General features: G+C 41.7%; 4 protein-coding genes across 5 annotated transcripts; all 4 read left to right on the top strand.

The window, feature by feature from the left end:
* Window positions 1-1,855: 1,855 nt before the first annotated feature.
* pi4k2b (phosphatidylinositol 4-kinase type 2 beta) lies at window positions 1,856-13,972 on the top strand. The gene is made up of 11 exons (XM_086142727.1): window positions 1,856-2,346; window positions 6,897-7,048; window positions 7,721-7,801; window positions 7,888-8,007; window positions 8,220-8,351; window positions 9,817-9,970; window positions 10,250-10,311; window positions 10,696-10,798; window positions 11,654-11,787; window positions 11,873-11,932; window positions 12,637-13,972. The coding sequence occupies exons 1-11, from the start codon at window positions 1,998-2,000 to the stop codon at window positions 12,808-12,810; spliced, it is 1,521 nt and encodes a 506-aa protein (XP_085998853.1). The 5' UTR covers window positions 1,856-1,997; the 3' UTR covers window positions 12,811-13,972.
* A 4,165-nt stretch (window positions 13,973-18,137) lies between these two features.
* Window positions 18,138-24,201, top strand: htra3a (HtrA serine peptidase 3a). Its single transcript, XM_086142205.1, has 11 exons — window positions 18,138-18,157; window positions 18,692-19,053; window positions 19,425-19,530; window positions 20,382-20,604; window positions 21,187-21,381; window positions 22,687-22,719; window positions 23,067-23,211; window positions 23,292-23,342; window positions 23,426-23,483; window positions 23,630-23,725; window positions 23,998-24,201. Exons 1-11 carry the CDS (start codon window positions 18,138-18,140, stop codon window positions 24,164-24,166), a joined length of 1,458 nt encoding a protein of 485 aa, XP_085998331.1. The 3' UTR covers window positions 24,167-24,201.
* Window positions 24,202-38,847: 14,646 nt separating this feature from the next.
* On the top strand, window positions 38,848-41,654 carry gpr78a (G protein-coupled receptor 78a). Its single transcript, XM_086142317.1, has 3 exons — window positions 38,848-39,848; window positions 39,995-40,108; window positions 40,801-41,654. Exons 1-3 carry the CDS (start codon window positions 39,175-39,177, stop codon window positions 41,042-41,044), a joined length of 1,032 nt encoding a protein of 343 aa, XP_085998443.1. The 5' UTR covers window positions 38,848-39,174; the 3' UTR covers window positions 41,045-41,654.
* Window positions 41,655-43,234: 1,580 nt separating this feature from the next.
* cpz (carboxypeptidase Z) lies at window positions 43,235-52,929 on the top strand. Of its 2 annotated transcripts, none has more exons than XM_086142761.1 (13): window positions 43,235-43,490; window positions 43,923-43,955; window positions 45,704-45,755; window positions 45,846-46,168; window positions 47,281-47,496; window positions 48,150-48,385; window positions 49,716-49,877; window positions 50,120-50,278; window positions 50,389-50,524; window positions 51,316-51,455; window positions 51,573-51,672; window positions 51,887-52,032; window positions 52,125-52,929. In XM_086142761.1, exons 1-13 carry the CDS (start codon window positions 43,397-43,399, stop codon window positions 52,326-52,328), a joined length of 2,001 nt encoding a protein of 666 aa, XP_085998887.1. In that variant the 5' UTR covers window positions 43,235-43,396; the 3' UTR covers window positions 52,329-52,929. The 2 variants fall into 2 exon arrangements, with proteins under 2 accessions (XP_085998887.1, XP_085998886.1); XM_086142760.1 differs by having other exon boundaries at window positions 43,274-43,490; window positions 48,150-48,346.
* Window positions 52,930-71,308: the final 18,379 nt, after the last annotated feature.

Genomic DNA, 71,308 nt, shown 5'->3' with positions numbered 1-71,308 from the left:
GTGTCCACAGGAATACAGTGTTTTTGTGTATCCTACAGAGCACCAGCTGAGCTATAGGGTTACTGGATAACCTTTCGTCATCAGACAGGCAGCGGTACCCAAGCACCTTAGAGGAAAGGATGGACGACTGTTGGCAGGAAAGACCAGATCTGACATACCTCAAGCAGAATCTGCAGGAACAGGTGCTACAGTATCTCTTTCCCTCTCTCTCTCTCTCTTTCTTCCTCTTCCTCTTTCTCAATTCAAGCAGTGTATCTCAACCACTGCAGGGGTGTGTCACCCAGTAGTGGGTGAAGTACATGAGTTTGACATGCACATACACATGCACGCACACACACACACACACACACACATATACAGACTCAGGGTCCATAAAAGAGAGACGGACATAGACTTACACTTTAATAGAGAGAGATATATGCTCATGTGCATTCCTGTTAAGTTTGTATGCACAGTTGGCTCTCAGCCATTTCTCCTTGAGGGAGAGAGGATACATAAATAATAGGGAGAAAAGAAATATGAAGAAAGCCGCAAAGCTGATGGACAAAGTGAGAGAGGACCGCTAGGTCAATTCAAACATCTTGCTCAACGCTTACAGAGGGATATACCTCTGTCTTCACAGAATGCCTTTGAACCTCATGGTTTCCCTCTCATCGCACCCCAGACCCGTCACTCATCCTCCCTCATACTCAATCCCAAGAACCCCCCACTCCTACCCCCCGACCTTCCTCTCACCACTCTCTTTCACCCACTAACCCCCTACCTTGATAGATCACATGGCTGCTGTGATACCAGCTGGCTGACTGCTCATTTGCATGTGTTTCAGTTACACTGCCTTATTAGAGAGACAGGCGGTGATGGAGGGGCCGAGGTAGGTGAAGAGGGGTTGAGGGTTATAGAGGCTCTGTGGAGTGTTGGCTGATTGAGGGGCACTTTGAGAATTCAAAGAGGTGGAGACTGCATAAATTCATAGTGGAGATCGGAAAAGTGAGGAGAAAGTAAAAGCGAGGAATGGAAAGTGGAAAGTTTAGTCAAGTAAAGTAGTCCATTTATCCTGCCCTATTCATTATGGGTTGAGCCTGGAGAAAGGATCCTGTTGAAGTGGGTTCTTTTTTTGACACAGTAGGGCTAATAGAGCCTGGCCTTAATTAATTTCAGTCGCAGTTATTTCAATCCTGACCAAACTGTACTAATCCATTTTTTCCATCAACGCATTGCACGTCATCATTTGCGTGTCACTGTTGACATCTAGTGGTCATAAATAAATGCAGAATTCTCACTCACAAAGTGACACAAGGCATCATCACACTTGGACTCGATGACATTTTGAGATGGAGTGACCAATTAACATTTTTTACCAAGACATCCGAATGTTGACTATTAGATTAGATATTTGAAGAACATGTATGGTTCAAAGACCCTGTTTTTTCGCTTTGTGGTTTTGGGCTATTCGCTCTATTGAGCCGAAACACGGCATAGCAATAGCTTAAAATCCAACTATGGCAAAGACAAATGATTGATAGTAATCACAAAAAAGAAATTGGAACCGGTTAAATACCTTTATCCGTAGATTTTCTAAAAGCATAAACGCGCATGATCAATGAGGATTTCCAGTGGGCTTCAGCTGTGAGTTGACTTATGAATTTACGAGGTTTGTGGATCTGATTTGTATGTCAAAATAAAACGTAACAAGGCTGTTTTTAACGGCCACATTGAATAGAAGTGTTCTAAAAGCACCCGCGCAATACATATTATCGCGATATTTCAGAATTTACAGGGCGCGCATGAATGCAACACTAGGGCGCATGCGCAATGGACTACATAGGAAGCAGCAGACCGATTATGTGGACGTATCCGTGAGTGAAAGCCGCTGGTTTCGAATGATTACATTTGTGTTTATGTTCTCTTTCAAGGCACGGGGTGCGTTTTGATACATCGAAAAGAATTATATTTAGTCATATGTATATTTAATTTCTTGGGGAAAGAACTGAGCGACAATGATGTCAGAATGCGACCCAACAGAAACCTGCGAGCCTGTTCTGGACAGCGCAGCGACAGAGGTGCCTGCGCCGGAATCTCACTTTCAAACAAAAGACCCTCCTGATATATTATCGGACAGGGGTGTAAATGGGTTTAAATTCCCCTCGAACCCCGGAGTGGCCGTTCGTATCCCGGACTCTTGTGAAAGCGTCCTGACCGAGCTGGAGACGGACGGCTCCGGCGAAGAGGCGCTGTTGTTGCCGTGCTTATCAGGAAGCGCGTCGCCGACGCGGGGCGTTCGAGAGAAGCGGAGCAGGCGGAACAGACACAGCTCTTCGTCCGATAAAGACACCTTGGCCTCCCCTGGTAAGATACCTGCTCCAGATCGGGGGCTTAGAGGCGCATTTAGAGCAAGCGCTTACGAGTTAGTATGCAGATATGAAAGGGTTGCTCAATGAAAATCCACTTAAGAAGCTGACTGCATTGGGGGGAAATTACAACTCCCTGGGTTCAGCGTTAGATCACAATGCAGAGCAACGTGTTGAGTTCGTTTCTTTCTCGTTATACCGTCACAAATGAACCGTGTGCTCCCCCGGGGGTGTCTGAAGGTTCCAGGGGCACATTCTGTTCCAGGCACGTAACTTATTGCAGTTAGAATTCTCACTCGCGTTACTGTGTAACGCGTTACTCGCATGTTTCCACCGTCTGTTCACGGTGAGCCACCCTGTCAGAAAAGGTCTTATGCAATCTGTCCACGTTATCAGGAGGTGAGCTGGAACATTCACCTGTTTACCTGACACACTGTGTGGCCCTTCAACCGAGGAGGCAAATCATAGGGGACAAATGTATCAGCTGCCAAGAGTATCAGACTGGAAACCTTTTAAATGACATACCATTATAATACATTGTCCCTGGTTTCATTTGTATACTCTCAAGCAAATGGTTTGAGGAACTTTATTGAACTTGTCAAAGTAACCCCCCCCCCCAACCACACACACACCCCTCTCAGACAAACTTTCCCAAAAGAAAAAAAGAAAGGGGAAGCAACTTATCAGACTTACTTTTATCGAAGGTTAGAAGTCTGTGCAGGTTCTGAGTTCTATTCAAGGTGGAAGTCGTGCATTAGCTCCAGTCACTCATGTTGAGCCGCTGGTTTGTTAATGGCCTTAGTCCTAACCACTAACTTTAGAGTAGGTTTTGACAGAAAGACTTAAATGAGAGGGCTTTCTGCCACGATGTGTGTGCTCTTTTTTTGCACCTGTCCAAGACCCTCATTAAACAGACCAACTCATGCACTTTTGTAGATTAATTAAGAATTATTTTAATGCATCCATTTTTGACTTGGCAGTTGCTGAGGGAGATCTTATCTTTAGTTAGATGTTATACCATTAAATAAAATTATGCCCCCCCTCCTCCCACACATACAAAAAAATCTATTTTTTCACGTTTGATTAGTGGTTTCTGCATTCATTGGCAGGATTCTGTGAGGGGAAAAGGTTATCTAGTTGCCTTGGAAGCAGCCACATTCAGACTTTTCCTGCTAATTGGATTAAAAACATTACTCCTCCTCACACCACCCACCTCATTCTCTTCAGCCTCTTTCTCCAGCAGTTGTTACCCTCTTATTCACTCCTCCTAATTTGTCTCTCTTGGCTTGGAAGTGACAACATCCCACCTCTTCAGGCCTTTATGAACCACGCTGTTCAGGTGTAGAATTACATGTTCACCGTCCAACTAGTCTCACACTCAGTCACATTATCTCGGAACTATCTAACCATATTTCTCTGCAAATCATAGCACTCTCTGCTGGAAGCTGGCAGTTATATTCTGGTCTTTCATGTCTCACAGAACGTGGATGAAACCTATGTGGGTCTTTGTAGGTGAGACACAACTTTCACAAATTATTTCTGTTATTCAATTTCTGACTGTAGGGCGGTATGGTGGCACAGTGGTTAGTCCTTTGGCCTTATAGCACGAAGAACAAGGGACCTTTCTGTGTGGAGTTTGCATTTTCTCCCTGTGTTTGTGTGGGTTTCCTCCAAAACAGTTCAAAACCATGCAGATCAATTTGAAAAATTGCCCCGAATGAGAGAATGAAGGGTTGTCTGTCTGTATGTGGCCCTATGATTGACTGGCGACTAGTCCAGGGTGTACTCCGTCTCCTGCCCGATGGCAGCTGGAATAGGCTCCAGCATCCTCCGCGACCCTGAGTGGGATAAGCGGCAGATGATGGATGGATGAATTTCTAACTGTAGCTGACAGCAGTGTCTGTCACAAAAAAATATCAATAACACTGAATGTTATGTAATGTGTGTTTGTAAAAGCAACACAGGCTTATAGATTGTTTTTAGGCAATTAAGAGAGTATGTTATACCCGGTAAGCAGGGCCAAGAAAATATGTAAATCAGACCATCGCAGCTGCATTACATTACAGTGCAGTGCAGTCAGTAAGATCATAGAGCAGGCTGGCTGAACTGACACTCTAAGTGGGGTGGAATGGTCTTGTGAAATCAAAATTGACAACCTTCTGTTATTCTGTCAACATCACCATTCACCAAATGCTGATGTGTCTACCTGGTTCCATTTTATTCTTCGTGTTGATGTGGATCTTTATGAGGTGTTGAGGCCCGAGCTGGTCAGACAGCGCACCTATCTTGCTCCGCATCCAATATCTGATGTGATGTTGATTGTTGAAACCAGAATATGGATTAAGCCTTTTAATGCTTCGGCGACATCAGACACATTGTAGCTGTCTAATTAAAATTCATCTTGTATGAACACTTCAGTGGGTGCTTTTAAAATGATTTTTTCTCAAAGTAGACTGTGGAGAGTGCGCCACGCTCCTGCTAAGAAGGATTTCTGCAGAAAGACAGACATTAAAAATGCAGGAGGTCCACGTGAGAAGCTAAAACACACATGTCGGGTAGCGCACGAATGCTCAGTAGCCCAGTGTCGTGCATGCTGATGATGGAGAGGCAATTCCGCAGAGAGAAAGAAATCGCTTGTATTCCTTAACCTGCCTCTTCTGAGGCTGCGGTGAGAATAATGAAGTGAATGAGACACTGCTGCACTCTGCGGTCACAATGCACAGCAGCATTATCAGACTCCTTCCGATGATAGGACAATTGAATGTAGACACACATACTTCATCATACAAGACAGCTGAATAAACAAATTGAATTATATACAGGCTTTTTGTTGAGCCGATGAAAACCTTTTCTGCTTTGAGGCGAGAAACAGGACATCGTCTCAATCTATCTCCAGAATTGATAACAGTCCTAATTACATGATAACGCCACAGTGACAGTCATGACCATTTTGTTTCAGCTGCAGAGTGGTGTTAAAGCAGTTCGTTAGCAATCTGTCAGATAACCCTAGGTTGTCCCAACTACAGTGGGGAATAATAGCTTTTCTTGTTTTTGTTTCTAGATTCAGCACGGTTAGTGTGCCCCTGTTGCAGACAATGTGCTTGAGCTATTAATTTATTCATGTAACTCCTGTAAATTGGCACCACTATCGCACCCATCAGCAGAGGAATCCAATTTAGTCCACTTTTCCATTGATGACTTTTTTTACTCTTACGTGACACTCAACAGTTCAGACAATATCAATTAGAAATTGAAAATTAACAGAACATTCTTAGGCTACGTTTAGTTTCTATCGTTAGAGCTTTAAAAAGTTAATTTAAACTCATCAGATGCAAAATAACAATGCAGTTGTTATCAAAAATAGCTATCAAAAATAGCAGCATTTATTCTTTCCACTCAATAACGCCATATCGGTCATCTGCTGATGCAAACCATGTCATCATGTAATAGCTTGTGTGTAAAGTAAACACATTTCACATGCTCCACGTTGAGGAGGGGCAGGAGCAGGAACTGCCAAGCCCTGTGTGGTTCTTAACTCAGGTAAATAAAGTTGGATCCTTGTGGAAGGTGGCTGTCAGGTCCGGCGGTACACTGTCACTGCCGCCGCATCGAATCTGCTGGTGGGTGTTTTTGCTTGAGGAGAGCTCTATTTTTGGCTCCTTGTAAAGAGTTGGTAAAAAAATGTTTTTTGATGACCTGGGCTTAGTGAGTAATAAATGGAGCACGAAATAGAAGGCCAGCCTAGCATGAAAGCACCTCATGTGCTCACTGTGAGGCTTTTAGAGAAAGACATCAGAGCAAACATTGAGGTTAGTGGATTTTGGGTGACGGGCGTTATCCTGTTTTTTTATGTCAGCTCATGTTGTGTTATGCAGGTGAAGGCTGAAGGATGCCAAATAGTGCTGACTTGAATAATAAAATAAATATCTGGTGATATTGTATCCCATCAAAGAATATGATCTCTGTTAGATTTACTGATTGGTTGGGGGAAGTAATGGGAAAATGCCATGAGTAAATTGGCAGTGAGTGAACTATAAAACCATAGCAACATCACCAATATCCGCCATCAATTAACTTGCATATCAGTTAGTAATAATTTCCATTTTTCTAACAATGCAGCAATTAATCGCCCAAAAAGCTTGAAATTTTTTAAACAAGCAAGCAATGACCAAATTCCCAAGATATATATCTATTTTTTTTTTTTTAATCAGCAGATGCACAAAGGGACTCTTGAACATCCTGATCTTCATTTCTCTCCGTATTGCCCTTCACTGGTGTCTACAGTGAAACAACCCAGATCCCAGTTGTTATTTCCTTGTTATCATTTTTATGTCTCTGTCATTTGCTCCCGTCTCCTCCCTCTGCATTCAGGGGGTGGCCTCATAAAAATCGATCTTTGTCTCTCCCCACCACTCTAACAAATGGCTTTAACTGCCCTCCAACCTCCCCTTTCTTTTGTCCACTCCTCTCCTTCTACGGTCCAACTGTCAATACACTGATTGATGCACAGATGTGCAGCATGAGTGAAATTAACCTTTATCTTCTTAGGCACCAACAGCGGGGACTTCAATCATTTTCCTGATGATCCCGAGTTTGCAGATATCATTCAAAGGGCGGAACAGGCGATCGAAAACGGTGCCTTTCCAGAGAGGATTTCTCAGGGTTCGAGTGGGAGTTACTTTGTCAAAGACCCAAAAGGGGTGAGTGGAGGGTCAATTTAATGACTAAGGATGAATTCTAAAATAAACTTAAATATAATTTTGTGTGGAAATGCAATATGAGTAGAAAAAATTACCGCATCACACAGTCAGTTCTGACATTTTCATTTCAACCCCCAGTGCATTTGTAACAGTCAATGTGCAGAATAATAAAAATAGACTTTGACTTACAATGGGTAGCATCACAGTAACAAATATCAAGTACAATAGAAATAATATTCCTCTTGCACTTGTTAAATAATTCTCATTAATTGTCAATATCGATTGGCAATACAGAATTGATATTTGTACAATAAATATCTTGTCGATGTAAATATATGTATGTGTGTATGTATATGAATTGGTAGTCCTAAACAGACCTGTATAAGAAAACAGGGGGCTGCTAAAATACACTCCCCTCTGCTAGTCAGAAGCAAAATTTATGGTCTGTTTTTATGACATTGTTGGTCAGTGTGACTGCTTCACCAGCACATTTAGGAGCAGTAAACATGAGTAATTTAGAGCTGAACGAGGTAATACATTACAGTATATATGAAGTTATGTTGACAGATTTGCTGTGGTGGGGCATCTTGCAGTTACCTGCTGCCATTTCTCAAGTCAATGGTTATCAGGAGGGATTTTTGGCAACACATCATTGTCTTCTTTTTTCCCCAGAAAATCATAGGTGTTTTCAAACCAAAGTCAGAGGAACCGTACGGTCATCTGAACCCCAAATGGACCAAATACTTTCATAAGGTACTCTTTTTGCGTTAAATCTGCCCTGACTACATGCGTCTCAGCTGTCCTCTGCCTAAACCCATGGCTTTTCTCTCTCCTGCCAGCTGTGCTGTCCATGTTGCTTCGGGCGCGGATGCTTGTTGCCCAACCAGGGTTACCTCTCAGAGGCAGCCGCTTCACTGGTCGACACAAAACTTGGCCTGGGAGTAGTGCCAAAAACCAAGGTTGGTCTCGAGATCCAACGATTGTGCGATTTACAGTGTGATGCATCTCGCTGTTCCTGAAGCTGATGTTTGTGGTCTTGTGAGTGTAGAAGAGGTGAACACACATTGAATTCCAAAGTCTGCATGAAGATGTGATTGTTTTAATACAGTAGCCTTATTATTATTATTTTTTTTTTTTACCAGAATGTTGAGATTTTTCACTTCTCTATCAGGTGGTGTATTTGGCCAGTGAGACATTCCACTACAATGCCATAGATAGAGCCAAATCCAGGGGCAAGAAGTACGCTTTAGAAAAGGTTCCCAAAGTTGGACGACGTTTTCACCGAGTGGGACTTCCTCCTAAGGTAACTGGTTATTTGTTGACCCCCAGCCCCCTCCATCCCAGTCGGAGGTCTTTCATTATTGATAAAGCTACAATCTGGATTTTTCTTTTTGCAATATCTGGCTATCAGTGACCTGCAAAAATGTAAAGCAACTGATTTTAAAAACACTAAAGTTGAACTCTCAGAATTTAGCAGACCGCCCAACAGTATATGTTCATTTTTGGTGGAGTGCCTTTCGGTGTCAACTTGTGTACTTCAATAAATGAAGTAGCTGCTTGTGACAGCAGAGAACTCACCATACATGCTTCAGTCCATTCATAAGTCCCATGTCTGTGTCAGTCATTTCAGCCCCCCTTGGTTTTCTTTACAGTCACAGTAACAAGTTAATGCAGCCACACAGACGCGAGTCTCCTATGGACTGTGTTAATTAAACGGGAGAGTTGGGAGTTTCCCCCTAATATCGTTGCACGCTAATGTTTGTATAAGTCGACAGTAAACCGTTGTCCTGCTAGTTGTGATGACATCAGATATGCTCATCTCACTGTAATTTCATTGCGGACTTATTTGTCCGACAATATCAATGCTCTGTCATCCCTTTAAAAGTGAAATGCTTAAGCATGTCTGTGCTTACTGTGAAATATATTCGAATCAGCCCTTTTTCCCCCTAGCATTAGCAGAACCGTGAGAATTAATCAGCTCTGTACATTTTCAGATGAGTGGAGTTTCTATTTTGCAAATCTGCCTGCTAAAGTGTAAAAACTCTGAGGCAAACTTGCTAGAAATGGAGGGCTTTGAGTAGCAGCAGAGCAGTAAGGACACTGACACAGTGTCTGTGTGATGACCACGAGTGTGTGAGCCATAGCATTCCCACGAGACAACGCAGATGTTCTCTTCATGCAGGACGTGTGAACCAGACATTTGTCTTGCCTGAAAAGTCAGATTTATTGAAATAAGGTCAGTGGAAGTATAAATTCAATTTTCTTTAAAGTTATTTCAGGATCTTTCAAACAGTTGTGTGTGTGTGTATGCGCACGTGTGCGTGCACGTGCTTGCTCTTGCTTCCATTGTAATCAGGAATAGCACGATGCACACGATGTGTTCTAGATGCCACAGAGCTCGATGTGGAAGCTGGATGTGAAAAATTTACTTGAAGTGGAATGAGGAAGTTGGGTGTAAGCTGATGGTTCAATCTTTTGACATCGCTATTTTGGCAGATAAGGATTACATATGAGGCTCATGTGAAAACACTCAGTGACTAAAGTTTTGCATGTTTAAACAACAGAAATGTATAGGAGGAAGAGGACACTGGGAAGCCTCCGTCATCAAGGGACGTTAAAGGAGAAGGAGCGCAATTAAAGCTTTATAAAAACAAAGAGTAAACCCTTTAATTCAGATGAAAGTATTTATGATATGAAGCTGCTTATTCCTTTGCAGAACATCAAATGCCAAAATGGCGCCATTGACACGGCAGCATTTTGTCCTCCAGGTCGGCTCGTTCCAGCTGTTTGTGGAGGGTTATCGTGAAGCAGACTACTGGCTGCGGCGCTTCGAAGCAGAGCCTTTGCCGGAGAATGTCAGGAAGCAGCTGCAGTCACAGTTCGAGCGACTGGTAGTGCTGGACTACGTCATCCGAAACACAGGTGAGGTTGTGTCCTTGTTGACATCTTAGCAGGGTGTTCATTACACCAAGACTCAAAGTTGTTTCACAGTCCAGTCATCCGACTATTTCCCTGTTTCTAAACTGAACAAACGCTGCAGTAATTTCAGTGATTTTCTTTTCTTTTTTTCCATTATAAACCATTCTACTTCAGAACATTTGCATTTATCTGTACTTCATATTTCATGTTTCTAAGTCACCATTGGAAAAAACTTCATTTAATCACTGCAACTAATGTACCACTCCTTTCGTTCCTCCTTAGATCGAGGAAATGACAACTGGTTGATCAAGTATGAGAAGCCCGGAGAAGCAGAGGGACAAAAGGCAAGGCAAATTCAACAAATTCTTAAAACGTGTTTGTCGTGGCGTGGTTCACTCAATGATATTTGTTGATAAGTTTTTCAGTTTTGTTTTTTTTTTTCCATTTCAAACAGGCCATACCCAATAGCCAACTGGGAATAGCTTGAGCTTTAATTCAGAAACACACGCTTATGCCCTTGTGACCTTGCTGGTTAAGACAGCCTGATTACTATCTCTCTCATCAATCATTCTGTGGCACCTATTGATAAATGAGCAAAAGGTTGTGCTCCTTCTGTCCAACTCATCAGACCTTTGACAGTGATCAGTAACCTCCCGTGTCATTAGTCATTCATCACTCCGTCATCTTTGCAATGTTCTCTACGATCCTCCTCCCCATCCCCACTGTAGGATGCGGAGTGGCCAGAGAACAGTCCAGACCCCTGCATCAAGATCGCAGCCATCGACAACGGCCTGGCTTTCCCCTTTAAACATCCCGATGAATGGAGAGCCTGTATGTTTCTTTCCTCTCATTGTTCTTTTTTTTTTTTTTGGTTTGTTTCCATTCTCGTGTTCTGCTCCTGCCCGTCATAGCTCGCACCCTGTGTGCACAAGCTGACGTTTAATGACCGCTCCTGAAAGTCCGTTTTCTTAAGTTTGGCAACTGGGTGAAGTTATTAAAATTGAATAAATGGTAATCTAATTTTGTGAAAGAGGAGCATAGACATTTTAAAAGAAATTACATTACATTGCATTTGGCAGACGCTTTTATCCAAAGCGACTTACAATAGAGGACATAGGGACTGCTAATACACTTGCAAATACACGATGCACAGGAAATATACAGAACAGTAAGCTTGGGTTAGTGAGGGTTTTTTTTTTTTTTTAATGGACAGAGACACACAAACGTACACACACACACACACACTGCATAGCCTAACTTGCTGCCAACCTGATCTGGGGCATCAGAGCAATAAAAAGTCCTGATAGAGAAACGTTTTTACCTGTTTTTACCTGAAATGATCCAGCTTGAATCTAGTTGAGCGGTTTGAAGTAAATTAGGCCCATTGGGGTTGCCAGCCTAGCCATCAACACCAGTGTTGTTGATACTGAAGTGACGGAACCTCGTAAAGCGATTACCATGTTGTGTTTACTGACTTTCGTCCAGAATTTTTGAGTCAAACACCTGCTGTCAGTTTTTTGTCAAATCCAGCTGGCATGGCTATTTTCCTAGTATTTTCTCCTTATTTCCTTTGTTTTTATGCTGTAAGGGAATTTAGAATTCACACTAGCTGAATTGACAGACATTTGCCTGCAGACCACTTTATTTTCCCATTTGTGAGCTCATAACTAACTGTCCTTCTGTCAGACCCCTTCCACTGGGCTTGGCTCCCCCAGGCCAAGGTGGCCTTCTCACAGGAGACCAGAGACCTGGTGCTGTCTCGTCTCTCCGACATGAACTTTGTCCAGGACCTCTGTGAAGACCTCCATGAGATGTTCAAGGTACAGGACGACCCTCTCAACATTCATTTAGTTTCCCTTTTTCTGATTCGGTAACACTTGCTAACGTGAATACTTTCTTCATCAGACAGATAAAGGTTTTGACAAAACCATGTTTGAACGTCAGATGTCTGTCATGAGAGGGCAGGTACGTTTACAGGACTTCAGTTTTTTCTTCTAAACTGTTGCTCCTATGCCTCTGTTGGGTCCTGTCATTTCAAATTTCTGGCTGTTTCCTTCCTTAGTAACATTCTCAAATATAGTTTCTTGTGTGCGCCTTTCTTTTGCATCCTGTTTTGATTCTCTCTCCCTCCCTCTATTTGTGTGTGTGCCCCACTTTGTTTGCCTTCCACTTTTCCCTTTTTAATCTCTCCATCATCCATTTGAATCTCATAAAGCAGATTCCTGTCTTAAGCGTTTCTGTTTTCATATTCTTATACTTTGCATCCATGGACAATCATTGTGCACCTCGACTGAATAATAACACTGAAGGACCTAAAGTGTTGCTCATGTTCAAATGAAGCCAGATGAAGATTCATGACACTTTCATGCTCTCATTTCTGGCATGTTGGCTACCCAGTGTACTATTAAACTGTAAAACTCAAGGAAAAATATTAGGAACCCAATTAGTGCTTGAGTGTTTCTGCTAAGAAGATAAAGTGAACAATAAGGACCATAAACTTAAAAGTTTCCTTAAACAAATAATGGCTCAGGCATGTTGAAGAAACATCCTGCTGTGACATGCAATCGCTTACTGGATTAAAACTATCAATTTGTGTTTCTCTCTCACTAGATCCGCAACATTTTTTCAAAAGTGTGATTATACATGACTTGTGTTTTCACCCCCTCAAGGTTTTGAACCTGACACAGGCTCTCAAGGATGGGAAGAGCCCCATCCAGCTGGTACAGATGCCCCGCGTAGTTGTGGAACGCAGCCGCTCTGGTGGGCAGGGACGCGTGGTCACCCTGGGCAACGCCTTCACGCAAACCTTCCACTGCAAGCGGCCTTTTTTCTCCTCGTGGTAGACAGCGGGATTACTTGCGACACCAGGAAAGACTCGAGCAACAGCTCGTTTTTGTCTTAGAAGTGACAAAAAAGGAAAAAGATAAAACGTCACAGTGGGAGCATGTCATATTTTTGAAGAAAGACATGAAGGAGAAGACATGGGTGACTTACAGGAAAAACGTATTCACTTTTTGTTAGATTTTCACAGAGACACAGGGAGAGCTGGAAGAATTGGCACATCGTCATCTCCCCTAGAGGTTGAGTCTACACGTGTTTGCTGTGGTGACTGGATTGGATAATCACCATTTCCTCATAGGATTTTTTTTTTTTTTCAGCTTTATTTTTTTTTGTTTCTTTGTTTTTTTTTTTAAACCACCCAAAATACTTAATAAAGCCCCTTGCAAGGTCTCATCCTGGGACTAAAGGCCAAAGAAAAAGCCCCAACTCGACCGCGATCCATCAGTGTTTTGGATTCTAAATCCCGGGTTTCGACATTCTTCCTTCCCAGAAAGTTCCGTCTCGAGCAGCCTTGATTCTGGCCAGGAAGTCAAACAATATTTGACTAACCTTTCACTTAGAGAAATATACAATAGTGTACAACACATTCTAAATGTACACTCACACCTCTGGAAGGGAAGTGTTGGACCATTTGGACCCACACCCACGGGTCGAAGCACTCGTTACCTAGCAGATGGATAATCACTAACCCAGTGTCTTCAGCCCTTGCTACTGCCAAAACCTGTGTGTAGGAGTGTTGAATTGCCTCAAGAAAATAATATTGATGAAACTTGAATACAAAACCAAGGAGGAGTACGTGGAATAATGTAATGGCTTGAATGTAATCTGTTTACTGTTTCTACGCGCAAAGATTCTTCCTAAACATTTCAATACAAGTGAATGCTGTCAAAATTTTTCTCATATCAATGAATGTATTTGTTGTTTTACATGTATTTAATTGCTGGCCACCAGCTTCCTCTGGAACCTCATAGCACGGGGGGACCACAACTCCCCTTTTTAAGATATTACACAAGGAGGAAAATCAATCTTAAGGACACTATCTCACATTCTAGTGCCGTTGTGTTTTCTTATGTATGCATCTTGAAATTTCTATTCTAACATAATGATTGTATGAGAAGAGTTGTATATTTAACAGATGAGAAAATAAAATTTTGGAAATTTCAATCTTTGCTTTTGTACTATAGTACGCAGGTAAGTGGGAGTTTTAGGTTGTTCTAGAGACAGTTTTGGATTTCAAGGTTTTATGATGCAGTTTTATGACAATCAGTCAAACACTTTCCCATAGATGTTTAACATTACTAACAAGCGACCTCACGGTGCTGTTCCAGTGGTGGGTAAAACAACCTGGTGCTGAATAGATGGAAATTTTAATCTAGTTTCATCATTTTTGCAATTATGGCCATCATCCTTTCTCATTTCCACTGATTTGATTAAAATTAGTTACTAAATTTTGGATCTTCTCTATACATTTGAGACTATCTTTTGCTCCTTTTTGAACAATTTCTTTCTGGTCGATTTTATTTGTTGGCCACCTAAAGCAATGGTCGGACAAGGAAAAGCTCGCGATCAGCCTGCTCGGATGCAAACTGAAATCCCTGATGTGTCCCATTTTCAGCTGACTTTAGGAGTTGGAGAAAACTTCCCAGTTGGAGCTCACAGTTAATGAGAAGGTTCATTATGCTCTGGTGAGCTGAGCAGCATTGAAGCAAGGGCAAGAAGAGGGCCTGGAAGTATATTGCATTCATTACCAACCCTTTCATTTTACAAAGACATTCCCTGGGGACATTAGTAAAGCCTCCAGAGCCACTGACTAGATTGAACATCACTGCTTCCACCTCAGAAGAGGTTAAAGAAGGCTTCGTGGCCAAAAAAGCAAATTTCTGTGGAATACCCTAAAAGGTCTACAAACAGTCCCAGAGGCTTCTGTTGGTCCCCAGGAAGCTCTTATAAAGCGATGCGAGTCTGAGGAAATGCTGTCACCCAGATGACCCATGTAGAGGATTGAGGTGAAATCAACGAGTGTCTGTCTCACTGCTCAGCATTTGAGGGAAGGTTGGCACACTGAGACCCCTAACTATCTGATACCTTTGTCACTGGCTATAAACACCATTGACACATCAGTGTTGGAGGAATGTCGAAACTGCATGACCATACTTAGTAATGGCAGCTGCTGATCATTGCATTTATGAATTACCAACCAGTTAAGATATATATAACACTCACACCATCCCAATCATCCCATTGAAAACAGTAGATGGAAAGAAAATCCTGAGCAGATAATAACAAGGAATAGACTGGCTACAGCCTCCAAAAACCTGCTCACACTGCAGTTGAAGATGGTGACCACTAGGATCCCCAACTGCCCAACCATCAACTATGACACTTTCAGCCCACAGGCCATGGATAAGTGCAAGAGTGAAATTAAGATATACATATATATATAACTTACACAAGCACTGGACTTCTGTATGCCAGGCAATGTGTTTCTTTTTTTCCGATCACAGTCGCTGCTGTACCGAATGCAGGAAAAATAACATGAATCCAAAGTCTTTGTTTTTCTGCCAGATGACAGAGAAACCAGAATGCCGGAAAAAATGAATAAATAAGTAATAGGTTGCGATTTCAATGTTTCTCATGCATCTGGATGCTATTTATCACAACGTCAGTGGTTAAGGGGAGGGGGGGTGCACAAGCCACCGCTGATAACGGGGCTTTCATTTTTTTTAACCGTGGAATTGATGAGCCCAGGCTGTCATGTGGACAAACACGTGCATAATTTACCTTCCCTCATTAAAACACTACTATATGCATGTGCAAAGGAGTCACGTGTAGAAATGCACACCCACATCCTTCCTCCGATGTGTGCTCCTTCCCATCAGTTGCAAAGTTGACAAGGGTTGTACCCACACACATACACAGGCACACACGCGCACACACGCGCACACAAAATGGTGTGCAGAGCACATCTGGAGAGAACAAAACGGCGAAAATACATTGTGGCGTATAACACTGGCATAACAAGCAGCAGCTGGATGACTGCATGAAGTTGAAGTGTCATACTGCTCCAAGTAATACACAATTGCTTGGGGAAAAAGCCAAATTCTTCAAAAATTATACAGAAATAGACCTAAAAATGTAAATAAGACTTCAACAAACAATAATTTGGTTCAGAGTATATTTTTGGGGCACTATCATTATTTGAAGACAGTTTACTTTAAACTGACTGTGCTCTGCAACCACAAACTGCGTACAAACACAATTACCTTTACAAAGCAATAATTCAACTTATAAATATAGTTGTAAAACATATATACCCTGATAGAGATCAGGCAGAAATATTGCACTCAGACTTGAGTGGTGCATAAAATCGATTGATCTGTCCCCTTATCGATAAATCTTCAGATATTACTCGCACCTTGACTGACTCATGGTTGTAAAAGGTAGATATAGAGTAATGAAAGTTTTGTTGGTTCCAATGGTGATTGAGGGGTCATTTAGTTTAAAAATCTTGCTGCTGACTTCTTGTTAGAAAGTGGCTGAACAGCTTCCCCTTGTGGACAACTCGCTGAGATGTTCTGGGGGAAAAAAGAAAAAGGCTTCATATTCTCCTTCCACCTGTGTGAAAATAATTTTCTGAAGGAATGAGACTATCACCATCTCATTTTTTCTCTGATGTCAATGTTCAGGATGACTCATGAGGAAGGATCATTTTCTTCCCACGAATCCTACGATGACCTTCCCGTATTCTTGTCTTTCCCTCCTGACATACAGCCAACAATGGCTGCATTCTTAGAGAACTCCTGGATGAGACAGTGATGGGTGTTGTGTCAGACGTCTGCTTTGGAGCGGAAAAAAAGCATAGAGAGTTCTGCCCTGTGGAGCTGCTGTGCTACAGAGTAGCTCATCAGATTCACAGCCGGGGAGTATAACGTATAGCAATCTGTTTTGTGGATGTCTCCTGCGGTCTAGTAGGTGTCGACCCCCAGTTTCCCCCCTGTGGAGCTTTGGCAAAGGGTTCCTGCAGTGCCACTCTAACGAAATGATTGCAAACTTCAGGGCAGGGCTTCAGTATGAGCCTCTCCACAGTCTCAATGAGGTGAGGGGTTCATGCTGCAAGACTGTATTGGTCTCACTAGAGAGCACAGGAAACACACAGGTGGTGTCGCCTCCGGGGCAAATATCTCTCCAGAATGAGGCGCAGATCGTTCATGTCCAGAGGAGCCTCACAGGGCTGGTGAGCACAGTCCTTCATCAGTCTGAGTCGATGCTATTTTAATCTGTGGCCTTCCTTCTCTTCGCCCCATTTGGCTTTCAGCAATGATATAGAGTTGTGGATGAGGAGGGAAATGGAGGGTGATGGCGGGGGTTCAAATATTTCATTGCTTTGTTTTGAGACTTGAGTCTTGAGGAGTTTGATCAACAGATCAAATTAGTCAGCAGTTCCCAAACAATGACACATATAATTTACTTCTACTTCAGTGTTTATGTTATGAATTCACCAAATTATCACCCCCCCTTCCCCAAAGTGACTATATAATCAGTATTTAAAACTAAACTAAACTTTAGTTCTAAATATTCTATTTGCTGCAAAACGGATAAGACTGATATTCATGGGTGACTGCTCTTACTGACCATGTTAAATACTTTTGTTCCAGTCAGCTATAAGTACTATCTTGTTTTTGATCTGAATTTATAGGTAGATAGATAAATAAATAAATAGCAGACAAATAAATACATAAATGAAGAACCAACCAAACAAACAAATAAATAAAAATAAAATAAAATAAATAATATATTTAGTGCTGCGTGTAACCGTACATCTATAATGATTAAGTTATTAAAGTACGACTATTTATTGTCGTTCTTATTTTTATTTGATGAGGGATGATGAGGTGTCTTGCAATTAGTATTTCACTGCATTAACTGCACTCTTTACTTTTTAATGTATATAACAAATTAAACTAAGAAACATTAAAATATTTAAAAGAGACGCTGTCCTAGTTATTTTATCCATTGGATTTATAGCCCTTAACTGAATTGTCATTTACTTTTCAAAATCAAATAAAGATGCAGGAAAGTTGTGTTTGATGATAAAGTGAAAAAAAAGGTAACCTCTCAGTCTTGGTGTTTCCTCCGTGTGTGTGTGTGTGTGTGTGTGTGTGTGTGTGTGTGTGTGTGTGTGTGTGTGTGTGTGTGCGTGAGGGGGGGGGGGGCGCCAACACGTGAACGTGCCTTTTGGGACAGCGCACGAGCGTCGACACGGAAGCTGAGTGGACAGGTGAGGAACACGTGACCGCACGACGAGCCAATGGATGGAAAGCGTCGCGCCATGCGTCACCCGTTTGACAGGTACGGTTGCTGGTTAGCAGCGGGTCATCGTGACAGGCATTTTGAACGTCAAACTTTCGATGTTTACACTTTTCTCCACGGCCACGCGTGTTAGAATCTTTAAATGTCAACCCCATGTGCTCAAATTGCGACTCAGCAAAACGAAGGAGCAAATTTCGAACTGACTCCGGCTGCCACCCCCCCTTTTTAGCAATTTGTGTCCGCTAGATGGCGCAACCGCTCACAAAGCGCAGGTCCTTTACCGGCTGTCAGTCAGACGGCTACCGAAGTCTGCAGACTGATGACTGCCATCCCAACTTGTTCTTAAATATTTTTTTTTTAATATTTTATTTTATACAAACAGAGAGGGTCTCCCATTGACCCTAAAACGGACAGCCTTTCATATACATATATGTTTCTTTTTTTAATTTTATATTTTATTTTATTTTTTAATTCTAAGATGTAAGGTTTTAATCCCTAATGCGCTACGTCGACAGTGAAGACAATGTATTTATTTGTACTTTCAGCCGTCTTTTTCTTTGCGCGGCTCTCCAGCGGGGCCGCGGCTGAGGACAGGTGCGCGTCCCGGTGCGACGTGAGTTCTTGCACAAGCCCCAGCTGCCCCGGTGGATACGTCCGGGACCGTTGCAACTGTTGCCTGGTGTGCTCCCCGGGCGAGGGGGACCCTTGTGGCAGGAAGAACGACCTGCCTTGCGGGGATGGCTTGGAGTGCAAGATGCGTCCCGCCGGCAAGCGGCGAATCCCCAGGGGCGTCTGCCGGTGCAAAGCGGAGCACCAAGTGTGTGGAAGTGACGGAAAAACGTACGGTAACCTGTGCAAGATGAGGGCGGTCGGTCTTAAGAGGAAAGGAACACCTGTGGTTACCCAGGTGCACAAAGGACCGTGTTTTCCTTCAGGTGAGCCTTGTCATCGACTCTTTTTCGACTCTTTACCGACTCCTTTCTTCTCTGTTATTATTCGAGTTATGAACAACTCGTTCACGACTCGTATATCGTTATATCGCTGACCTTTATGCACAGAAGTGCAAGTTTCAGGCCGCTGAACGACAAGGCTCATTCTTGGTCATGCATTACAAAATATGAGCTGCATCACAGGAAATTACTGCAGGTCTGGCTTGATGTGAGGCTGAATAACTCGGATAAAATAATCAAAACTTAATAACTTATCACTGTAACATACAAATGCAAAATTTCATGTGTCTGCATGTGTGTGTAGATAAATATCTAGCTCTGTTTTTTAGTTATCCATTGGCTGTATGTCAGTGTAGGTGCTGCTGCAGTCCATTCCAGCAGTCCCCGCTACAAGTTCAACTTCATTGCTGATGTTGTGGAGAAAATCGCACCTGCTGTTGTGCACATTGAGCTGTTCATTAGGTGAGAGCCATCTTTTTTGCTTCACTTCATTTTCTAGAAATCTGGTGAAGGTCTGAGATGTTCTGAGATTTGAGTCAATAACATCCAGTGCCATTTTTATTTTTTTTATAATCATTTTACACAATGTGACCCAGTGACAAATAAAAAGTTTGTTCTCATACTGAAGGCTGATGGCCACAGTGTTGAGACAAACACCAGAAGCATTATATTTCCGCCAATAGTAGCAGATTTTCCGGAGATGTTGTAAACTGCAAATTCCGTCAAAGGTTATATTACCACAATTGGTCTTTCATAGATATTTATTCATCCGCATTTCCATCAGCCTTGTGTGTGTTTTTTTTTGAGACAAGATGAAATAGCATGAATTCATCTCCAAAGGGGAAACATGTAGCATGACCTCAGGCGAACATACACAAGAGGGTCGGGTCTTTTTTTTTTTTTTTTTTTTACAGTAAGTTGGAGTTTTAACCCTTAGCCATATTTTTGTTTCCAACCAAGATGTGTTTGCCCGTCTAATGATTTCTGGATATTATATTGGTGTCTTTTTTCAATTGATATCTTTGTGATGTTAATTTGAAAGATGGGATTCTAGTCATATGTCAATGAAGCGTGAAATACCAGGTAATACCCAAAAGGGAAAATATACAATGAGTTTGATAAATTGATATAATTTGCATGTTAATTTGTGATAACATAAAAGATGATAATATGAAAGCAATATTGTGATATATCAGAAATTTTATTACAAAATATCCGTGGCACCTGCAAAAATGCTGGTAATGGGTAAAAAAGTTACAGACTCTCCTTGGATATTTACCGGGTAAGTGAAACCTAATTTTTATGGTCCATAGGCATCCTCTCTTTGGTCACCACGTGCGTCTCTCCAGTGGCTCTGGTTTTATTGTGACCCATTCGGGAGTCATTATAACCAACGCCCACGTGATCACCACAGCCTCCCCAGTGCCAGGGAGGCCACAGCTGCGCGTTCAGCTCCACGATGGCGATGCGTACGAGGCTGAGATCAGAGCTGTGGACAGGAAGGCAGACATCGCCACCATCCGTATCCGACCTCAGGTAAAAACACATTTTGATTCACGTCTTCACTCAAATTTGATCACAATTTTTCCTATTTGGATAATCTCTCGTATTCTGCTTCTCTGGCCCTAAAAGCCTTTCATGTGCAAATGGCATCTGAGTCAACATCCTGAGCTGCTTCTGAGCCAAGTTCTGAAAGAGTTTTGCTAGACTCAAAGAGCTAACGGGAACAAGTCCAGAAACCAACTCTGTTACTCTCAGACACAGCGTGGATGTGTGTATTCTCACACCGTTCTCCCAAATACTTTGACATCTTCATAAGCTTTATATTCTTCTGTCTTTCTTTTATATGCTTCCCTTTCAAATATCGTTTGTCCGTTCATCTGTTTATCCTTTGTTCGCACCCTCTTATTGGCAATGCATTACATTACATTACATTACAGTCATTTGGCAGGCACTTTTATCCAAAGCGACTCACAAAAAGTGCAATTCAGTCACCGAAGATCCGAAGTACCAGGTGTCGGAAGTCAAAAGTGACCACTCAACCAAATAGCCAATGCAGTTTCTCTGCTACTTCTGACTATCTTCTCTCACCGTCTTTATCTGTTAAATGTGTCTTAGAAAAAGCTTCCTGTGCTGTCTTTGGGTCGTTCAATTGATCTGAGACCAGGGGAGTTTGTGGTCGCCATTGGCAGCCCCTTCGCCCTGCAGAACACGGTGACCACCGGAATCGTTAGCACAACACAGAGAGACGGCAAAGAACTGGGAATCAAGGACTCGGACATGGACTACATTCAAACTGACGCCATTATCAACGTGAGCCTCACACACACACACACACACACACACACACACACACACACACACACACACACACACACAGACATAGACTTAAGAGGTGTAAGCTCAGACCAAACCGGGTGAACTCCGGAGTCCGTTTTCCATAGACTCACCATGGAGACATAGGGCTTGCGCATATGTGTTGTGCTAGAGGTGTTTGTTTCATCTAGATGTGACAACTGGGTACACACTCTCACTTGGTTATGCTCAACACACACACATCTGCACATGCATGCATGCACGCACTACCAACGTATGGAAGTTTCCGTCATACCGTCAAAGGTATTGTTTGAGTAAAAATGTCTTTTTGACAGGCAGGAAGGAACAATAATTTTCCAAGAATTAGTCAAATTATTTTTAAATAGTCAGCAGAATTGGAAAAAGAGAAAACTACAAAGTTACACCCACCTAAAAATATCCTAATTTACAAACAAAAGAAAAACTGAATATAAAAACCAATTATTAGTACTTGTGAAACACTTACAGACCTGCACATTTATATACATATCAGTGCTATTGTATCAGTCTATTTCAGATCAGGAAAGCAGAATGGTGCAGTGGGTAGCACTTCCTTCTCATGGGCTGATTCCAGCAGGGAGCCTTTCTGTGTGGAGTTTGCATGTTAATTTTACTGTGTCCTACTTTTAGTCTTCTTGTTTGTACAGAAGTTTGATGGACACTTTATGAATATTGCAACCTATGTTCCCTCTAAGCCACGCGTTTGTGCGGCTTCGAGGGAACAGTGATTGGAACATTATAATATTAATATTGTACTATATAATAGCTGATTAGCTGCAATACTTTGGCACTTTGACATCCAGAACACATAAGAATTGTATTTAAAGTTGCAAAAAAAGTTCATCTGTGAATGTTGAAAACTCTCCATGTCTGAGCTACGCCCTTAAAAATAACATTTACATGTGTTTTATAAACATTGGTTTCTGACAAATCCTGGTCTGAGACAAACTTGGTCTTGCCTAAAATGTGCATTGTGCCTGCAGAAGTGACAATACATGAGCTCTGCACTTGGCAACTTGAGATCGATGTGACACATTCTCATGCTGCACTCTTTATTTTGATTTTCTGATGAGCCAAAATAAATATTGAAGGTCTGTTGAAGATTTAATGGTATGATAGGCTGAAGACACCACTGTCTGTGAGAAGACAAAACAGAAGAATTGTATTTCTCCCTGCTTGCATACCTGTGTATCTTTTTGGTTTTTCTGCATTTATATCAAATAAATTTTTGATTATTTCTTTCATATATTTCAACTCCTCTAGTACGGCAACTCAGGAGGACCACTTGTTAACTTGGTGAGTTAACGCTCGGTCCCACTCTGATGGCCTATACCAATGTGGAGGATAAGCCAGAGGATGGAAACCATGTTCTTGTACCTGTTTTATTTGTATTTCCAGGATCTTGGACAAATAACTTTTAGAATGTATCTTTTTAAAACATTATAAAGATATTCCAATACACGATCAACAAATGACCCTTTTCCTGTAATTCAAAATGCTCAACTTTTATACCACGGCATTAGTTACCAGCTGTTGTTTTGATCCTGGTTATTTTCCTTTGATTTAAGAAAAAAAAAAAAAAATCTACTTTTTCTTATGTGAAAATATAGAAAATATATTTTACTTATTTTACTTTTTCTCAGGATGGCGATGTGATTGGCATCAACACTCTTAAGGTGACGGCAGGGATCTCCTTCGCCATACCCTCAGACAGAATCAGCCGCTTTCTCACCGAGTCAAAGACCAAACACAACAAAAATCGAGGGTCAAAGATCGACAAAACCGGCGGTGTGTGGAAAGTTAAATTGCCTGGGAATCGTTTGTTTAAATCATTCTTGGTAAAAATCTGATCTTGCTTTTTCTGACAGATAAAACCACAATCCTGGGTGCTTTCTCAGAGAAGCTGCAGTTGGAAGCAGGTGCTACAAGCTTTTGCCTTATTTAAGACGTGTGTGTGTGTTTCCTTTGCTTTTTTCTTAAGATTGTATTGTATTTCCTTTAGAGACCCCTGGGATGAAGAGGCGTCTCTTAGGCATCCGAATGCTTACCATTACCACAGCGTAAGTTTTTGAAACACACATTTATTCGGTTATTGTGGACATTTTTAACCTTCTCCTTTCAGTGCAGCAACACCAATAATATTATCGGATGAACCTCGTATCTCTGACAATGTTACAACCAAAATCAATTGTATATTTTGTATCAGTCTTGCAGCAGAGCTGAGAAACCAGCACCCAAGCTTTCCTGATGTCAGCAGTGGCGTTTTGGTGCAACAGGTCATACCCAACACGCCGGCCAAAAAGTATGTTCTCACACACACATGCAAAAGTCCAGGCACACACACAGACACAAAAATAAATAAATCTTCCACGAACCCTAATTCAACAAACTCTTGGGTTGCCTCGAATGTATCTGTTGACTCCCATAATTCGTTTTATCGCGTGGGAATTTTTTGCGAACCGCTTATGAGACACATACGGTCAGGTCAGGTCTACCTCGCAAACTTTTAGGGCCTTTTTTTTTGTACTTTATGAAGCTCCTACACTAAATTGATCTTTTCCATCTGCTTCTCAGGGGAGGGATCAAGGAAGGGGATGTCATCGTGAGGCTGAACGGTCAGGCAGTGAGGACCACCGGTGACATCCATGACGCACTTCGAGGTGACCAGGCTCTCTTGCTGGAGATCCGCAGGGGAAGTGCCAACTTACTGCTCAGCATTCAACCTCACATTACGGTGCATTGAAGGGTGGCAAAAAAGGATTTTATCCAGGAGACACTGGCGGGGCGTGAATAGTAAAATAAACTGATGAGAGTTTCTATTGGTTCTGACTTCCGTTACATCACAAGAGAATGACATTTGGATTCTTAAGGGTGTAACATGTAAAAAATCCTGAGCTTTGTATTTTCTATTAAACTGAATCACAAGGTTTATTGTACTATTACACCTCTGCTGATGGTGTGTATTTTCTTTGAATTGTTTTTGGGTGTGTGTAGCATAGCATTACTCCAAATACTGCAGAATTGATTACATCGAACTGCAAAGTGCATAAAGGCCAGAGCATTTTTAAGTTAATCTTCCAAAAATAACAATTTGTACACAGATCTGAATTAGACTTATCATCTGTCCATCTGCCCATCGCCTTGGCTTTGAGACCAACAGCTGTTCTCCATCTGCAGAGGCGGTAAGTCCCCCTCCCATCTAGGAAGTTCTCTTTATTAAAACAAACCTCAGCTGACACCTAGACACAAAGAGTGCGCACCCACTGGCTTAAATCTTGTAGCTGGAAAATACACATACTCTCCTGTTTTGGTAACAAGAATCATCATGCATAATATTTCATGAGGTTTAAGGCTTTTCAAGGGTAAGAACCCTGGCATGGGAACAGAAAACCCTCTAAGGACTGTTCTGCCCAGTTTGGACATTATTTTTTCAAGACCAAAAATGACTCTCATTTTCATGTAAAACAAAGCTGTAATTTTAGTCCCGTGGCTTTACTGAGACACGACCTTTGAAATGCGTCACTACAGTTGTGAGCATGACCTGAAAACGTGGTAACATCCCTCCAACGGAAGAACCGTAAGGATGTGCAGAGATCATAAACGTGACCCAGACAGAAGCTTCTTTGATTCATCAGTTTGCCTTGTGCTACAAAACATGTTTGTTCCAGGAAGCGTTTTGGGATTCCAGAGGAGTCTGTGCTTACCCAATTTATTAATTGACATGCAGAGTATATTATTGAAACTCAAGTCAGATTTGTTGTTTCGGTCGATGTCGTTTCTTGGGAGACTTGTGGCGAATGCATTAAATACACGTGCAATATTCCCTGCGAACTGGTACGGAAGGGTTCACCTTAAGTTCAGGCTCGATTAATATATCCTCTCCTAGAGGCCAAACTCAGTTATGTCTGCTTTTTTTTTCTAAATAAGCACAGCTTGTAAGTCCTGAACAAGCCAATAGATGGCGTCTTAGTTATACAGATTCCCTCCTGACGTGGCATCTGCTCATATTATACGGTGTGTGTGTGTGTGTGTGCGTGCTTGCACATTTGTGTGTGTGTGTGTGTGCTTGTGTGTGTGAGGTACAGCTCCCTCAGCAGTCTATAGATAGACTCTCGGCTCTGTCCGGATCATTTTGTAGCAGAATCTGAGGGCACAGCGGCATATTTACTGGCTCTGAGTCTGCTCATCCCCTCATATCCAAGCAAAAAAATATGTTTGTGTTGCAAAAAAGGCTGTTGTTTTTTCAGACCTCATCACCACTGGTTTGTCTTCAGTGAAAAGTACGCTGTATCCAATTAAATAATTATTCATTTCTTTTTTTTTCCGTATTCCACATTCGTGATCAGCAGAAACGTGTTCTCTCTGCCGCTCGGAATATTAAAAGCCTCACAGGAACCAAGAGCCCAGTTTCTCAGTTAGCGTCTCTCTGAATTCTTTATACGACACATTCTTCCTGGCTGTTGTTTATTTGTTTTCTTGCATTTTTCCACGTGTACATACCATTTTTTTTAAGATGAAAAGCTTAAAGCCTGTTTTTAAAGGATAAAGCTTTGTATAATTCAGGGCTACAGCCCCTCCACAGGCCAGGGTGTGGGCATCTCTGATGGGTTCTGTGACAGCTAATGATGATCCGTCTTAATGACTGAGTGGGTAAAAGGGGTTATTTCTTTGCCTTTTATTGCAGGCTCCTGAGGCCTTTTATTTTATGACAAGACATCCCATGACTTGAGATAAGTGACACATGACAAACACTCTCTGTTTACATACACGTCAGCCTTGTTATTTTATTCCGTTTGTGTCCATCTCCAAATACATCACAATAAGTCATCCTTTTTTTTTTAGGTCGTGCATCATAACTATGACTACTATTCATCAAAATGAATAAAACCGCATTTAGTGTTGGAAGAACACGATGGAAAAAAAAAAAGTCAAAAATTAAGAAAAATACAACAAAAAGTCAGTAAAGTAATGGAGCGTGTTTGCAAATTCATGTTTTCACCACTGAGGTCTGTTATGGCAGAATTACTTTGCTTTAAGTGTTCAGATGTTTTCCCAAACTTTTAATTTACGATATGAACATTTAGAATTACAGAGAAATACTTAACGTTGAAATCAGTTTTCCAGGACATATGTTTTTGTTTCATTTTTTCCATCTGGTTTTTATGTACCCTTGGTTCCCATATCTACTATTCGTTTCCCCTCTTGACGCCTGTTATCATTCCCGAACTCCTTTTTCAACCCATAAAATTCTTCTCATGCGTGGAAATGCAGCTCCTAGAAATAATGGCCTAAAACTGAAATCCAAAGAAAATAATGATGGCGCCTATGACAGCTGCTTCATTATCGAGCGCGAGAGGGAGAAATGAAGACATTCAAAAAGGTGTCCAATCACAATATCGGTTATGATGTCAGCGGCGACCCCAGAGTCTGGATATTCTAACAGCTGTCACTGTTGCTCGATGGAATCTTATCATCATGACTTTGTTGCCTGCAAACACGCACTCTTACAACAAACGCATTTCGGACGGCCCTCAAATTCACCTCGTAGGGAAGAATCTGCACCCGGAGGACTCATATGTTGAGCTTGATGACGTGTAGAAAATCTCCAAGACTTCCTATTTTACTGTGTATAAGCAAAGAGAGCAAATTTGATCGAGTAAAACAACACTGAAATGTTAAAAAAAAAAAAAAAAAAAGAAATAAGCATACATATTTTCAGAGGTGGAGGAATTCTGCAAGCACGGGCTGCCGATTGGGGCATCTGGCACGACAGCAGATTACACTGGCGTGAGCATTACGATAGGAAAGGCCCTAACTACTTCCATCTGCCTGGAGTTTCAGTCTTGGTGAGTCACCCCCTTTACTGGCCACAACCAGCGTTACTTACTGTTTGGAGAGGAGGAGAAGAGGAGAGATGCGCGCACACACAAGCATCACATTCAGACATCACATACAATGTGATCCAACCAAAGGCAACAACCCTGCTTCTCCATCTGGTCAATTAGACTTGGAAAAAGCCAAGTAAATCCATGTGGCGTTGAGCGCTTTGCTCGGAATCTATCCCGTGCTCCCACCTCCTCATGACCGACAGCAATCGGTTTGTTTACGGCTCGGTTAAATACAACCGTACGTCTCTGTGTGATCCATGTATGACTATTTTAGGAAGCCTCAGATTTTTGTTTCTCTATTTTGAAGTTTCCAATCTGTCAAGAGAATTATGATTTTTTTTTTTTTTTTTAAGGATTTTTGACAAGAGCTGGAATACCAGACATTCCTGGGGAGGGATGATCTATTTTACTGATTTTTTTCCTCTGGAGGGGCTTCAAGAGCGACGCTGTTTTCTGGGTTTTTTTTTTTCAAGTTACTGAAAAGATGTGAATTGCTTGAGGTCTTGCATTCTGTAAATTGGTGCCGTGTTCTGCAGCTCTGCCAACTGATGCGAATTATAGCAATGATGCTGAGGTGTTTTTTTTCTCCTTAAACTTCCTCAGCTCATCTCCCCGTCTATTTAATCCCTCTTTTCTTACTTTTTTTTTTTTTAAACTGCCAACATACCACTTTTATTCTGCCTGGAAAACATAAGATGTTGGACCCTCCAGGTAGAAGCTTAAGTCAGGTCTTGCTGTATTAATCAAGGACATCCTGTCGTTCTCCCCACAAAGATTCTCTTGGTATTTTTCCATGTTTACAAAGTGACATTAAATCCACCGCTGGATAACCGGTGCTTGATGATCTAAAATTCCTAATTATCATGCATAATTTAAATCAAGACGTCTCTCTTTTTGTTTTGTTTTTTCAAAGAAGACTGGCGCTTGCCGATACCAGTCTTGTTTTATCTTGGCTATTCCAGAATCCCACAGAGAATCATCACCCAGCTCTGCAGCCATCCTCACTTCTATAGAGCTCTGTAACATTTTCAGCTCATCGTGTTGGTGTTTCAGCCCACTGTTTTACCCACTTTGTTCTCTCTGGCTCTCTCTTTCTTTCTCACTCGCTTTCTCCTCTGTTGTTCCTTCCAGACACTGCAGGCAGCCGCTTTTATTAGCCTTAATCTCCAACTATGCACTACCTTCTCTGTGCCAAACACAGACCAATTAGCAAGAAAACTGCAAACATTGAGTCAATAGCTTAAAGATTGCCGTCCTAGGACCGCATCCCTCGAAGTGCAATTCCAGGACCCCCTTTAAATTCCTATTATGATATATGATGTAATTTATAATGCAGTAGAACCATGGCTTACGGATTTAATTTGTTCCTTGACTCCATTTGCAAACATTTCAGTTCCTGAACTAAATAAATGCTTGAAAAATCATTAAAATCATCGTTGAAATTAATTTTCAATTCCACTAATCTGTTCTCAAGCCCCCCAAAACATATTGTACTCTTTTGAAACTTTTTTATGGGCTTATTTGTGGCAAATATACAGAAAGGAATTTGAGATAACCTGTATTATTACTGTGTTTTTGGTGTTGTTTCTCTTCTTGTCTTGAATTCAACAATGCCAACACTTGTTCCCTGCGTGTCCGTCACTAAATCAACACGCAAAAGTGAATCCTTTCTCGCATGTAAGACGCTCACTAACGCCATCTTCAGCAAGCTGTCTGTTATTAATCCAAACTAACAATAACTTTCGTACTTCTTCTTAGACTCTGAACCTTTGCTTAGTTGAGGTAGTCACTCCTTTAGGCAGATCAGCCATCTTTAGTGCATCTTTGTTCTTCAGGATCGTACAGATGGTTGACCTCGCCATGTGATCGTGCTTGGCAAGTGCTTTAACTGTTTTGGGAGCCAGAATGAGGGCTAACATACTGGAAAAAAGCTCAAAAAAGTGTTATAACAGGAGATTACAACCACGAATGTTGTAAACAATGCAGAGTACCACACATGACTGTTGCTGCGCTTCAACCCGGGAGATTTTTGTTTGTGTGTTCATGCACCGAGGCGAGATTTGATTGGTGACTTTGATTTTTTCTAGGCCGATTTGCTCATGATTAGGTGCATTCGTAAGCCGAGGTTCTTCTGTATATATTTGTTTTCAGGCGGCATGGTGGCGCTTCCACCTTAAAGCAAGAAGATCCCTGGATTTTGCATGTTCTATTCGTGACTCTACCTGCGACTGGCTGGCGACCGGCCCAGGGTGAACCCCGTTTTTCCACCCAGTGACAGCTCGGAAAGCCTCCAGCTCTCCAACGTGTTTAACCTTTGTTTTTTTTTTCTATTTGGTAAAATGCAATGCAGTCATCTAGTGAGACATGCTGCTGCTTTTGTGTAACCTTAGCATACCATTACTAGGTTAGTATGCATCTACTGGTTAGCATAAATCCTCAAAACATTCATCCTAGGATTGAAGTCCTGGAATCGCTGTGTTTGGCATCTGCAGAAGCTGAGTCTAGGACAAGCTGCAGAACACAGAGGCTCATTTTAGCAGCAAACAAGATATTTCGGATTCAGAAGAGCATTCAGTTGTAACACGTGTGAAAATTGTCAAATTGGAGGGAAGTGACATAAATAAGAAGCAGAGGGTGTAGAGGAGCATTGAGGCACGTTTAAAGCCATTATGCATGCAGTTATGCAACGGTCTTACCTGATGGCCATTACTTTATCACTGGAGGAAATATTGAATATTTAATCTCACCATTGACATTACTGTTGATAATATAGTGCAAGCTCATCTGTGGCTGGTTGCAGGATATCATCCTGTTGCTAATGGTATTGATCAGAAAACAGAGAAAATTAAGTTGTTGTTTCAGGTATAAAACACAAACAAATGGAAGCATCAGCCGAGGTGCATCAGTTCTATTTTGCTGATGGAATAGTTGAACCCGGTGTGTTACGGGTTCCAAAATATTCAGTTCTTGAATGCACATGATGTAGTGTTGGTGAAATCAAAGTAATTCTTGTCACGTCTGATCAAAGCTGTCGGGTCAAACTGCGTAAACATGGCAGAGGAGCACATTTCTTAATATGTTTTTACACAAATTCCTTAGAAGTGGATGGGCTCACATACACGCTGCCAAAGAAATGTAACACTCGCACACACACACACACACAAACAAACACACAGATACACGCGCATGCACGCACGGACGCACGCACACACCCGCACCCACACAAAGTAAACTGAGCCCAGAAATTCTTTTGTCAGTGATAGCTAAATCCTGTGAGTCCTTCCTCTGTCTCTCTTCCATGGCAGACTGCTGACTCATGCTCTCTACTCCTCTCTCGGTGACTCGGCGTCTCTCTTTCTTGATAAATCCACTCTGCAGCCCCTGTTAAACCCACCCTCCTTTCTTGCCGAAGCATTTCTCAGGGATTTTGAATAATTCAATAACATATCCAACTCGTGCCCCTGCGTGTGGGTGTGTGCGTGCGCTGGCGTGGGCACCACTGTTGTAAGTTCTTGGTTAAGTTCATCAGCAATGCGTGTAGGTGTGTTTATGTTTGTATATCTACTCTTAATCCCATTTCCTGCTTGTAGTCTGTGAGTAGTTTGGAACAGCAGAATAATAGCATTATAATCTGGTTGGATATTTACCATATTCCTGCATTTCTTTTTTTTTTTTTTTAATGTGGAATATAATATCATGCAGGCGGTCTTTGCTTTGTGTCTCCTCTGTCAGTGGCAATAACAGGTCCTTCTGACATGCTGCCGCTGAGGTGTTTTTGTACCTCGTTTGTCTAAAGTGACAAAGCTCTGCCGTTTTCGTGCTTTATTAAGGACGCTGAAATAGGAAGTGTCCTTTTTCAATTTTAACAGCAGAAAATGAGAAGCCTGCAGGGTATCTTTTTGAGAAAAAAAATCAGCAAGGGAGCCAATGAAAAAAAAAAAAGCAGAGGAAGAGAAGCGTAAAGGAGAGAAGCATATGTCCTCTGATGGCCTGAGTGGGCCTGAACCTGAACAAGGGAAAAACAATAAGTACGCTAGGAAGTGCATCTTTCAACTTCACTATCAAATAAAAAAGGTATTAGTGGATTCAGTGACTTTAAAACATAAGCAATACTGCTCATATGGAGAAAACCTGAATATATTTGATTGAGATAGATATATATTTAACCAAATCTAACTTACATCATATCCTGTCTTGATATGTCATTAGACATATGCATTAGAATCATGACCCTTGTTTTTTTTCACAATAAATTTATTGATTTCACAAAACTTAAGGAACTGTCATGAGCGCAATAACTAAGTTAGTCATCGTTACAATTGGGTAAAAGTTTGGTGTGAATTAACATAGCAGGAGGTTCCCATAAAAAACAAATCTGTAGTTATTTCAAAAGTAAGACAGACATTTTTCCAAACACACTTTACAGTCAAAGGAAGAATTGCCCAAAAATATCTTATCCAAAATTCTCCTGAAATAATTAGCAAGAAATTTGAGAAAAAAAAAAAAAAAAAAAAACATCCAGCACATCAAAAACAGATTTTACGCTCCCAAACATAATCAAATTAAATTAAAGTGGATTTAAGCTTTGTTTCAATATATCACATATATATACATATATATTTTTTTTTTTTTCAATATGTCAGTGGGTTTATTTGTGTTAGGAACATAGCATATAGCTTTTTATCTGGGAAATATATACTTCATATTAATTAAAAACTAGCCTTTTAATTTGATAGTATTATATAATTTTGCTGTACTGCAAGGCTAGTCATGCAGACCGACATAATATGTTTTATCTGAAACTTGTAGTGCACAAGATACTCGGAAAATTCAAGTAATATACACTTAATTCTAGAGTTATGCTATTCAATGTAATAGCCTAACTCATTTAATTCTAGAATTCTGCCTTTAAATGTAATAGCCTTCGGAGATAAGTGATGTAGCGTAACAAGGCACATTTGAAAGGTAACTAATTCAAGCCATTATAAAATCAAACAAATAGAATTGATGCTTAAAACCATGTTGTCGATGCACTTTGCCTTTTCACAACTCTAAGACTATTGACCAGATACAGCACAGAGAAATCAATAAAACAAACAGTAACTATTGGAGAAAATCTTAAAAGGGTCTTTGTTACCAGAGTGTGCTGGTGTGTTTGGTTGTGTGTTCATTCAACAGTGCACTCCATCTGTTTCCTGTTAGGGAATCTAATGTAAACGATGCGTTTCAAAGAGAGTTTTTAATGTGACTGGCACAGGAAGCCCATGTATTTCTTAATCGATGCATGCCATGTAAATTGCATTTGTTTTTCCAAACAGAGATTGTTTACTTATTCAACAACAGTCACCCACAGGGATAATTTCTACTTACAGTGTGAGCTCTTTGTTTTGACCAGACAGGTTGAGATTTCCGCCATCTGGCCACGATCTTCTGTTAAATTTAATGAAAATAATGATGATCTCAAGTGCAAAATTAATAACCTCCAAATGGGCTCTGCTTGTCATTCTCCCCATCATCAGAATTTTTGAAATGACCAAGGCGGGAGTAATTCACTTTATCATTATATTTTGAACGATAATGTAGTGCTTCTAAAATTCGGTTTGCTAATTTTCGACTGTGGTTCATTGGCTGGATGTTTAAACACTGATTAAATGCACGCATGCTTGCAGGCCCACACACACACACACACACACACACACACACACACACACACACACACACACACACACACACTACAATGACTAAAGTTGCCATGTTGAAACTAGCTTCGCAGAGTGACATGAGTACAACATGAACTGACAATGCATTATATTAGCTCATGTTTTGTGGTGAATGTTTTGCTTAGGTATTTAGAAACATCTGATTTTTCGTCAAAACACTTAAAATTTTTAACATTTCTTGAAAGGATCCCATGAGCACGGAACCTTAACCCAGCCAGAACAGAGTGCACACGCCCCTTCTATCGTATTACAAGTTATTCCAGAGCAGGGGCAGCCAACTCAACACAGCACAAAAAAACACAAAACACATCACACCATCACATGGAGACGCAAAACAAATCAATACCTCTACCTCCATAGCAACAGTAACCCAAATGCTTATCTATTGCCGAGCAGTGTTAGCTAGTATTTTTTTACATTTGGTCACTCAGTGGGAAAGCTGACAGCATTTGTTTTCCACCCTCAGTTTCAGGTTTTGCTTGATTTCACTCCTCCAGGTGATGTTTTGGTTAAACTTACTTGGCGTGGAAAAGAAATAAGCCATTGGGACAGTCTCTAACTTTTTTGTGAATTTTTGAAAAAAAAAAAAAAGTTTCTCTGTGTTGTGTTTCAATGTGTTCACCTTGTATTTGCAAAGACGGCTGTCTTTCGGAAACTTCCTGGTGATATTGGCGCGGAGCGAGCTGAAAGGACACTCCAGATCCAAAGCTTTAAAGTCTGACAGTGACGTCTTATCGAATAACAAACATTGTTGTTTGCTTTACATTTACCAGACTCTGCAGTTGCAATCCAGATCGCAATCCTTGCCGGTAGCTCAGCCAATGCTGGGTTACACATATTTTTGATTTCTCACACAGATATTCACAGCGACCTCACTAACTCCGATGTGCCGGAAAGGACAGATCACACTTGTTTTCACAAATACTGATAACACTATGGTGATACATTCACGTCAGAGCAGAATCGCTTGTTTTGTCGAATGTAAATTTATGGAAGTGGTGTATAAACATTACGGCAGTGACACGTGAGCTGTGAGCCGTATGGCGGGAGCCAAAGAGCAGCATCCGGCTCGCGAGCAGCATGTTGGCCGTTCCTGTCCAACAGTTGATGTTTCCTGTAACTTTGCAGAGCCCTAGTTTGACATACATTGCTCAAAAAAATAAAGGGAACATTTAAAAAACACATCCTAGATCTAAATGAATGAAATATTCTTATGAAATACTTTGCTTTTTACACAGTTGAATGTGCTGGCAACAAAATCACACAAAAATGATCAATGGAAATCAATTGTATCAACCCATGGAAGTCTGGATTAGGAATCACACTCAAAATTAAAGTGTAAAAACAAACTCCAGGCTGATCCAACTTTGATGTAATGTCCTTAAAACAAGTCAAAATGAATCTGTGTTGCTTCCTGAGTGGACACTATGATTTCACAGAAGTGTGATTGACTTGGAGTTACATTGTGTTGTTCAAGTGTTCCCTTTATTTTTTTGAACAGTATATAATGACGCTTAGCCCAGGTAAACCGGGTTTTCTTATTTTGGACGGGAAGCTATCGGTGTCAAAAATAAATGAAAAGTTAAGGGTTATTGAAAAATGGGCCCAGCTGCAGCGCTGTGAGATATGACTGCACTCCAGTTAGCAAATTTGTGTTTTGCATCATCATCCAAAGTGAGGGCAAAAATCCCTCTTACCTTTATTAGCATCATTCACTCCCTTGCTATCATCAGCACGTGACTGGGAGTGGAAAGGAGAGGAAGGGAGGAGCAGGGAAGAGAGAAAGAGAGAGAGAGGATAGATGAGAGCATCGCTATCTCTGTATGTCTGGACATGTGAGTGTCTGTGTTAGTTAGTGTTCATATGAAAAGCGTTTTCTCTGTCGCTCACAGGGCTAAGACCTATTTATAAACCCAAACTCCCACGCTCTAGAAACATTCACCCATGACATTTATTTCCTTTCTCTCTCTCTCTCTCTTTCTTTTTCTTCCTCACATAATCTTCTCATCCCCATCTTTTATCACATCTCTTTTTTTTTTTTTTTGGCGCGTCATCACTGGACAGGGGGCACGCCGCTGTCGCCTCAACAAAATGCCTCGCTCCTGGGGTTTATCAAATGTAGAGCTGCGCTAACTAGAATGGACAGATCGGGGTCATCGCTGGGGAAAAAAAAGTGTGGAAACAGTTTTAGTCACTGCGAAACTGCAGGGGTGAGCTCCATAGGTCACCCCGTCGGAAGTACACCTAAGGGCAAGGGGGAGCCGCGGGATTGAGAATTTATTATAATTGAATCTTTAGTTAACATCACCTGCAGGGAAACAAACCTCAGGAGACCCGAGGCCGATTTGCGTGCGGCAGTCACTCTCAGCAAGAGGACTAAATGTGAAGTTGAGGTGAAGCGAGAGCTCCATATTGTGTTGCAGACCGTGGGAATTGTGGTGTTATGTAATCATATACACACTCAGCATATACATAAAGTCATACAGCCGTGAGCGGCGGCTGCGGGGAAGTCTGATGGACCACTCTTCTACTAACAGGACTTCTTAAGTGCTTCTGCCATCAGCATTCTGTTTCTTGCATAACAGCCTTGCCGGCGCTGGAAACCCAGAAAAAAAACACGTGACCAAGAAGAGGGTTCCTTCTGGCTGAGGGGTGATTTCTCATTCCGTCCTCTTGTTCTCCCTCTTTCTCCAATTTAGTAAGGGGTTTTTCCTCCGTGGCTGGAGAATCACGCACATGGACAGGGGTTTCGCTGCGGATAGCGGATGACAAAAATAAAAAGGGCAGCGTGCTGCAAATGTGTTCTTCGAGGAAGCGGTTAATGATTGAATAAAGTCAGAGCCTATGGGGACGGCGGAGATAAACAACATGCGGGAAGCTGCTGGTGGAAGAAATGACGTACCCACCCTTCATGTGCATGAACACATATGATGCGTGCATAAGGAAAAGGCTGCCCCCGCTTTTACACACACTGGCGCAGCCGTGCTTGCAAGCTTGCAGGAGAGAAAACACACATAAGCGCAGCTGTTTTTGCGAGGATGCGAGGACATCGCTGACTAAAAAGCGTTCTATCTGACCCGACTCAAATGCTTAATGAACTTTAACACCAGGTCCTAAGTGTATCGTGGAGAGGTTCTATGGATGTAAACAACTTTTTCCCCTTTACTCAGACCTTTTATTGATATTAATTCTATGCATTATATGCATTTCATAAGCCTTTCCGTGACATTAAAAAAAAATCACAAATGAGCGTTCTACTTAGACCTCTGGTCATGACGCGAACAGTCTAAACTCTAAATTGGCCCCATAAATTTGGTTCCAGTATGTTCAGTTTTCAGACCCCACAAATAGTTACAGAGGGCTACACATAATTTATTTGTTCCTGCAGCAATCAGAGGTGCAGTTCCAAGACATCAGTGCTTTTGTTTTCCCTCATTTCAGTCCCCAGGTCTGTGATTTTGTGTGGAATTTACGCTCTCTGATTCGGCCGCGCGTTCCAGATCTGCTCCTCGATTACAGCTCAGCTGTCAACACCATCCTACCACGGCGTCTGCTGGAGATGCTTCTGCAGATGGATTTGGGATTTCTCCCGATTCAAAAAGCAACGGACAGTTTGAGTGCGTGATTTCAGCTCCGTCTCATGGAGCGCGCGCTCATGTCAGGGCCGCACATTCAGGCACCCCCTGCAACGTCCCCAGACTGGAAAGTCAGTTTCAGCAGCAGTTGCTTCATCTCATTTGCTGACAAAACAACAGTCACGGGTCTCGTCATCAAAGTGGCGAGATGGCACGAAATGGTGGGGTGGATCATCTGTGCGGCGCAAGGACCGCAATCTCATCTTGTATATTGAAGAGGAACTGTTCTTTTTTCTTTAGTGTTATTATTGTTTACTTTTCATTTGGCTTCATTTTGCACCGGGCAGGACAGCTTGTGTTGTGACAATAAAGGAATCTGACTTGAGGAAGGTCAGTGCACTGAGCACTGGGATTTAGTGAAACAGTGTTACATCCACAGAGCCTCCAGCATCATGGAAGACCCGTCCCCTCCTCCCTTCCCACACAGCATTTCCCCCCTGCCAGCAGCGAAAGAGTAAAAGAGCAACTACACTAGGACCACCATTCCCTAGCAGCAGCATCCCCAACACACACACACACACACACACACACACATACTGCTATGCCTATCCCCCACTGCTTTGAACTGTCCAACCCCCGTCACTACACAGCCGCTTTAACGATTTGAAGTTTACACACACGCACACACACACACAATCACCAGACTTCTCCTCTTGTGCAATCCTATATGCACCACACTGTGTATTTGATGTAATGTGGAATTATTTTCCCGACCACATAGATAACATTTTGTGTCCAAAGCGTAGCTGATTATTTTCTGTATAAACCTGCATTGTTTCTGATGTGACATGTTTTGTTTTAACTTGGTTGGGTTTTAAGCATTCTTTTTCATAGATGTGTATTTTTCATGGGTCCCATTTTAAGCAAGTGAAAATTATATTTTATTCTTGACCCTACGAATGTGTTGGAGACAATGACACAGAACAAATCTTGGATCTCGACTGAGGTTTAATCGGGGGCAAGGATCGAAAATTCAATTCATTAAACTTTGCAGGAAACCATAATTAATCATTTTGTGAACCAGCTAATTTTTGGGATTTTTAGCTACTGATTTAAAGTAAGGACCTCCATGCATTCATGCATGTTTATTGTAACCTTGTCGTACCTTAATATAACCCTTAAAAAACCCTATATCAGATTTCTGCACACCCGGGGACGGCATCCTCAGAAATGCAGTTCTTAATATCAATATAAATTGCTCTGCGCTACAAAATGACTTTATTTACACTCAAGTTGGCACAAACAAACCGTGCATGTCGGCTGTCTTTTTCTGGAAATCCACCACCCAAACCAGACCGGATCCTTACCCCGACGTGAACGCCCGGTTGTCAGGGGTGAACCGGAGTCCAGTACTTTGGCCCCGACAACACAGCTAAAAAGAAATAGATAGACGGACGGATAGACAGTTTTACTGCATCGTCCTTTGTGTGTTTGTCCCGCACATGTTCAGCCGTATGCTCACTCCACTCCTTGTCATATTTCTGCCTCAGGTTTCATCCCTCCTCTCATACTTCCCTCCCTCTTTCCTATTTTTCCGCCCAGCCATCCAACTCAAGCTTCCGGCGTGCGTAGCACTCGCGATGCCCTCCACGAAACGATAGTGAGCGAGGGGCAAATGGTTCGATCGCATGTTCTGCGAGGGGGGGGGGGGGCAAAATCAACGCAAATCGGTGCAAAAAGATGATGAAGTTCAAAGAGTGATGAAGCCACTGGAGATTCAGTGTTGCCATGGAGATGAGTGATTCTTCCTTTTTCCTTGCTTCTTTTTTTTTTTTTTTTTTTTTTTTGGGGAGGGAGAACTAAATCTGTCACTGTGGTCGCAGCTGAACGCCGGCTGTTTGCACATGTTGATCTCCCAGAAGATGTGCAAAAAAAAAAAAAAAAAAAAGACACACATACATGTGCACACACACACACAAAATATATTTCTCATCTTTGCCACACATAAACATTTTTTTTTTTTCAAACAGTTTTGTACACACAGCATCACTTTGGGTTGAGGGGAGGGGGTAACATGGATTTGTGAGCAAACACCATGACAACCCCATCTTTGTTATTAACTCCTGCTTGCATGAATATTGTTCGAGCGTCACATGAGCCAGCTACTGGCTGCACGTGCAGCGCGCACGGCATTGCCAACGAGAGAGGAGGCGCCGGATAGTGCGCATGATCGAGAGTTAAGGGAGAGAGAGAGAGAAAGCGCGTTTGGTCACCTGGAGTGCACAGATTTTTCACTTCTGACTTCGTGGTTTTGGCAGTCTGGAAGTGAACGGACTGTTTTTTTTATTTTTTTTTTTTTGGATCACACGTTGCGGGGTGGGGGGGGGGGTTTCCACGCCACGGGCAGTCGCGGTGGTGTTTCAGCACACTGGACAGCTCTCCTCTCCCCTGCGCGTTTTTGGCATGTGCGCCGGTCTGAGCCGGCGGGGGGCACAGCCGGGTACCATGCGGGACTCTCCGCAGCATCCTCCCCGCAACTTCTGCTGAGAGCACCCAGCCCTCAAGAGGATGTCCATCCCGGAGTTCCTGCTGGAAGTGTCCATCGTGGTGATCGCGGTCGTCTCCCTGGTGACAAACTTGTCGGTGCTGCTATGTTTCACGCAGAGCGCCGAGTTGAGGTCCCACGTACCGGGAATCTTCGTGCTGAACCTGTCGTTTTCCAACATCCTCCTCGCCGTCGTCAACATGCCCGCCACTTTTCTCGGCGTGGCCGAACGCGCGAAGCCCCTCGAGGACTTGTTGTGCCAGGCGATCAGCTTCGCCGAGACTTTCCTCAGCATCAACGCCATGCTGAGCATGGCGGCGCTGAGCCTGGACAGGTGGATCGCCGTGGTGTTCCCGCTCAGTTACTCCAGCAAGATGCGCTACAGGGACGCCCTGCTGATCGTGGCGTACTCCTGGCTGCACGCTCTCACCTTCTCCCTCACCCAGCTGCTGATGGACTGGGGAGGATACAGCCGCACTTACGCCACGTGCACGGTTCACCTGACCGGGGGGGACGGGACGCAGCTGGCCGCCTACGCGACCTTCACGGCGCTGCTCCACTGCAGCAGCTTCGCCCTCTGCCTTTTCGTCCTGTGCGTCGCCTACCTCAAAGTTCTCAGGGTGGCCAAGTCCCACTGCAAGAGGATAGACGTGATCACCGTGCAGACCCTGATCCTGCTGGTCGACATCCACCCCAGGTAGGTCGGTCCTACGCTTTCGGAGGCCGGACGTATCAAACCGTAAGTTTTCCTCTGAGGTGATTTTGAAAGTGAAGCGTGCGAGACGAATGAATTCCTCCCCTCCTCGAAGCGCGAGTAACTCCGTCTCTCTCCGTCTTTGTCAGTGTCAAGGAGAGGTGTTTGGCGGAACAGAAGAAGAGGAGGCGGCGTGCCACCAAAAAGATTTGCATCTTCATCGGCTCCTTCATCCTCTGTTTTTGTCCCTATGTTATAACAAGGTAAACAAACGGCTTATTGTCCTTCCACTCTCCAAACCCCCCCTTTTTACGGCAGGCATTTTGCAAATTGACCTCCCGGCTGATGCCTCCACAAAATGGCTCTGGGGAGTGTGTTTGTGTGTGTGTGTGTGTGCCCGAACGGTGATACGTTTATACTGACCACATTAGATACACACACACTCACATGGGAACATCTGTCCTGCAGGGAATAGTATCATACTGTGGATACAAGGCTTTATTTATCTTTAGATTTCAACACAATTCAAACACATCGAAGCACAAGTCTATTAAATTTTATGTTGGTTTATTCTGACCAAGACAATGTTGTTGATTTTGTTGTTTTTGAGTTATAACCCTAGTTGTCTTACAACTCACAACCATGTCATGTGATTTTTATCGGCAAAATCTGTGTTAATTATAATGAATTCACAAGGAGCTATTGGGCACATGTGTTTTGCATTTATATCACTGTAAGGGAATTTTTAGATGTTTATAATTAAAAAAAAAAGACTTCTATTGGCAGAAGCCAGTGTGATATTTTTGTAATTATGGGAAAAATGTGTTCAAAGCTTCACAGACCGTCATCTGCAGGGGGGGGGGGGGGGATTCTCATTTTGAGATAACTACCAGGTGGTGAAAGAAGTGCGTTTTCATCGCAACGGCTCTGATTCTTTTCACGGTTTCTCCCGCAGGCTGGTGGAGCTGCTTCCCTGGGTGCACATCCCCCGGTACTGGGGCATCACTACCAAATGTCTCTGCTACGCCAAGGCATCCAGTGACCCGTTTGTCTACTGTATCCTACGGCAGCAGTACAGGAAGGTTCTGGTTAGCGTCGTCACTCGTATTCTAGGGAAGAATCCGTATTCGCTGTCCGTCCACAGCACGAGCAGTACGTTGGACACCACGGAAGACAGCTGCCCGCCGAGAGTTACTTGAGCTCAGTGTGGCGCGTTTTTCCTCTCGTGATGCACGTTTTGCATCCCTTCCGCACGATGGTCAAGTGCCAGGATCCCTGGAAAGCAGGGGTGGATAGAAGGGGAGTCAGTGCCTTGCCCAAGGACGCTTTTTCAGAGGGCGCGATCATGTGACTCGCGCCATGACGACCACCGGGAGAAGGACACATGACAGTGGAAGACGAACGCAACTTTTGGCGTCTGATATAAGCCAACGGCCTTTCTCGAGTCTGCAGGCTGTCGTTTCAAGAGGGCTGTTCAGTCTGCCTACTGAGGCAATGCCAAGGAAAACTGTCTCTCTCACCCCCCCCCCCCCCAACACACACACACACACTCACACACACTCTCAGACACATACATACCACCACCGTGTTCGTTACAACCATCAATGTTATTGTGTGTTTGACCTAACATTGGATTCGTAGAAGGTATTCTTCGTGTTTAAGTGCAAAAAATCGAGTTCTACAGACTCCGACGACTCACCTGGCGTTTTCGATATTACATTTCATGTCGAGTGCCACCGGGTGTAATCCGTTTTGAGGATGTGATGATATTACGCAGCAAAACAGATTAAAAACTAAAGTACACTGCCACTGAGTCTAGTCTACTTCGACACATACTATTATTATCTGAGCGACAGAATATACAGCTCAGTAACTAAAAGATCATTTGTGGGTTTGCAGCCTCGTGTCCTTCAATTCCATTTTCAGATTTGGTGATTTTTTTTCCTCCTCAGATTTTTGTCTTTTGATGGATTTCGGGGGTGGGAGGGGTGCTCCCTATTTTGACATTCAAGGTTGATTTTCCTTGTGTACATCAGGGACAACATTTTCACAAAAGATGAACCTGAATTGGTGCATTTTCTTCATCCATTTGATGAGGAGTATCATGAGAAATACTTTGGAATCCAGACCTGCAGAGCTTCACCGGAGGGGATCCATGCAAGTTACCACTGACACACCACCCGTGCTGTCACTACAGGAAAACAAAAACAGCACCGAGAGCTTTTGTTTACTTTACATTGCTCGGACAGACAGCATCATACATCTGTCAGCTTTTCTTCCTGAACATATTGAAGTTCACATTGAAGTTGAGGTATTTCAAAAAACAAACCCCTCCCTCAAATCTACAAAAATGTACTTGAAAACACAACATAAAGAAATGTAACTTTCAGCAACAGCTGTCTTGAGTATCTAGTTTCGAGAGGCGAGAGGCGAGGTTCACCCTGGACTGGTCGATCACAGGATCACATATAGAGACATAAATAACAATAATAATAATAATAATAAAAATAATAATAATAATAAAAATAAAAATAATAATAATAATAATGATAACAACAACAACAACAATAATAATAATAATAATCATTATAATAGTATATTTTATTTAAGATACCTTGCTGGACACTCCAGGACACATAGACATATTAAAAAAAAATACAGATTTAAAAGAAAAAATGAAAATAAAAACAATAAAAGAGACAATGTGGTGGAAAAAAATGTAAAAAAAAATAATTGTCGATCGCAGGGACACATATAGAGACAAACAACCGTTCGCTCTCTCATTCACATATCAAGACAAATTTTCCAAGTTTTTTTCAAGTGAAACTTCTGCACGTTTTTGGAATATTGGAGGAAGCCCGGAGGAAATCCAAGCACACACAGCACAGGTAGAGCACGCTCCCCCCCCACACACACACCCAAACCATGGGACCTTCTTGCCAATAGGCAGAAGCACTAACAATAAATTCTTTCTGCTCACAAAACTAAGTCATATTATAATATTTTTTTTTGTCACAGCCACAAGAGGCACTGGTGAACACTCTTAACTGACAAATTCCTTACTGTGGCCCTTTTGGGGCCCTGAACCCCTCTTTGGGAAACCCTCCTTTGTGTAAGAACATAACAGCTGGGTGATTTCAGGTTGAGCAATTTCCTCCCAAGAGTTTAGTCTCGGATTTCAATATGCGTAAGTGTTTATTCTTTGTTATCTGGTCTTCAAACGCATGGACTTCTCTCACTTCTCCACGTTTGCCTGCATGCACACACGCACGCGTACACGCGCAGAACAGTGAAATATGAGAGCGGGAGAGCAGTAAACCAACAGCACAGATTTCTTTTTTTCTTTTTTTTTCTCTTTCTTTTCCCGGGTCAGGGATGCTCTGCGCAGACAAAAGAAGGAGGTTTCCAAGCTGTGGGAGGTAAATTGTCATCCAGCGCGTAGAGGAGAAGCAGTCGCTCCTTCAAATACACACACACGCACATACACACACTCACACACACGGTTGCCACATCACACACACACACACACATTGCTGTCAAGGAAGAACAACATGCATGCGGGACTTTTGCTGCTTTTCCTTTCCTGGGCGAGAAGTTGCTGGTGCGCCCCGCAACAGGCTTGCCATCCGGGGGACGAGGCTCTGGGTAAGGGTTTTAACTTTTCCCCGCACCATGAGGCGGGATTTGCGTGGCGTAAAGAGCGAGATGGACGGCGTCGGTTGATCTTGCGGTGTTTTGTGGAAAATTCAAAACTTCAATCGAACCCACGTAGAGACCTTCTGGCCACGCAAACACCTGATAGAAATGTTTTTACCTCGCCGATTATCATAACTGGAAGTTTTTTTATGTTTGTTTTCTGCATGGCATGACTTTTTAGTCTCTGATAGTTGAACTCCCGTCATCCTTCAGTAGTAAAGTAAAACGAACAGCAGGTCAGAGACAATAAACTTGATTTCTTTTATCACCGGTTCCTACATTCATTTGAAAATGTCGCCTCCTAGCGTTTTCCATCTGTGACACCACTGATGTCTTTTATTTGTTTGGGTTTTTTTTCTTTCTTTCTTTCTTGCCTTTCAGGAAAATGCACCAACAACGCATTTGAGGAAAAACGTAAGTGTTGTTGCCGAAGCTGCCGATAGTGGGCGCTGTAACACCCGCCATTCATACAGTACTATTTAGATTTTTTTTCTTCTTCCCCTGCATGTGCTTTTAATTATACTGTGCTGACGCAGTAAAAGGAACACAGAGCAGGTAGTACAGAAATACATCCCAGCTGCCCAAATGGTCATAAATCAACACGCTTTCCTATCTGGCCTTGGGCCGGCATGTCGACTTAAAAAAGTGAGGGCACTCGGTTTTATTCTCAGGTTAAAAACTGACCTTCGGGGCTGGCAGCTGAAATACCGATTGCCCTTGCAAGACGCAACAGGTCTTTTCTCGAGGCAGAGAGGAAGCAACTCCCCCCCCCAAAACTCATCCTGCAGAGCTGCAGCATTTTTTTTTTTTTTTTGTATTTTAAAAGGCTGGATGTTACGTTTGTTGGGTCTAGCAGATTGTTTACTTCAGGGAGGCCCACACTTTTTCGCCTCGTGAGCTACTTTTGAAATGACCATTTGAAAATGACCTCCACTAAAAATGCTGAATGTATATTTTTTTGTATATCTACTGATATACTAGACACAATACATGTTTGTGGATCTTGCATAACTGCATTAACCCTTATGGCACATTATAACAGAGTGCTTTTTTTAGGAAATACCTTATTCTGATGACCTGAATGGAGTCAGCTGAAGTGAGAAAAATGACCGCTGTCCTGACAGCTGGGATTTTAGTTCCTGCACCTTTCTCCTTCTCAACTCACTTTTTGGAGGGAAGTCGGAGTCGTAGTTTTTATGAACGGTCTGAAAATTCCGCTCCACATTTCCCTTTTTCGGTATAGCAAAGGCAGACCGGCAGATGAGGCGAACGCACTTTGAAAATGACATAGAAAAAAAAGTCCATCTCCCATTCCATATGGAAGTGATAGGTTTTAGTCTTTTTACTTGGTCCAGCCCCCCGACTCATTTTATACCCATTTGTTTGGAAGACATAAATTGGGGGCTAACTCACTAGCTTGCTAGAACGCACTGTTATGTGCACGTGCGCAGTGACGCCTGTGTCAGAAAAGGTCAGAAAAGGTCAGATCGGACAGACCGACTGTCAGTCATGTGACAAACTTCATAGTGAGGATGATAGGCTGACGTCTAAGTTTTAATGCCATGCGATCTACCAACGCTACCTTTGCGATCGACTGGTAGATCGCGATTGACGTATTGGGCACACCTGGTTTACTTACTATATATCATAGGTGTCAAACTCTGGCCCGCGGGCTAAATTTGGCCCGCACTGTAATTATATTTGGCCCGCAAAGCCATACCAAATGACCATTAGAGCTGGCCCGCAGGTATAGTCTACAGTGCATGTACCACTAGTTCTACATATCCCTCAATTTTCTGTTGGTGTTTTGGCACGAAAACCACAACAGGACCTATAAGCGCCCTCTCCTCTGATGACAGTAGACATAGCAACCTTATGCTAATACTGGCACCCTGCTACTTAGGCAGAAAACAAGATTTTGCATGTGTGCAATATTAAGTTATACATTGTATAGTGTTAAGCTATGCTTGTTCCGTATTTTGTTTGAAGCAAAAGGTCGATTGTTATATCTGGAGGAAGATTTTTTTCAATAAATATTAATGTCCCAGTTTTGAATTTTTCCTGCTGTGTATTTGAGTTTGACACTCCCGCTATATATGGAGACTGAAGCAGATTAATCATGAAAAAGGTTTTATGGTAACTGAGCTTCACTTTTCCCTCAGCGACCTGCACAGAGCTGAACCTGGGCTACTGCAATGATATGGAGTACTCCAGGTGGGTGTAGAATCTGCTCATTGTCGCTATTTGCCCAAAGCACCTCGCGGTCAATTATCTGTCTCCATCTGTTTTTTTTTTCCGCTTCAGAACTATATTCCCCAACATCCTTGGCCACAGGACTCGCTCCGAGGCGGAGTCAGGGGCTGAATACCTCCTCTTGAGTGTCATCCACGGTCTCCTCAATGGCGAATGCTCCCCGGAAATTCGCTTAGTGGGTTGCTCGGTGCTCGCCTCACCCTGCCACCTTGACAAGCTTATCAAGCCATGTCGCAGCACATGTGAGGCCCTGAGGAAGGATTGTTATCATGCTTTTGAAGCCATTGACATGGCCTGGCCCTATTTCCTAGACTGTGACCGCTTCTTTGCCAGCGAACAAGAGGGATGTTTTGATCCCCTGAAGGGGCTGAAAGGTAAAAGTTATACATTCTTAATTCTTGGACATGTAGATCAGTGTTTCCCAACCTTTTTTGAGACACGGCACATATTTAACATTAGAAAAATCACACGGCACACCACCAAATAAATATGTCAAAAAAATATGTCAGGTTGGCAGCAAGTTAGGCTATGCAGTGTGTGTGTGTGTGTGTGTGTGTGTGTGTGTGTGTGTGTGTACGTTTGTGTGTCTCTGTCCAAAAAAAAAAAAACAAAAAAAAAAACAAAAAACCATCACTAACCCAAGCTTACTGTTCTGTATATTTCCTGTGCATCGTGTATTTGCAAGTGTATTTGCAGTCCCTATGTCCTCTATTGTAAGTTGCTTTGGATAAAAGCGTCTGCCAAATGCAATGTAATGTAAAAAAAAAAACAACTAATAATAATATTATATTAATATTAATTAGTAATAATTTTTTAAACGAATTAGGATGAAACTGTAGTCTCAGTTTACTTAGTGTGAAATCTAATATATCTAATATCTGTAGATTCGTCAAGTTCCAATGCAAATTTTCCACTGATGTGCAACTTTTCCAGAACACTTTTTTCAATGTCTGAAGACATGTCATCGATATGTCTGAAAATTGTATTATTTGAGAGAAGTCTGGCTATTTCTTTATCAATGCCAGAGCTGAGCATTTCTTCTACAATGATTTTGCCGGCAGGTAGTATTAATGTTTTGCTACGGTGTGTGGCTGTTTGGATTTAGAGATGAGTTCAGCAACTTTGTAGCAAGCTTTCACTGCTTTCTCACTCATCTTGGTAGTTTTCAACAATGCTGCCTGTTTGTTTACGCAGATACAAGTACTTTTTAGTTTAAAAATGTATCACGCACAGCGTCACTAATCACTCTGATACACAGATGCACAGGTTAATTCACTACCTGTTGCCATTGAATGGGCACGCTGCCCACATAGACATAGGCAGACACATTTTTTGCGTTGGATAAATCATTTTCGGACCAATCAGGTGAAAGTGGGAATTTTTCCACGGCACACTAATGTGCCCGGCACAGTGGTTCGAAAACACTGGTGTAGATAACTCAATGCTATGAGTGTGGCATTCATCTGCCTTCCCCTAAATCCTTCAGCCAGGCAGGAGTTAGCAATTTCCAGTCTCTCACCCGAGGAGCCCAGTACCATCATCCAGTTCACCTACACCTCCAACTCTCAGATGTACAGTCTGCTGAAGAGGACGGCAGCCAAGTGCTCCCACATCGCTCACGTCTACAGCATCGGACGCAGCAACGAGGGCAGAGACTTGCTGGTCATCGAATTCTCGGACAACCCCGGACAGCATCAACTACGTGAGTAAGATCCATAAATACCCCAAGGATGAATTTTTGAAGACTGTTATTTTCTTTCAATCTCTGGTTTAAGAACATTTTCTATACCTTAATTTAATTTAATTTAATTTAATTTAATTTAATTTAATTTAATTTAATTTAATTTAATTTAATTTAATTTAATTTAATTTTATTTTATTTTATTTTATTTTATTTTATCTTATTTTATTGTATTTTGTTTTATTTTATTTTATTTTATTTTGACCCTAAAGAGTGACACTGTAATTAGCTTATCTTGATAAGGTATTATAAAAGTGATGCTACAATGTCTTTTAGCCGTGTCGGGTTTTACAGTTGTCAGTTTACTGTTGGGTTCTTTCATTTACCTCACAAACCAGCTAAGGAGATGCATTTAAAATGAAAGTACTGTCAAAAACCGAGTTTCGACAACAGCAGCAAAAAGCCACAAGATGGCTCATGGAGGAAGATCCGGCACTGAGAGGAAAAACAACAAAATATTTATCTATTTGTGGAGTCCAACCCTTGTGAAAAAAGGCAGCTTGAGAAAGATTTACCAGAACTTTAAGACACTTGCAGGAAGCTAATATTGTGTATAAAAAGTGCATGTTTGTGAATGTTGTTTTAATGATATTTGCCTCCGTTTGTAAACCCAGTGGAGCCGGAGATCAAGCTTGTGGGTAACATGCACGGCAACGAGGTGCTGGGACGCCAACTGCTCATCTATCTTGCCCAGTACCTTTGTTCAGAATACCTTCTGGGGAACCAAAGAATCCAAACCCTCATCAACACCACCCGCATCCACATTCTGGCCTCCATGAACCCAGACGGCTACGAGCTGGCCGCCTCAGAGGTAGAGGATAACAGTGACCCGGAGCTCAGCAACCAGGAAGTAAATATTGTTAACAGTACAAGAAAAGACAAAACGCCATTATCCGCTCTCGCTCTGTCTGTCGGGGGAGGTGTGAGACCTGGGGTATTTATCTTTTATCACCGTGTTCGGATTACGATCATGCGACCGTGATATGATTTGCCACCGTGAAAAGTGTTTTTTATTTGGTATTAATGAGCGACTAGGTGAATAGTCGTATTTTGATGCATGTGACGTGGTCAAGGGTAAACCTCGCCTCTTACCTCATGTCAGTTGGGATTTGCAACAAACCCGCCGTGCTTAACTACTTTTTTGTTTTTCGTACCGTGCAAATGCATTTTAACTATCCACGCCCATTTTGTGGACAATCTTTATTGAATCTTGGAATCCTTTGACCGTTTTAATAGTTTCTGTGGCGAATGTGCCATGAAAGTAAACTGAAGTACACTGTTTACAGTTTGTGTATCAGCTGAAATTTCCCACAGGACAGTAATAAATGACTTAAAAATGAGCTGACATTATCTTAAAGAGGAAATAACAAAATAGCATTCACCCTGAAGAATTTAATGAGAAGGTGTCAGGATATAACTGGCATTGTACAGAGGAACCCTTCACCGTTTCCCTTCTTTTTTTTCAAACCCGAACAGACGTTGTAATATCAGTGGAGATTAAAAAAAACTGGTCTTCTTTTTTTGGATTTACCCAAAGAGCTCAAACCTCCCATCTCCTTTCTGCATGTTGTCATTCTGCATTGTCTTACTTGTACAGGCCCTCCCACTACCACACTGCTTTTCATTTAACTGTAATAATGTTAAATTAAATTTAAAAATGTATTGCAATCGTACATTTTTAAATTTTTTTCTTTCTTCAGACCATTTTTCTGCCAGAACTGTAATTGTACAGTCTTCAATTATGCTTTTAATCAAGCCAAGTGCCATTAATTTACTCACCAATGACTTACCAGTGCCCTGCATGAATATCACCGATGAATTGTGTACACGAGACAAGAAACACATCAAATAAAAATACTCTTGTCGCAACGCAAGGCTATTTTACACCAAGTTTCATGTTCTGATAGTTTGCAGTGCCTAGGGGTTTTGGCAAATTACTTTAAAATCTGCATTTGATGCTTCTGTCCTGACGGATACATGGTCTTGTCTTCATGTTAACAATAGAATTAACAGATAGTCCAACGTGTTTCTTCATGTATTCATTACTAATGTTCATATAACTTTCTCGATTTTTAACCCAGATAATCGAGGTTCCTACTAATCCCCGCAAGTCCATTAAGATACACTAGACTTTGTTAAACTTTCTAATGTTTCTAGTTGTTTGAATCTGCATCTTTCAGGGTCACCTGCTGAACGGTTGGACCAATGGTCGGACAAATGCCCAGAGCATCGATTTGAACCGCAACTTTCCGGATCTCACGTCTGCCTTCTACCGCAACCGGCGCAGCAGACACTACCGCATCGACCACATTCCGATCCCCGATGCTTATTGGTTTGGAAAAGTGAGTTCATATTTTGAAATGAGTTAGTGCTGTTGTACAGTTATTGTTATTATTTTCATTACTCATGATAGTATGATCAGATCCTGTAGAGAGCTCTCGTCGTAGCGATGGGGGCGGATTCAAATCAAATACACCTTGCATCTTGTTTAACCCAGTGAACTTAAAACAGATGACCGCCGTGGTTTTAAACTAAAATTAACCGAGATCAGCTGAGTCACTCAGTAGCTTGTTTTGTGCTGTAGGTGGCACCAGAGACCTACGCCGTGATGAAGTGGGTCAGATCCCTCCCTTTCGTACAGTCTGCCAGCCTTCACGGAGGAGACCTGGTGGTCTCCTACCCCTTCGACTTCTCCAGACATCCTCAAGAGGAGAGGATGTTCTCTCCCACCCCGGATGAGCTGGTAGGGACGAACGGCTGATGCAAATACATTAAAGTATTTTGTCCTGCTCACGGGGCAGATGTCAAGATTTCATCGCAGCCGGACTGATATATGGAATATCCCACGCTCAGATATTCAAGCAGCTGGCTCGCACGTATGCTGACGCCCACACAACCATGTCAAACAATGACACGGAGAGGTGCGGGGCATCCTTTTACAGAACTAGAGGCATCATCAACGGCGCTCTGTGGTACAGTTTTGCCGGTGGTGAGATAAAGACACTTCCCACTACATTTAAAACACCCTCAATAGTGAGACACTCCAGGAATGCAAATAATAATAATAGGTTCGTATTCAGGTCAGTCCTTATAAAATGTTGGAAAACACTTTATAGCCCTGACTTTGACACTTTATAGTTTTATTTGTATTTCTGATTCTGCCCCCTTCTTTTTTACTGTTTATACAATTTCCTACTATTATTTATTATTATTATGTTTTACTTGAAACTCTGGCACAACAATTTCCTTCGGGATAAATAAAGTTATTCTTATTCTTATTCTTATTCTTATTCTTATTCTTATTCTTATTCTTATTCTTATTCTTATTCTTATTCTTATTCTTATTCTTATTCTTATTCTTATTCTTATTCTTATTCTTATTTAAATATCCTTTCCAGAGGGATGCATCATCACCCTTTAAAATCATGTAAAAAGGCTGTTAATTCTTGCTTTATGTAATTTTAGATGTCATTTGCAACAGTTAGGAAAAAAAAAATACCTGCAAATGTCCACTACAGTAAAATCATGAAATATAATTTTGCTTTATCCATTTGTAACTGTAAATAAACAAACGATTAACAGCAACCCTGAGTTCATATCACATGTGTATGATTTGGTGCCGTGACAAATCGTACTTTGCTTCTCGCACTTTTAACTTTTTAAGGAAACTATTACTTTGTCTTCTCCCCTTGTTATTGATCTGACCGCTCCTCTTCCTCTCTCCTTGGTGATGATGATGTCAGCCGTCCCATGAGTTCACATGCACTTCTCCTCTCCCAGGTATGTCAGACTTCAACTACTTGCACACCAACTGTCTGGAGATCACAGTGGAGCTCGGCTGTGACAAATTCCCATCGGAAATCGAGCTCTACCCGGAGTGGAAGCGGAATAAGGAAGCTTTGCTGGGTTTTCTAGAATCTGTACGTGCCTGCTGCTTTTATAATGAAATACAAATATAAGGAGTACAGCGGTACAACAGCCTCACGCGGTCACACAGGCTACTTTGATTTTCCATTGTGATCCGCATCCCTGAACAGGTCCACCGTGGAATTAAGGGAGTAGTAAAGGATGTTGATGGCAACGGGATAAAAGGTGCCACCATCTCTGTCAAGGGCATTCGAAAGGACGTGACCACAGGTAAAATTTCTCTTACATATTGAGCAAAGGTTTTGTGCTTCAGCCTAACTAGGAATATTGTTTGACTTGATGTCCGAATTTATTAACGAAGCTGTTAAATTGGTTTTCTGGGAACTAATCCGCTAGTCTCGCGTGTACCCATTATTGCAAATCTTCCCTCCCTTTCCTCGTCTTTTTGACCGATGTGACTTCTCGTCTCCGCCTCTCCGTCCAGCCGAAGACGGAGACTACTGGAGACTGATTAATACCGGTACTCACATTGTCACAGCCACGGCCAAAGGTTACTCCAGGGTCACAAAGAGGGTTCACCTGCCGCACACCATGACCAAGGCCGGGCGAGTTGACTTTGTGTTGAAAAAGGTTTGGGATGTTTACTCACAAAATTTCTATTTTGGAATGATGCCGTTCAGATGTGCATTTTATGCATCCTCACGATCTTGCTTTGCATTCAGGTTCCCGTGGAGCCCGACATCGATGACCACCTCTTTCCCTCGACTGATTCATGGGATCGATTCGACCCCTATAACCAGTTCGAGCGTTACCGTCAGCCGGATGTAGCCGAGGGCGGGATAGAGCGGCAGGAGAAACCCTGGTGGTGGAACTACTTTTCTCAGTCCGGCATCTCACCTCCTAACTGGCTGCTCCGAAATATGTAGATGCATTTGAGAACAGTTAAGCTTGTGCCACAAGAGAGGAGGGGAGCGCTGACGGATGGCTGCTTCACAAATCCCACTGCTGATGATTTGTTACATGAATTTGTGGCTGTATCTTTGGCATCAGCAGCACCTTAAAAAGGTTTCAATGCTTCACGGAAAGATGCGAACAGGCGATTTGTTTTTCTACCAGGCGGCGCGTTTAATTCCAACACAAGCCGAGCCTTTGCCAAACTTTTCTTTTGCAGCCGCATTAAACTTGAATTACAAGATGGGTCACTAAGAAGCGATGAATTATGGTCGAGCTTCTCAGTCAAAAATAATCAAATGCACTTATTTGTCTAATTTTACACGGGGTGGTTTCAGTTTCCCCAGAGTAGACATTCTCACCCATTGTGTTACAAGAAACTCTCAGCAGTGTTTATTGTACTTCGACATTCCACCGCAGGTTTAATTTCTCATGCCTTTTATTTTCTTCGAAATATACACGCCATACAATCACGATAGCGTTTCATACCACGCTCAAGCTTGGAGGGGCTTGGAATAACCTTTGGAAATTTGTGCTTTCTTTTAAAGCAATTAAATGATTTAAAAAAAAAATAAAGGAGTACATTGTTTTTATGTTCACATATTTTAATATCGTTATGAACGATTATTATTTTTTTATCACATTGTATTTTTTTCTCTCTTGGGCCGTTGCTGTGCATTTTGCTCAGTAGAGGGCGCCAGATAACACGGAATAGGAACTAACCGAGTTTGAACTCAATGAAAAGTGACTAAAGTGTAATTAATTACAAATAATGGAGAGAAGTAGGTGCAAAAATTTGAGTTAGCATCCAATATCACTATAAACTTTTATGTGATTTGTAGCTTTTAAAAAAAAAAAAAAAATTATTTATATATTTGAAGGTTACTTAATAATAAAAAAAATAAATCCTACAGACAGATGCAGTATCCTGTTGTCTTTATGTTAAAGCTGCCAGCTGGTAAAATCCAAGGCAGCGGCTAGGCGTTTTTTTACATAATCTCTGTTATTTATTCATATATCTATATGTATTTTTAATTTTTATTATTATTATTATCGGTTATTTATTTATCATTTATTTACTAGCATTATCTATTATAATGTATTTTTATTTATGATTTATTTTTATATTTGTTTATTGGTTTATTATCATTAACCTTACAATTCATCTGGCTTTTCCCCTGCCTTCATATCCTTGCAAGCACAGGTGTGCTCCCAGAAGTAATCAATGAAACAGAGCCCATAATCAATGTCATTGATTGATAACACCTACATGAGTTTGTTTCGCGCCTAATGGAGTCAAAGTCTAGTGAGGTCTTGCTGCCACTCGGAAAAGGACATTCAAATGACAGTTTAATTTCATTAAGCGGTGAGTAAATAGGTCTGCTAATGCCTAACAATTTGACAGCTGTTTATAAAATACAACTATGAATATTTGAGACACTAATGGGAGTATGCTGCGATCTTGACTTTATTATCCATTCATTCTTAGTCTGAAACCAAGTTCTAATCATTTCTGAAGTTCTGTAGTTTACATATGTTTTGAACTATGGGAGAAAACCCTGCACCTGATTGTCATCGGCACAAAACCACCTGCTTTCGGTATAAGTTTTTTTGATGTTTGCCAGAGGGAAAAAAGATACAGAGAGTTTAAACCCTAAACTTGCAAAATCTGGGGTAATAGCAAATAAAAGTGATGACTAGTGTCTACAATTCTGCTGATAAAATGAGGAAATTGTTAGAAACTAAACTAGCATTCTTTCCCAGATCTGCAGAGAGAAAAGTTGTGTGGAAAACAAAACACACACCTTCATAAATTGTGTTACCGGGACTGTTTCGATTAAACAATTGTCAGTAGAAAACTAGTGTGACCGGGACCATCGTCCTGTATTGATTTTCATTTTTTGTCATAGTCTTTAATTATTCAATTACCATGTAGCTAAAAGAGTGTTTTTAGAGAGAGAAATGACTATCATTCAGTTAAAAAGCATTAACTTCCACCCCTGGCTACTTGTTCATTTTCTTGTGTCTAGCTGCTAACACAAGAAAAATAAAAAAGGTGATGTTTGTGAAAACCAAATTTATAGCTTTCAAATAATTGGGGACTTGCAGTAATCCATCACTGTGCTCCATTCTGTGCGGTGAGACCGTTGAGCTTAATCCGTGCGCACCTCCTACATGCCACAGCTTACTCAGTTGTTACAGATGGCGCAAAAGAACTGGTCTATCAATGTATATCTGCTGGCCGCTGGTTCGCGTGCAACTCTTTCTAACCTCACGGCCCATCTGCTATCCGTATACAAGGCACACTGACCTGTGCTTGAACCGATGTATTCGAGTATATTAAGCCTGAGCTTGATTCTCATCCATAATCTATCATTATTAGCTGCGCTAGACCGTCAGGCTATATAGGCAGTCTATAGAGGGTGCAGTAATCACAAAGCTGGGGGCATTATTGACTGATCAGATAAGCCTCATTGCAGGCTTTAAGATACTGATCTGCCAGCAGGGCTGCAAGAGGCAGGAGGGCATTCCCATTGAATCCTGAAAGTGCCTTGTGTCATGTCAGATGGCTCCCAATATATCCCTCCTGCTTTGATAATTGAACGGTTAACTATTTATTAAAGTCCTTGTGGATCCCGGTGTATACCTTAACACCTAAACAGAAAAGCCCGAGTGTCAACATTTCGATTTTTCTTTAGCAGCGCGACATTGAACTGGAAGTTGAAGTGATTAGGCTGTTCTCCTCAGAGTGCATCACGTGAAAGTCCCTGGACTGAAAAAAACCCTTTTGTTAAGAGATACCTGGATACACGCAAGCGGTAGCATCTGATTCTGTCGGGTCTCCACCGTCAGATACGAAAGCACGCAAATCTAAATTAACTGATAACTGGGAACAACGTTCAGGATAATTACCTCTGCCAAGGAGTTTAGGTTATAGCCGTTTCTGTCGGTTTCCTCATAGACTTTAGCAAAAAGTAGAAGTAGCAGTTTTATTTGACAGAAGACACCGAAGCGCCAGGTTGGGCTTCTTTAGTTTTGATGCAGATCAGGTTAAAAGGGCACCTCTTGGAACAATACTACTTTTGCTACTAGTATTAGAATACAATTTCTGCTTTTTTTTTTTTTCTTTTTTTCAAATAATCAGATAAAATGACACACAGCTTCATAAAAACAAGAAAAATGCCCAAGTGCTTCAAAAACATTTTCAGAAATATGAAAGGTTTTGGATCTGCATACAATAGAAGGGACGCCCATTGCTGCGCTGGAGATCCATGCTCCCAAAATGCTCTTCAAGAGTGTTCAATGGAGACCTTTTCCCCATTAGGGCGCCCTATACAACCAAAATATAACTTAATGACAGTTGTGAGCACTGCGAAACTACTTATTTTCCTTTAGGTCTACCCAGTGCAAAGTCAGATGTTATCTATACCATCTGCTTATGGTTATAATTTGTTATATCACTGCATTTTTGTATAAGGTCTGGATCCCTTTATTATATTGTTGTTGAGGTTCCAATACTGACGCACACAAAACTGAGAAATGTTGGATCTTCAAAAATAACAGCAATGGTGAAACGGTAATTTCCCCACAAGCCTGACGATCACGCACACTGCCTTTCTGTCAAAACTTTGCAGGAATACATCCAATGAGATTTTGTCACAAGGACTTTGTCATTCAACAATGCAAATGTTGCTTCAGGCAACGTGGAAGGCAATTTTTTTAGTCAAGGACTGTGCAGTATTTTCACAATGACTTTTGGCAGAATTGGACAGAAGAGTTCTGATAAACTCCCGGTCGTCATTGCGATTTTAATACAATGAGCACTCAGGTCTTCATCTTCTTGAAAAGAAAGTTATGTTTGCCTTTGTGTCATCACGTCTCGGCTGCGTATTTCTGAAATCAAACCTGCTAACATGTCTCCAAAACTAACGTATAAATGAATCCACCATTAAGCATGCAGTTTGATATTGTTGCACACGCTCTTTTTGATGTTCGCTTCAGGTAAATGTGTTTTCCCAAAAATGACGGACACTTTAGAACACATACTAAATTCAAATTGAATTATTCCTCACATTTTCTGTAAGAAAATCAACCTGTCCTCCTCCTGTAAGTGTAACAAAATAGCATATCTTGTAAGAAAGTCAATAGTCTCGCTGCTTATCTATTTAGCTTTTTATCCTGGTCTTCACCTCAGCAGAATCTAGGATCTTATGTCAACTCTAAGCCCCTAATGACAAAAGCCCAATTTGGATGTCAAAGTTTTGATACATAAAACAGTAATGCCCCCGATTCCAAAGGGTTCTTTATACCTCTGCAATGAACTCCTCTGCTAATATTAGAGTGAGAACAACTAGAACAGTTATGTTGCATTCATATGTTTTCTTTTTGAAAAGGCCATTTTTGAATCGTGCTATAATTATCTTTTTTTCCAAGGCAGTGTGTTCCCAGATGTCTCCTCCTTATGCTCCTGGAGTGAATTTCCATCTGGCAGTCTTCCACTGAGGTCTCTGCCTCTCTCTCTCTTTCATTCTCTCTTTCCCCCTCTCTCATGCTCTCTTTTTTTTTTTTTTCTCTCTCTCTCCCTCACTTGCTTTTTTTTCTTGCGCGCTCTCTCCTCCCGATGAACTATGTAGTCACTTTCAATCTGACTGCATCAGTTTCTGTAACTTAACACTTTTTAACACACGGCATATATAATGCAAATGCAAAACCACTTTGCTCTGAACCCCGTCCATCCTTCTCTTTTCCTTTCCCTTCTCTCTGTCGGTATTTCATTCCTGTAGCTATGTAGCCGTTATGCCCTGGGAGAAGAGGCCTGCTCAATGTGGCAGAGATGATTTGTTTGCTTTGCAATTATTTTCCGTCAGTGGAGACAAATGGATTCATACTGCATAGAAAAACCCACACAGACAGGGCCGGAGCGGTGAATGCAGTGGAACGTACTAATATGTGTTGCCCACAGATAAAGATAGAGATGAGGAACATGAAGCACCTCCGGTGAAGAACGGATAGCTTCGAACTTCACAATATTGTAACGCTAATTGCAATATCTGGTGTTGTCGCAATTGACTCTTTGGGGAGCGCACAAGTGTTTTCCATGTGAGATGTCCCTATGTCTCGATAGGACTGTTTAATCTGTCTGGATAAGAAGCCAATATTGTCATTGTTCCCTGTATAACACTAGTTGTTGCTGAATATCCGAAAAACTGATGTAATGCAGACTTTTGTGTGCAGAAAGATCTGCTCTGTCATGTTGTTAATATTGAATATGGCACAACACCAGTTTTAATATCGGAGATAACTCTCACATCCTTTCAAAATCATCTTTTGTTTTTTTTTTTTTTTTTTTTGCAGACCCTTATGAATTGTGACAATACATGCCCACAAACAAACCAATTGTGTATTTTTTTTTTTTTTTTTTTTTTACACCAAATGAGCTTTTATTTTTTGGTAATACTGTATCTTCACATTGACGATTGTTTATTTTTACTGATCCATTTAGTCAGCGGCTTCCAGGATGCTGTGTATGTTTTCTAAGCCTTATAAGAAAACAGAGACAGTAACCCTCTCCCATTTACATCCAAAGAAATAACCTAATTAAGAAATATGGGAAATATATCCAAAGAGAGAGAACACGACTGGGTCGGTCTCTTGAACTTTCAGCCTATCCACACTAAAAGAGATTAACCTTTTCCTTCCGGCGTGTGTCTCCTTGATTTCTCTCGTTTTCCTACTCTCTGTCTCCCTTTTCCTCTTTATGACCCTGTCTCCCCTTTTCCAGTGTCTCTGTTGACTATCCTTTGTCCTGTTCTCCCCTCCTCCACTTGTCCTCCTTCCTCCTCTCCCCTCATATGAAGGGCAGGTTCAGGGGTCACCAATTACTCGGAGAGGGCTAAGAAAGTTGTATGGGCTCTGCCCTCGGAGCTGCCACGTTGCATTATCATCAGTAAGATTGCAGGTACGCAGGAGCCACTGGCTGCCGGCACAACAAGCACAACCTCGGCCCCTGTACCAGGCTGCAAGGACTCCGCTAGGTTCAAACTCTCCTCATGGCTGAGCGACTGGCTGGCTCCCAGTCAGCTCACCTATTTTACTGATCTGCTGGGCAGAACTAATACGTATGTCTGGACTTCATGGGAACTCCTCTACCTGATAAGACATACACAGACAATATATTTAATGACCGGAGAACTGCGCCACGGTGTTTGTCTTAATTCTTCGGCTTTTGTAAAAAAAAATATTTCGAGGTAATGCTTTAGATTCCAATGTTTTCAAGACATTAAATGTATGCAGAGAGATAGAGCCCCAGGAAGGGAACCGGATTTCTGAATTATCTTTGCAAAAGGTGAAAAACTAACCCAATGACCACGCAGGTGGGAACTTGACCGCTTCAAGGAAAGAAGGTCTGAACTGACAAAAACATTCTCAAAGCTGTGATAAATACTATACTATGCTCCGCTCTTAAAACACCTGTACTTTTAGTTTTCCTGTGTCTTAGATGCATTATTATGTATGGGGTTGTGATGGAGGGTAAATGGTCATCTCTGCTCACAGGTTTTCCTGCTCTACACGAGCAGGCCAAATATTTTCACCGATTTGTTCATCTTGCTGGCCTCGTTGCCTGGCTGCTGCTGCTGCTGCTAAAACAACTACAACAACCAAAACACCAAGTATCAAAGGGGTCTTGATAGTTTAGTTTTATAAACTGAGGACCCTCACTCATCACTTTCAAACACTACAAGAGCCAATTTTTCAGGCTACAGGCACAGTCCAGCTCTATTTAGGCCGGGGCCAACAGAAGCTGTGCAGCCAGTTGGAGTTGAAACGGCTCCTGAATAGAGAAACTCAGAGTCCGATTCACTGTGCTCAGCCAAACCCACGGTAATTGCAAAAACAGCACTTGATTCACCAATAATGGGTGCGTGTCATCTCCAATCCCCAGTCCGCCTGTCTGTCCATGCCACAGAGGCAGCAATTACAGACTCGGGCCTGTCACTGGACGTGTACACAGTAAGTGCAGAGAAACAGTGAACTGTGTGTCGGGGCATTAGGTTAAGGGGTACGTGGCTAACCGAATGGTGTGTGTGTGTGTGTGTGTGTGTGTGTGTGTGTGCGCTTGCGTGAAAACAAGCCACTGACGACTCTAAATCAGAAATATGCAGGCATAACTAAACACAGTTCTGATAGTTGGACAGTCAGTTTCTCCCAGAAGGGTGTAACCAGAACACAAATGTGAACATTTGAGATTTTTTGCTACTGTAGGTCACACCGCTCACTTTTAGGGTTTGGTGAGTTAGTAGGATTTACCTGCACGTTTACTGTTATTGTTGCCATAGTTTCAGTTGTTTGAACTGACATCTTGGAAAAAAAACAGCCAGGTTAAACATAAATGCGTGTGTTTGCATATTATAGAGAAAATACTGATTCAAAATCACCCTTTAGGTGAATTTTCATTTTCCCCACAATGAGGAATCCCTTTTGTGTGTGTGTGTTTTTTTTTTTTTTTTCCATTTATTTCACTAGTTGTTTTTAGTGTCCATGTAAGTGCTGTGACTAAAGGCTTGTGTAAGCAGCACAGTTGGATGTCTCTCTGATTCACTTCCTTTACTAAACACTCTCATGGTTACCCATCCATGATCCCAACAATGACCATCACGAGGCTTTACTAAAACCTTGGCTGATCTCTCCTGTAATGCCACTATTGTTTTATTTGATTTACTCTGCAAAGGCATGACGAACTGGTGTCAAAGCAGACAATAGAAAATCGTCAGGGTCTGACCCCAAAACTAATTTGCCAGCTTAAGTTCTTTGAACAAGTGGCAGTTTCACCAGCACTAAGTTTGTTTGCCTCTCGTTCTGCTTCCCCTTTGTTTGTTATGACTTGTGTGGTGTGAGGGAAAGGTAGACTCATTTTTCCCTTTCGCTTGCACAAATCTCATTCGTAATCCCTTCAGCATGCTTGTATGACACTATTTTTTTGAAAGATTCACTCAATTCACTGCTTTTCGCTCAAATAATCTGCAGATTTGGAGCTCACAAATCCCGTGTTGTGTTTCTCAATGAACTTGAGTTTGACTTCAGACAGTGTCTGCTTCTGATTTTGTGGTAGTGTTGCTGCCATAGAATAGTACCACAACAACTAGTGTCTGATTGCTCAGGAGGGTCAAAGGTCGGGGCAGAGTAGCCGTAAGCGGCAAAAAATGTGTGAAATTGGACACAGCTTTGCACCCTTTGAGTGTTTGATTTCACGGGGCAAACCTTGTCTACACCTTTTCGGAGACAGATTGCTTAATGCGGGACTGAATGATGTCAACCAATGTTAGTATGGTTGTTTAAGGGTTTTATTATAGCCTTAACCTATAACAAGACTTCCACCGTTAGTTAACGCTCATTGGACATATTCACAACAGTACCTCAGTGGTTTATTTGTTGGCGAAACTGCTGATCTGTGTCCTTCCATAGTAATCTATCATCGTGCTTAAACACTGGTGGACAATACAATTGGTATCTATAAAATCAAGGTCAGGGCCAATCTTTTTCACCATGAGGAATTGCGAGTCACTGTTTATTTAAAATGGCATTTAAAATTTTGTAAAAATGATTTTCCTCCATATGGATCATTCACTGAAAAGTATTTTCCCTATACGATTAACGTGCCTGCTAATAGTAGTCATGACACAGGAGGCAAAAATTGCTGCTGGATCTCCTTTCTGAAATCTTTCCGTGGCAGCGATACCTGTGATTGCAATCGCACAGTCAATGTTTGGCAAAGTGTAAAAACAATTGCTAAACATTTTCGTCAAGCATATTCGCAGTATTAAAAGATACAGGAGTGTGTAAAACTATTTACACCTCGGTTGTTTTGTGTTCGTATGAGAGTGCACCTCTAAAAATAAAAAAACAATATCCCTAATTCAAATTCATGTAGTAATTGATGGGCGAGTATTGCTACGTTACAGAAATAAGAGGGTATCAACCTGAAAGCATCACGGAATTGATCTTTATGGAGACGAACGTCTTAGTTTGGGTTTTGATTTCGGGAACCCTGTCATTTTCCATGGTCAGTCTGAGATTTTCACCCACAGTTTGCATAAAACTGAATTCATAATCTTAGCACTGGCATGTAAGCCATTTCTCCCAATTTATACAGGGCATTTACTAGGGATTTATTTTACTTTAAGAGTCAAAAACACAGCTAACTTTACCATTTACAAGATGCTCTATGTATTACTTGACTCTATTTCCCTCCGGTAAAAAGATTTTTTTTTTGGCCAGTTTGACAGTCGCTACGCCTTCCGTGATATTTTTGCGCCATATGTCACTTACATACAAACGCCACCTCCTTCAATAATTACTTGCTGTGTGCAGAAAACAATTCTATGATGGACAAAAACATGGAGCCACATTTCTTGTCCAGTCTTTATACACCATGATACAATACTGTGCCTTACACACAGAAATCTGCAGTATTACGTAAGGCTGCGTCCTACCTCCATTTGCCCTAAAAATATATCTGCGGTTTTCCCGTTGTGCAACTGACGAAAGATTATCTCACTGTATTTTTTGTGATCTTATTTTGCCGAGATGCTCTCACCAAGAGAGGGTGGCTAATTTTCAAACAACTGATGAATCACTAATATTCTAGTCTTGTATTATATCTTCAAATGAAATATATTACAACCAATCCATGTCCAAATATGTAACACCTGAAGCAACAATAGCATACGGATATGGTCAGGCTTTGTGGCGGTTTAAGATGCTTTTAAAAGATATCATATATAGAAGTACTCTGCAGAGTAACCGGTCTATTTACCAAGTGGAGTTGTCTGATTTATGTTTGTCAGTTAGCACATAGCTTTTTAACTGATAACAATGACTTGCTAAATTTCATTGTGGACCTAGACTGTAAAGCTCTGTGCGTGCATGTGTCTTTGTGAGGGACTGCTTTATTATTGCTCGACCCTGAGACCTTTACAGCCAAGGGAAACATATTGTAGCGAGCTGTGGGTTTTTCGCTCTACGGTCATGACGTGGCGCGAGCATTGCTCAGTCAGCCTTTTAATTTGAAACACACCGAACGCAGGACAACGGCCGAAGCCCATTAAACCGGCTGTTTCCCTCACACGTGGCTTCAACGCAATCTAAATTTTTGATCAGAGAACATAAGTGAATAGCCCTTATCACATAAAATGGTTTTTAAAATGATTATAATTGTCCTGTTGTCCATGTCCTGCAGTCAGTGCCTCATTTACATATGTCACCTCTTGGCTTATCCCATCCCAGAGGACTCCTCCATGATGCCACAATATTGAGAATCCAACTATAGCAAACTGACTTTTTTTTTTTCCAATATCTCAAAGCACATCTCGTATCCCATAAGGTTGTCAGATGCCCGAGATTAACTCAGGAATTGTAAGGTGACTGCCAGGAGTCAAAGCTGAAATAAAAACAAAGTGACCTCTGGGGAGGCAGCTTGAGTTGCCAGCAGGGCAACATGCAGAAAATATGGATGCGAGTCCAAATGGCATCTCTATATTTCTAACAAAAGGGTGTGATCAGATTCCTGGGGTGAAGGGGATGTTGTACTTGATTTGATTGCTGGATTAAATTTTAACCAGCAACTTTGTCCTTTTAACTGGCAGACAGTTAGCCAAAGGAAGTCAACACTGCAGGAAATTGACATTTTCTTTCTATCTGTCACATCTTTGCCCCTGTAGGTTTCCCTCAGTTTCTTTATCTATCTCTCATGGCCTCATGCGGTGCATGTAACACGGGGAAAAATGTTTAGCTCAGGACCTTTTTGACACCATTGTTTTATACAAATTCCCAAGGGCAGCCTGAAAACCTGAGGCTTCTGCACTGTTGGTCACAGGTGCATGAATCTGGGACAGGATGTATATTGCACTCAGTTCAGACAAAGACAACTACTGATCATGACACTCGTAACCCAGCGCACTTAAACTTGCGCTAAAATTTATAACAGCTCCATCAACTGTTACTGTGCGCTAGAGTTGGTGTTTGTGTATGCACCATAGCGATCCCAAGCGCAGACATCAAAATGTCATTTAGTGGAAATGCAGCAAAAATGCTCTCTGTAAAACTCAGATAAAACTTCAAATTAATTTCAATCAATCCATTTCACTCATTGAGTTTCTTGCTACCATGGGGTTACGTTCCCTATGGAAAGGAAGTCTCTACCTTTTTATTCTTATGCATTTTGTAGACAAGGCTACCATCTAGGCACATGCAGGCTTAGTGGGGACTAAAAGACATGAATAGAACGACATATAATTTATAAAGAGCAAGATTTGGCCATAGCCATACTAACCAGCCTGTATATTGCAGCGTTTTAGTTAGCGAGAACATCTGGTTGACGGTAAAACGTCCGCAATAGCTGTTGTCGGCCACAGCCACGCCACACAAGACTCAATACAACTAATGGTTCCCGCTCAATTCCAAGTATATATAAAAAAAAAAAACAGAATTCCTCGTACCCCAAACCACACCCACAAAATTCCCAGCAACCCCAAAATCACATTGAAAACAAGCATCAACATAAGCCCCATTTTTTTGTGACTCAGCTGAATGAATTTGTTAGTACATGCGATTGTGATACACACTTTTGTTTTTTTAATCCATGCTTAAAATTAAATGGTAAGCCAAAACTGATTTTTAGATGAAGCAGTTCAAATTTCACCTTGGTTCTTTTTTTCCCCATCTCTCGCCAACTCTCATTACCACAGAAGAAAAATACAATGAGAATAGACTTGGGTTTTTTGTTACATTGTTTTGTTACATTATTTTGCACGGATATGTTGACCATAAGAGCAAGGTATTTTATATTACACTGCTTTAATACCGACAAAAATTATCTCTGAAACCTGGAAAATGTGCCTCATAAAGAAGCCTGTGCACAATTGGGCATCTCCTTTGTTTGAAAAGTTATACCGCTTTTACATTTGTCTTGAGCTGGTTTCTACTATTTTTACTAGAATCTTGTAGCAGCTCAGGTAGTCAATCACAGCTCTATTCATTTGCGAAACGGTGGGTTTCGGTGACTGTGAATTAACGGTCAAACTATAATCACTGTGACAGGAAAGAGGACGTGCTACCTGGTGGAAGACATCGACGGGGGCCATGAAAATTCACTAAACAGACTCTGAGATCGGTGGCCTTGTTCTCTAAAGCCGTGCTTTGTTGGTCATATTTCCACAGGGAGAAAAGAAGAACACTTTAAAAGTCAGCAAGGAAGAGAGAGAATAAGGAAAGACCCCGAAGGCAAATGGCAGGGAACATCAGTGCCGTTAGACGGAGCTACTTAAGCTGTCATGCAAGAGTAAGTGAACGCACCAGTGAACATGCAGTCAGCATCGGTGAACACACATACAGAGACACCAGTGGTGATGGTGATGAAACCCAAGCTTCCTCTCATGATGAAATTAGTCAAATGACAAAACACTTTTCGTTTTTTTTTTTTTTTTTTTTTTTTATTTCATCAGTGTAATTTAGCGGTGCACTTCGTTGTATTTTATTAATGCTCAATTACATAGTAGTTCCCATCCAGTCATGTAGAGAGATTCATCAGCATCAAAAGAAAAATATGTCTTTGGTCGTCCCTCATGAGGGCGGAACGGAAGCAATTATTCAGATGATCGGTTAGTTGTTATTTGTGTCCAAGTGCTCAGCATTCATAAGGTAATGCTCTGCTTACAATACATGCCTTTCTTTTTTTTTGTGATTAACTCTTCAGACATGACATACAATATAGACACCCATGTCTTAACTCTTCAGGAAGTTGTACCTTGTGCCAGACAGTATTTGCCATTTTCCGACCCCTTTTTTGTTTTTTTTTCTTGAGCAAGTAATTATAAAATCAGCATAATAGCGAATTTCAAATAATAAGCTGTCGCGAGAGATAATTCAACGTAAACCGTGACGGTGGAACTTTGAATGGATTTTCATTCCTCCACGTTCTCATTTTCTGTTCGCCCTCTTTTTTTTGCCGTCAGGATAGGCAAAGCCACACGTTAACGATTCCCTCCGATACAAGACAGTTTGAAAAACAACTGACCTCAAAGACCTCCAGTTTTGCTGTGTAGTTAGAAGTCAACTGACAAATCAAACCAAGTGGTGTAAATTCTCCAGAGATATTTGGTTTGTCAGAGTTGATTAGATCCAGGGAGGCGTAAGCACACACTCTGGGATAACACGTGGTGGCGTTGAGTTGAGCCATTGGCCTCAGCCTTTTTGCCGGGCGATGTGTTAGGACAGGGAGAATGAAGCGGAGAACTTGTACGGACGGAGATGATGATGGTTGATTTCTCTCACACAAGTCCGTCTCTTTCCCTCTCTCTCTTCTCTCATTGTATTTAATGACACTCTCCATTTGATTTCTCAGCCAAAGCTTATTATGTGCTAATTGTGTTTGCTTGTGCAGGCATGCGTAAATCTCTAGCTTAAATGAGTGTGTAAAATCAGAACTTGATTTCTTGACAGCTGTATGCAAAAGACAAATCCGTACGTTTACGTTCAGGCCCCTCCCAAAAAAACATGTTTGTGTGTGCGTGTGTGTGGCAGAGAAAGATTATGAAGCTATTTGTCACAGCTCATCAGAGTGCGAGATCACACAATATGATGTGACAGTGCGCAGTGCAGCTCAGCAAGTGGCGCTGGGATTTTAATTGACGTTAAAACCGCCAACTACTCAATGGGTACTGTGTTTTGAGAGACTCGCTCGGTGCAAGTCATGAGCAACACAATCTAAGTACAGAAACTTTAATTAGGCAAACAAGAAAATGCCATGTTGACTCCTGGGAGGTCAGGATTTTTTTTTAGTATCCTATGAATAAGGGATAAGTATATTTAAAGTGTCACACTCAGGAATTTTAAATTGGGGTCGGGGGTTCCTCGTGATATCAACATGCACATTCCGACAATGACCAAAGCTTTCTTTGGTAGATTCTTTTCTTCATGGGCGTAGTTCTGGTGAATATCATTTCCATAACCAAAATATTAACAAGTTGAGAAGTTGTTACCTGTTTAAAAGTGATGGATCAGTTTTCTACGTCTGGCAGGTGAGGGTCTTTTTTTAGGGGGCGGGAGGGTTGTGATGTAAATTAACACAAAGGAAAACATTTTTTTTTCCCCAGTGTCCCTTTTGAATTGAAATTAACAACCGTATCATTGCAACAACATAAAAGGGCTGAAAACATTCCCCCTACCAATCATAAGCAAGGCAGGAATTAATCACTGGACTTCCTATTCATTGCAATCGGTATATTCTGAAGGTTGCACTCATTGACTGTAAAAGAGGTTACGCTGACATTTATATCAAGTATTTAGGCTGAATATTCTTATGCTTAAAGGACTGTTCATTCAGCTGCACAAGTAAATGTTATCCCAAAGGCAAGAGGCAACATTAAATTGTGGTTCCTACAGCTTTCATTCTTCCCTTCATCCTCTAAACCAGTTAAACCCAAATCCTCTGCATATGACCCTCCTTAATCTTGTACTAGGCCAAAGTGATCCTCTGTTTGCACAGTGCATTGAACATATTACATGATGATGAATCTCTCACATTGAGTTAAATCATTTGGATAGGAAGTACATTGGTTCACTGTGGAAATTAGCATAGCTTTAACTTAGCCTACCATAGCTTAGCTGGGCAGGGCTATTGAAAAAGGCAACTTTCGGCTGATAACAAAGCTAATATTAGCTTAGCATTAGCGTTAGCAAACAGGGGGCTTAATCAGGCCGCTGGGCTGTCAGAACGTATAACCACATGCTTCCAAGGGTCCCTTTGGAGTTGTAATCCTGGGTCTCGGCAAGCGATGACCTCATGGGCTGGACTGGTGCCTGTGGGAGGATTGGCCAAACTGTGTGTCTAGTAGACCACTCACTGAGATTTGTGTGTGTTAGTGTGTGTGTGTGTGTGTGTTTTATGACTGATTGTTTTATTGAGGCATACGACACGGAGACACTCAACTGACACCGGCAAGTTGAACTTTGCAAAACATGCTCTGGACTAGAATTCCAGCTGTTTTGTTTGGGCATTTTTGTGCCGTATCTCATGGAGATGAAGTGTGTCCAGGCCCCAGGGAATGAGAGCAATGATATTTCAATTGTCTTCATGCCACATCTCATTAATAGCGTGCCTTGTTTTTCCTCCGGGCTACAAGATAATTGAAAAGGTTAACTTGTCAGTTTTATCTTATGTTATTTGAGACCAAGGCTAAAATAGTGGTAAAGGACAGTTGTGACTGGCAAGATGGCACGCTCACTTGCATCTTTGACCAAAAGGCCATCTTGTCCACGGGAACTATGACACCGCTATTAAAAAGGTAGGGGGTGGGAGGGCTGAAACTTAACACTGGCAAAGTTTAGGAAAATTTCATAGCATTTTAAAGAGAGAAGTGTTCTACCTGTTAAACCTATTTGTGGTTTCAAGTAAAATGTGTCATGGGGAAATCACTGCAGACCCGTTTAAACTGCTTTGACCCATCATTATTCTGCCCTGATCAACTAACCCTTTGTTAGGGCCTAGGTACAAAAAGCTCCGGGGTTAAAATAACTCCATGTCTTCACACAGAAAGCTTAGTAAATTGGTGGCCAGTTGACTGAGTTAAATGCACACACAAGTACACACACAGACGATGGGCTTAAGAACTCTGGAGGGGATATTGCTTTGCTGTCAATGCAGGGGACTGTCAGTTGCTCCAGCCAGCCATGGGCATTATCAGCGACAGAACAGGACTCATGGCTCCATTGAGCCCCTGAACAGAGGCCACCCATCAAAATGATGTTGAGGGCCAATGGGTTGGAGTTTAAACTATTCTGAAACTCATTGCTGGCTACTGAGCTCGTAAAGGCAGTTTGTTGTTAATGTACTACTGGATGTATTTTTCATTATCTGGGTTTGTCCACATTATGCATGCATCGCGCCACATTAGGAGGGAATTAAACTCTGGCTCTGATATTGAGAAAAAATGTCACTAGCAGGAAAGTGGTAACATGATGTGCCGGTAACTTGCTGCTACTTGAGGTAGCATGGATCTCAATTTGCTGGCTCATCCAAATTAAACACCTCGAAGGGGTAAAAATTATATTGTTCTTTAAGTTTACCAACACAGGAGCATGAATTTTCACCTTGTTATCTTGGAAACCTCACTCTGGAAACTTCCTACCAAAAGCCTGTTTCCGCATCAAATAACTTCATCTTTTTCTAATATCTCAATTTGATATATGTGTTGGCGTGTGTTCGTGCTCGCCCTGTTGATGAGCGTGTCCAGCCTCTCACCATGAGAACTAGCCCTCTAGCCTTCCAGCTGAGTTCACAGATCCAAAGTCGAGTTAATCTGGTTTTACCTTTAGCCCCAAAGACAACACAGGGGTAATCCAGGAAAAGCTGAAATCAACCATGAAACCACTGATGGCTGCATACTAGTTAGGGTCAGGGAGCACAACGGGAAGAGACCTCCAGAAAAACACTGGGACATTGAACTAATGGTCGAAAGTTATATGGATGTGGTGTGGATATAAATGCTCTGTCATGAGATTTCATTTATCTTTTGCTGGACTGCCTTGACGCAACCCACTTTGCAAACAGAGCTTAAAGCTGTAGGTGATATGATGCTCTAACCACTTGAATTATTCATTTATCTATTCGCAACGTTACAACAAGATGCACCAATATTCGCTGTGGTGCCTCATTTCTAATCCCTCCCCGAGTTATTGTGCGGCATGAAAACCGAGCACGCGCTGTACGTGGACGGCTGAAACGTCTGGGGAATCTCTGGATGACAGTAATTGTTTGATGTAAAACTGTTTGACTGCTGTCAGTTAAATGCTACTTCAAAATAATGTTGTACATTTACAGTAGGAGACACAGCAAACCAAGGGCAAGAGAGGGAAAAGAGGGGGGGAACAAACAGATAAATAAATGAGTTAAGTGGAGGGAAGGGAATTCATGCTTTCATTGTACCCCCTGCTCCCCCTCCCTTTTGAACAGTCAAGTGTGTGCAATAAGTGCTCTCCCTCTTCACCTTTCGCTTCAGCGCTTCTCCACTCCTCTCCCGATAGAAATTGCTCCGTGGCATTAAATATGTAAAATTAGCATTTTAAGTAGAACACATTTCTGTGTCGTGCGCCGCTCTCCCCGCTCACCCCCTCTGCCTGCCGCCAAGCCCTGAGCACATAAGCCACACAAACTCATGCATGCATATGATATGCATTTGGTCATCTCCATGGTAACATTGGTGGGGGAGGGAAGGAGGTGCCAAGAGAGAAAGATGAAAAATAGTAGTCATTTACAGGGGATCATATTATATTCATTTTTTTATTCAGAGAGTTTATTCAGGAAATAAGACATACCATCACACTGGAAATGTGCTGAGCTATGGACTGGCTGACACACATCCCATATTTCCCATTTCCATAACCTGTTGACAGGCTTACTCACTTTTCTCTGAAAATGCTTTTTCTTCTTTTGTAGGTTGTAAAATCTATTTTCTGCTGCAATAGTGAGAGAGAGAAAAAATCAGCTAACCGCATGGGATGACATTTTTAGTGATTTTATAACGCTTTAAGTGTTTAGAAAAAAACATACAATGGTGACAGTACACATATAACATATATATATATATGTGTGTGTGTGTGTGTGTGTATGTATATATAGTTGCATGTGCAGAGGACAGTCCATTAACAGTTCCCCTGCACGATTCAGAGTCCAACAGGCTAAAACGTGACATGCATCGAGAAAAGTTGCCTGTAGTGCCTTTCACCACCTGAAATATTACTATGCCTTGTCTTTATACAGACACAAAAACTGTATTTCACCCATGCTTTTTGTACATTTAGAGTCCCTGGGTCATGAAAATAATAAATGGTAAATGATGCATATTCAAATATCCGCATACAGCTTTCTGCCCTTAATTTGGTCTCAATAAAATGACCATTGACTGTGAGCAAATGTTTGGTTCCATGCATTGTACATCAATATACAGATATTTATGAATCAGCTACACTGAATGCAGTGTGGCAAAATGGGGATGAGAAAACGAAGCAGTGAATTGCGAAAATTCAGTGGTCCCTTATCAAAATTACTTTTTCATGAAATTGCAACTTAACTTTGGGTCCCCAATGTTGCTCTGAACAGAATGTTTAGACAATCCATTGTCGTGGTCGGAGGCTCCTACCTGAACGCACACAGGTTTACAGTGTAAATTCTGCTCCCCAGCTTATGTTACTTGCAAACTCCTTTACTTGGTTATCTCATCCCAACCGGTACTACAGGTTCACTAACTTTGCCTCAACAGTACGACCGCAACAGGCACAATGTTGATGTTACCAGGAGGTAACGATGCCTTTTTTTTTTTTAATTGATCTTTTTTTTTCCAGCCATGTTATTTGGCAAAAGTCTGTGTGCACCTCAGTGTTAGACTACTTTAGACTATGTGTTGGCATAAATCTCAAACTGGCAAAGGAGCTTCCTCAAGAGGAAATAATTCCAATCATCTGTGGCGTGCAAAGAACACATGCACCTATCAATGTGCTTCTGAGTTTCCTAGCATTTAGAATAGATCAGTATTGTGTTATCTTCAATAACCTTGACACACAGTCTTCCAATTAGCATTGTCACGTGCTTGTTGCACAGTTGCAACTCAATCCGTTGAGGTAGTTTAGCAGCGGATAGCAGTTGTTGCTTGGCTGCGGTCCCAACTGCCCATTTAGGCCGATCTTTTGTTAAAATCCCTAATCTATTTGCTCCACGTTGGCATTACGGATCCGTGGTTTGTTTATTTAAAATAATCCCTTTTGTGCTTTCTAGAAGTGACTGCACACATGACTCCCTCTTGACTGTTATATTTGTGTTATTATTGTATGCTTGTCATTGCTGAACATTACCGTCATGATACCCACTAATGGGACAACGTAACAAGTGACTTTATCAGGTAAG

The sequence above is a fragment of the Fistularia commersonii genome, chromosome 35, assembly GCF_037954325.1.
Source record: "Fistularia commersonii isolate RoL2024-O1a breed Wild chromosome 35, RoL_Fcom_v1.0, whole genome shotgun sequence".
NCBI lineage: Eukaryota > Metazoa > Chordata > Actinopteri > Syngnathiformes > Fistulariidae > Fistularia > Fistularia commersonii.
This window is presented reverse-complemented; position numbering and strand designations above follow the sequence as displayed.

Excerpts from the sequence above, each read along its gene's own strand:
- cpz (XM_086142761.1), top strand. The coding sequence starts at position 43,397 with ATGCATGCGGGACTTTTGCTGCTTTTCCTTTCCTGGGCGAGAAGTTGC. Across the intron at positions 50,279-50,388 it reads CTCCCACCCCGGATGAGCTG|ATATTCAAGCAGCTGGCTCG; the intron begins GTAGGGACGAAC and ends TCCCACGCTCAG. Across the intron at positions 51,673-51,886 it reads TCGAAAGGACGTGACCACAG|CCGAAGACGGAGACTACTGG; the intron begins GTAAAATTTCTC and ends CTCTCCGTCCAG.
- gpr78a (XM_086142317.1), top strand. The coding sequence starts at position 39,175 with ATGTCCATCCCGGAGTTCCTGCTGGAAGTGTCCATCGTGGTGATCGCG. Across the intron at positions 39,849-39,994 it reads CTGGTCGACATCCACCCCAG|TGTCAAGGAGAGGTGTTTGG; the intron begins GTAGGTCGGTCC and ends CGTCTTTGTCAG. Across the intron at positions 40,109-40,800 it reads TGTCCCTATGTTATAACAAG|GCTGGTGGAGCTGCTTCCCT; the intron begins GTAAACAAACGG and ends TTTCTCCCGCAG.
- htra3a (XM_086142205.1), top strand. The coding sequence starts at position 18,138 with ATGCGTCACCCGTTTGACAG. Across the intron at positions 21,382-22,686 it reads AAACTGACGCCATTATCAAC|TACGGCAACTCAGGAGGACC; the intron begins GTGAGCCTCACA and ends CAACTCCTCTAG. Across the intron at positions 22,720-23,066 it reads GAGGACCACTTGTTAACTTG|GATGGCGATGTGATTGGCAT; the intron begins GTGAGTTAACGC and ends ACTTTTTCTCAG.
- pi4k2b (XM_086142727.1), top strand. The coding sequence starts at position 1,998 with ATGATGTCAGAATGCGACCCAACAGAAACCTGCGAGCCTGTTCTGGAC. Across the intron at positions 2,347-6,896 it reads AGACACCTTGGCCTCCCCTG|GCACCAACAGCGGGGACTTC; the intron begins GTAAGATACCTG and ends TTATCTTCTTAG. Across the intron at positions 7,802-7,887 it reads GGACCAAATACTTTCATAAG|CTGTGCTGTCCATGTTGCTT; the intron begins GTACTCTTTTTG and ends CTCTCCTGCCAG.